Source organism: Talpa europaea (genome assembly GCF_964194135.1).
Source record: "Talpa europaea genome assembly, chromosome: 1".
Lineage (NCBI taxonomy): Eukaryota > Metazoa > Chordata > Mammalia > Eulipotyphla > Talpidae > Talpa > Talpa europaea.
Genome location: NC_140073.1, coordinates 144,577,375 through 144,641,986, shown reverse-complemented (window position 1 = coordinate 144,641,986; position 64,612 = coordinate 144,577,375). Strand labels below are relative to the sequence as shown.

Genomic DNA, 64,612 nt, shown 5'->3' with positions numbered 1-64,612 from the left:
ACCCAAGGGAGGGTGGAGCTGAGCAGGAAGAGGAGAAACTGAAGAAGAGACTGAGGAAGGAAGCAGGATGGAGCCAGGAGACCTGGAGGAGGCGCATGGAGCCTAGAGACACGTGAAGAAACTGCGCTTGTCTTTTGGTCGTGGACTGGGTGACACAGATGTGGGTGAGACCCATGGGGAGGTGACAATGGCAGCTTTTATCTTGATGTTGATTTTGCTCTTTTCCTTCTGGGCTTGTCTGATTGTTTCTGACCCTTTGCTGTGGGTCCCCACTGGAAGGTGTTTTAGACTCATGGCAGGCTTTGGGGCCTTGCTCTGGGCCAATCCCATTTGGATGGACTTTTACCCACGAGGGGACGGGTAACTTTGGGTGCTTCACTTAGAAACTAGACTCTTTGCCTTACCTGTATTGTTTCCTAGTTTTATTAAAGTTCCTTCCCATTAAAGTCTCATGTGTTTTGTGTTGATGCGGCGGATGGCAGAACCCATTTAGAATAGGCAGGTTTGCGGGGTTTGGGCTGCCCCTCTCCCTGTCCTATAACATTCTGAGGGTTCAAGGTTTTTTTAACCCCTAAATACAAGTAAGGCCTAAGGCTATTTGAGAGTTGAATTAGGAATGACACATAGTAGGTATTTGTATAGATCTCTCTGGCGTCATTGTTGGCCCAAGCAGTAATGGTTAGGTGAGTCCTGAAGAGCGTTTTAGGCTGGGTGACCCAGAAACGCCTCACCAAAGAGAAAATCTTGAGCCAGACATGAAAGAAGAGGGTGGTGTGCATTTGTAAGGCTTTCCTGGCTGATCACAGTTGGAGCCTGCTGCCTACATTTGGGGAATTCCTATTGCGTAGGACTTGGTGGGAGACAGGTCACCACCTGCCACAGAGCCCCAACACTTTCTCTCCCAGACTTTTTGGCTCCAAGGGTGCAGACAAAAGACATAAGCTCTGCCAAATGGGAAGCTCTAACTGGGACTTGGATCTGGAGCAAGTCACAGAAAACCAGGGGCAGTCAATGCATTTCTGTGGTGTGGTGGCTGTGGAGCCAGCAGCGGCCTCTTGTGTCTGAAGGAGGAAGTGTCGGCCTCAATGCCTGGGAGGGAGGGGGCCTCACTGCAGTGGGTGAAGGGAGAGGGTCTTTGAGACAGACTGTCCTGTACCCTGACCTTGACTTTGGTGCTGGCCCTCTGTTTCCCTTGGTGTCCACCTGTTTTTGAGCCTTATCAACCCTCTCATCAATTCTGTGCGCTACTCAAATCTCTCCAATTTGGGACAGGCAAGAGGGTATTTTTTTCCTTATTTTTTTTTACTTGCCAGAGCTAATTTTTGCTGTTTACAATAAGAGTCCTGACTAGCTTTGGTATAAGAGGAAGGATTAGGTTATTAGTTCTCTCCAAACTCTTCCAAATCTCTCTTCTTACTTCTGTTATTTCAACATTTGTCTAAGAGGTACCAGCTATGTGCTACTATATTAAGACTAGGGATATAAAGAGATTTAAGTTCTAGTCTCTGTATTCAAGGAAATGGAAATCTAGTTGGGACATTGACAGCTGAGGAAATTATAAGGCATACACCTAACAGACAAAGGGTTAATTTCCTTTATTCACAAAAATTCCAACAAATTAATAAGACAATGCAATTTTGAGTGGATAAGGAGTTCCAGGAGAGAAAATACTGGCTTTCAAACAGATGCAAAAATGCTTAATTGCATTCATAACAGAATTACAAAGGAAAGTGGCAACAAAACACTCTGTCTTATCTGATGATTGACAAGGAGCAAAAAGTTTAATATGTTGTATGGGCAAGGCCTGGGGTTTAGGCATTCTAGTATGTTGGCAATGGATGTGTAATTTGGTATAATTCTAAAAAGAACAATATGGGCCTACCAAAATTGAAGGCCCACAGCCTTTGACCTAGTAATTCCAATTCTAAGAATTTATAGCAGCCTATTACATAGTTTACTGGAAAAGACCAAGGCTTTGGAAATAGGCCTGGGTTTGCAACCTGGCACTTCCATGTGACTTGGGTTGTATGTATGTGCAAAGAAGTGTGTATAAGAGTTACAGCATTTGGCCTCCCCTGGTGGTGCAGGCGGTTGAGTGCTGCGCTGTGAAGCTGTCCGCAGCCTCTGTAGCAGCAGTTCAATCCCGGCCGGCCGGCGAGGGTCCCACATGGTGCGGCAGACCTCTCCTGTCTCGCCCGCTTCTCCCCTCAGCAGTGTATTTCGTCTGCCTGTTCTGTTCCCCACCCTGTCTCCGATGAATCCTCTCACCCTCATGTGCATCTGGCCTGCACGGTGCTTGTATAAAATAAATAAATAAATCTTAAAAAAAAAAAAAAAGAGTTGCAGCATGCTGTTGCCAAATTTCTTTGATACCTTTTGAATTCTGAAGCTTGTGCATGGAATAACTGTTCAAATACACACATTGGGCCTCCCTGGTGGCGCAGTGGTTGAGCGCTGGGTTCCGAAGCTGCCCGCAGCCTCTGCGGCGCCGGTTCGATCCCCGGCTGCTCCCCGGCCACCAGAGGAGGGTCCCACATGGATGGCGTGGAGACCTCTCCTGCCGCCCGCTGCTCCCCTCAGCAGTGTACTTCGGTCCTTCTGCCTGCTCTGCTCCCTGCTCTGGCTCTGGTGAATTCTCTCACCCTCCCGCGCTTCTGACTGTACCCAGTGCATGTATAAACAAACAAACAAACAAACAAACAAATAAATAAAACATGCCTCTATAAAAATAAATAAATAAATAAATAAAATAAAGTAAGAAATTAAAAAAAAAATACACACATTATTTTGAGGAATCAAATTGGAGAAATAGGATATGGGCAAGAAACTGAGTGCTACCTACCATACGAGGCAGTCCATGCCAAAGGCCCAGAGAGTGTTAGAGACACAGTAGTTGCTGAGAAAATCTAGAGGAGGGAGAGCTCCCCAGGGCTGGATGGGTTCTAGGCGACTGTGACACGGACTGGAAGGCATGGCATCTTTGACACAGGCAGGGGGTGGTGACAGTCCCCGAGGGACAGGGTTTGTGAGGCAGGTATGCTCCTACCACAACAGAGGGGAGGGAACAAGTGTTTTGGGTATAATCCAAAGTTGGCAACTTGTCTCTTGTGTCTGCCTGCAGGAGGTAATTTTCCCCTGGCTTTAGAAGCATCGGGGATGAAAGCATTTGCCTGTATAAATGGAGTCCCAAGGAGTGGGGCTTGGTGGCACTCCCAGCTGCCCAATGTAGGTCTGGGACACCACCTCCCCCGGCCTGCCATGGTCACCAGCAGAGTTACTAGCTGGGGGACCTCCTGGGATCTGAGAACAAATGGTCTTATTGCCAGCTTGTGTGGGTTGTTTGGGACAACCCAGAGAAAGGAGAGGCTGACCAACCATCCTGCAAGTAAAGATCTCACCTCCTTCATCACCCAGTCTCATGGTCTCTCCCATGATGTGGGGGGTGGGGACGGTCTTTCCAGAGGACACTGGCAGCCCCAAGTCCAGTCCCCAAAGGTCCCTCTGCCTTCATTTAGCCCCAGAAGCTGGGTCCCTGCCCCCTCACATGGCCTCTACCACAGCGCTTGGGCGGGGGAGTGTCAAGCGTCACCCCCTCCCTGCCTTGGAGGCCCATGAGTCACTGTCTGGGTATTGAGCATCTAGCAGGCCCAGAAGGAGTGGCATCTGGAGGGGCACCTGGAGCTGCTGTGGGCATGAGTGGAACAGCACCCATGGAAGGAGAGGGCAGCATAAGCTTTGGTCTAGGCCAACCTGGGTTTTAATCTTGACCCCTCTGTTTACTAGCTGGGTCACCTTGGCAAATCATGTAACTTCTCTGTGTTTCAGTCTCCACTGCTATAAGCTAATCATTCACTCAACAACACATAGTGAGTGCCTCCTATGTGTCAGGGAATGTTCTGGGGGCTTAGAGAAGGGGCCTTATTTCTGCAGAACTTCCAGCCCAGTGGAACACTATGACTGTATCTACCTCCAGATTAAACAAGATAATATGGGTGCAAGGTCAAGAACTAGTGGGTGCTCAGTAAATGACAGTGATTTCTTGGGGGTTTCCAAAGCTCCCCAAGCAATTACTTTCCTTTCCCAAATTTGAAACCACTTGGGAGAGAGGAAGTCTCAAGAGTTGATAGAGAAAGGCTCTGATATCACCAACTCCTCATTTAGCTCCTTCAATCTCAGGACTGACAGCAGCTCCCTAGTTTGACTAACTCTGGGGTTGCCAACCCAGGATCCAACCCTGGGAAGGGGAGCCCACTGGAAGGACAGTGTGAAGGCACCACTGAGCAGTGACTCTCCTGGCTTGGGATGGGGTTAATCAGAGACCACCCTATGGTTCCATCACCTCCAATGTTTAAAGCATCACTCCAGCCCAGCAGGGCTACAGAAAGCCCAAATAGAAGAATTTTAGGAGCAGCCATCTGGTCGGAAGTGGGGGCTTGTAGCTGTGTTTGCATAACATGCAGCATAGGATTGGAAAAAAGCCAGTTGTCTTCATCAAGAAGTGCTGAATGTTGATGGAGATTACTGGGAAGTCAGTCAGCACCCGCAGACCCAGCCATTCCCTATTACTGGTGCCATGGTGCCACTGCTTTGTCTTAATGAGCTTCTGGATTCTCTGTACCCAACTCTCCTGCCTGAAGACAAACCCCTAATCTGCTGGGCGAGTGAGTGCCAGCCCATGAAACTACTCTGAGGACCACTTCAGGTCCTCCTGCCCTCACCAGGTTCTCGTTGCAGCTCTGTGCCATTGAGACCCACTGCACACTCATGCAACTCAGCAGCACCTCACCTCCAGCCTCAGGGTTTCCTTGGTGACTCTGCAGCCCTACTGTGTGCAAGCCAGACATGCAGGAGAGTTCATGCTTGAAGTGCTAAAGAGGTAGACAAAGAAAGGAGCCAGTGCATAAACTCCTCACATCCTCTCTTGCCCACTCACGGAAGGAATTGATCTGAGATGCTATTTATTTTGCTGTGTCTTCCATAGGGTGAATTCTCCCTCCTTTCCTGCTTTCCTCTCCCTATTCTGGCCCCTAGAATTTCACTCCTTAATAAAATCTGAATCAGTTCTGATTTCTAGGGAAGACTGAGTTACCAATCTTCCCATCACTCATGAAGCAGAAGCCTTTCTTCAGTGGTGTTCCCCAATGTAAAAAGACATTTATGAGACAATAAGGTCATAGCACTTTATTTAGGAGAGGCACACAGGGGTCCCCTAGTACTCATCCCCTTCCTCTTCCTCTCCCTCCCCCTCCACACTATCCATGCCCACCTCCTCATAATCCTTCTCCAGGGCAGCCATATCCTCCCGGGCCTCGGAGAACTCACCCTCCTCCATGCCCTCACCCACGTACCAGTGCACAAACGCCCTCTTGGCGTACATCAGGTCGAACTTGTGGTCCAGGCGGGCCCAGGCCTCGGCGATGGCAGTCGTGTTGCTCAGCATGCACACGGCTCGCTGCACCTTGGCCAGGTCACCCCCGGGCACCACAGTGGGTGGCTGGTAGTTGATACCAACTTTGAAACCTGTGGGGCACCAGTCCACAAACTGGATGGTGCGCTTGGTCTTGATGGTAGCAATGGCGGCGTTGACATCCTTGGGCACCACGTCTCCACGGTACAGCAGGCAGCAGGCCATGTACTTGCCATGGCGGGGGTCACACTTCACCATCTGGTTGGCGGGCTCGAAGCAGGCATTGGTGATCTCTGCTACCGACAGCTGCTCATGATAGGCCTTCTCTGCAGAAATGACCGGGGCATAGGTGGCCAGGGGGAAGTGGATGCGGGGGTAGGGCACCAGGTTGGTCTGGAACTCAGTCAGGTCCACATTGAGGGCCCCATCGAAGCGCAGGGAAGCTGTGATGGAGGAGACGATTTGGCCGATGAGGCGGTTGAGGTTGGTGTAGGTTGGGCGCTCGATGTCCAGGTTGCGGCGGCAGATGTCATAGATGGCTTCATTGTCCACCATGAAGGCACAGTCTGAGTGCTCCAGGGTGGTGTGCGTGGTCAGGATGGAGTTGTAGGGCTCCACTACAGCTGTGGAAATCTGGGGGGCTGGGTAGATGGAGAACTCCAGCTTAGATTTCTTGCCATAGTCAACAGAGAGCCTCTCCATGAGGAGGGAGGTGAAGCCAGAGCCGGTGCCCCCTCCAAAGCTGTGGAAGATGAGGAAGCCTTGGAGCCCTGTGCACTGGTCAGCCTACAGAGTGGAGAAGGAGAGAAGAATGGATGGGGAGCACAGCTGGCAATCAGGAAAGACCCAGCCTGTGCTATTTCAAGTTCTCCCAAATTTTCATAAAATCCTTGGACGATTCTTCTAAGAGCACAGAATGGTCCCTTAAAGGGAAGGCTCATTCCTCATCCTCTCTGAAATCTCCTGAGGCCTTTGACAGTTCTCTTGAATCTTGCGCCATTGCCATTTTAATCATCATTACTTGCCAAGTGTCCCCTGATTTAAGTTCAGATCCTTTTGGGGGGCTTTTCTACTGAGATCAGGAACCTGACCCCCATTCTCACTGGCAGCCAGAGTCAATGGCTGAGTCTTGCCCCCACATTATTTGAACCCCTTTTTCACAGGGTCTTCTGCCCACATCCCTACAATTCAAGGTCATATTCTGGAAATGCCTATGGATTCCACTATTGGCCAGGCAACCCCTGGACATATCTGTGCTGGTGGCCACTCTGCCCACAACCAAGCCATTTGCCATAGGGAATTAAAAGGCCAACTCCAGGCTGGAGCCAACGCTCTGCCCCCTTGGTAAGGGTGCAGGGGCCTTCCTCGCTAGTCCTGAGCCTGTGTGGTGAACACTTGTGGGGCTTCAATCCCAGGACTGGGCATGGCATCTTTGACACAGGCAGGGGGTGGTGACAGTCCCCGAGGGACAGGGTTTGTGAGGCAGGTATGCTCCTACCACAATGGAAGGGGGTGAGGGAGGGAATAAATGTTTTGGGTAGAATCCAAAATTGACAAACTAGTCTCTTGTGTCTGCCTGCAGAAGGTAATTTCCCCTGGCTTTAGAAGCATTGGGGATGACAGCATTTGCCTGTATAAATGAAGTCCCAAGGAGCGGGGCTTGGTGGCACTCCCAGCTGCCCCACACTCCCAGGGAGTGCTCCCAAGGGCTGAAGCTTCCCTTCTCCACCTCATGTCTAGGCCACTTCACCACGGGAACTCCCCCAGCCCTGTCTTCTCACCAGCTTCCGAATGCGGTCAAGCACCAAGTCAATGAGCTCCTTCCCGATGGTGTAGTGGCCTCGGGCATAGTTGTTGGCAGCATCTTCCTTGCCCGTGATGAGCTGCTCTGGATGGAAGAGCTGGCGGTACGTGCCTGTCCGAACCTCGTCTGCAATAGAAAGAGATTTTGGGCCCACGGACACCTCAGGTGTCCAGAAAGGTTAGTGTCAGCAGGCCCCAAATCCTACTCTTGGGGAACCCCATTCAGGCTGTCACTACTGCCCTCGTTCATTGTTCTTCAAGGAAAAGGAAAGGGACGTGGCGCAGACTTGAGGCCCCGGAGCTGAGTGACAGCCCCCCCCCCCCCCCGGAGTTCTCATTGGCTGCAGCAACAAAGTCCAGCTATGGAGAAGAACTTGCTTTGGTACTAGGACAAGGCCATGGTGGGGGCTGAGCGTTACTCACCAATCACAGTCGGCTCCAGATCCACAAACACTGCCCGGGGCACATGCTTTCCAGCGCCAGTTTCACTGAAGAAGGTGTTGAAGGAATCGTCCCCTCCCCCAATGGTCTTGTCACTGGGCATCTGCCCATCTGGCTGGATTCCATGTTCCAGACAGTAGAGCTCCCAGCAGGCATTGCCAATCTGCACACCTGCCTGGCCCACGTGGACGGAGATGCACTCACGCTGAGCGAGCAAAGGGCAGAGAACATCCTTAGCTGAGGAAAGTGTATCATGCCAGGACCTGGCTCCTGCCTTCCTTCCTTGCGTGCTTCTCTGTGAGGGCAAAGATTCCAGAACTCTGCTCTCCTCTCCCCACCTCCTATTTCTAAACATTTATTGGTAGCGTTGAGAACCAACAGGCATTGGCCCCAGGCTTGGCCTAACGCCCTCGGGGGGAGAAGAAGATGCGGGTAGTTCTAAGATGACAGCGCCTTGCTTGGTGACTCAGCATCTTGAGGAACACTGAGGGGCTCAGATGAGTCTGGCAGGGCATGATAGTCCACCCATATGCACAAAAGAAATTAGGGTGACAGATGAGGGAAGCAAGAGCCAAGTGAGGTTTTGGGGTCAGAGATAAGGAAGAGGTTTGGAAAGCAGAAAGGACTCCAAGTTTGTGTGACAGCAAGGAAAGGGGAATGAAGCCTGGACTGGACAGGCACGTCTGCTCTCTGCCCTCATGGGTGAGTGTGCTTCTGGAGTTCACTGAGGCTGGAAGAAAATTCTTCCCCGTGCAATTCAAAGAACTCTTGGGCCCTGAAGCAGGATTGGGATAACCTGCTTGTTTCCAGAAATGAGAAAGGTAAGTGCTCGGCAGAGAGAGCCCAGTGAGAATCAAGAAGTCTCAACACTCTTGCTTTATCAAACATTATTGAGCCCTGACCACAAGTTAACACTTTGCTGACGCTGGGACACAGGGCACCTAACCTGCCCTCAAGAAGCTTACCGTCCAGGGAAGGGCTGCAAAAGTTAACAGACATGTGAGTGTGCTGTGAGTGGGACAGAGTGTTTCCCTGCTTTGCTTGAGAAGGAATTACTGCACACCCATCAAACTTCCCCAAGCTTTCTGGCTGCATGCAATGGAGAATACAGAAAAATGTGGACTCTAACATTTGGGGCTGCTGGAAGTCTAAATTGATACATTTCTTTTGGAGAACAATTGGCAATACTTAGGAAAGATGAGGATTCTCTTGCTCTAGAGAAATTCTCACACAGGTAAACAAGAAAACAGGTGCAAGAACAGTCACAGCGCCATAGCAACTGAAGCCAATTAAATATACTTCATCTGGGAGAAAATGGATAAAGAATGATTATAAGTGGAAATGATCTACTCTTACAAAAAAAAAAAAAAAAGCAAATTAAGGGCCTCCCTACTGGCCTAGGGGTTAAGTCTCAGCAGTGCTATCATCATGACAGCCTGAAAACCATGTCCCTGATGGTGCAGCAGCAGGTGTGGGCCTCAGAACTCTGCCCCGGAACCACACACGCTAGGCCTCAAACTCCCGTACCTTTATGACTCAAGACAAGTCACTTCACACCTCCTCCCTAGCTCCTTTGGTGTAATCACATCCAGTATCACAATGAATCTTCACAAAAGCTCCATGGGTAGGTACTTTTGTTGCCCCCATTTTACAGATGAGGCAACTGGGTCTCAGAGAGGTTAACCCACTTGCTCAAGCACATGAGCAAAAACCAGAATCTTTCTGGTTTTTGAGGCAGGCGACTCCAACCACGCACCCAACTGCTCTCCTATCCTGCCTGGTGGGGGCGGGTAACATATCAAATGAGCCCCACGCACAGCCAGTGCTTGATAAATGGGAGCACACTCCCTCTCCCTCCTGCTACTTCCTCTCCCCACTGATATGGAACTGCAGTGAGGGGACAGACAGAAAGAAGCGTGGCAGACCGCAGCGGAAGGTGGAACCACAGGGAAACTGCCCTGGGGTTGTAGGCAAGTGCCTGTACTCTATTCCATCACTCTACCCCACATGCTGTACCCCTAAATTCCCAGTCCCTCAGCAGCCCTGCTATGAGCCTAGGATCAACCCCAAGTCCGGTCACCATAGGTCTGTTCCACTCCATTTCCTGGACATGCCCCACGCACCAGCCCATTCAGGGGCCACACTCACTTCTGGCAGGTTCCTTCTCTATCTGCCACCTCACCTGCTGACACAGCTGGGCTCCCAAGAGTCCTATAACACCCCAAGCTGGGCCCACTGGGCCCTCACTTGCACATCAGCCCCAGGCCTCTGCTCACCATGCTGCTTGGCTGAGGACTGGTGGGGTCGTCTGTCTGTGTGTCTGCTGCTGGACCAGAGGCAGGAACAGGTCTGTTAGAAATCCTCAGCTGCTGGCCTCCTTATACCCTCTGGTCTGCTCTCAGGGGGGGAATGTTGTTAGAAACAGCCCCAGGAGGGCAGGAGTGTTGACTTGGTTACCATGCAGCATGCCAGTGATGGGCTGCGGCCCAAACTGGGTAGTGAGGTGGGGTGGGCAGAGGAGGGGCCCAGAGGTAACCCCACACAGGTATCCAGGCCCCTAGGTACGCTGTGTCTGTTGTTCAGTCACACAATCCCATTTCCTGGTGGCACAGGCTAGTGCTCACGGGTGGGGATGATTAGATTACAAAGCAACACCCCCTGAGCTGCCACATCACCCCTACCCCCAGTGATGGCTGAAGGGCGGGTGGGGCTGAGGAGTCACCCAAGAACCAGAAATAATGAGTCTGGGCAGAGAGCAAGCCTCAGGGCCTTCTGGGTAGAAAGGCAGAACATCCCAGAACATTGGAAGGAGTGGTAGGTTTTAGCGCTTAGCACTTCACTCAGTTTTGTCATTTGTGGGTGGGGGGCAGAAGTACTGTGAGGCGGAAATGCAAAGTACTGAATCAGGCTGCTGTGTAGGGAGAAATAGGAGGGTGGGCAGGACTCGGTCATGTGGGTGTGCCCTCATGTCCCGGGCAAGTCTGGTGTGCCCTGGCCTTATTTCACCACAGAATAAGACTCCCCATGGTTTGTATGAGTTTAAGAAATAAAACTGTGAACCTGTCAGGTTGGATGTTCTTGAGGCAGCTTCACCCCTCATCTCCTTTGAGGCCCTAAACAACTTTATGAGTAGGTGAGGCAGGGCCTCCACTCCCATGATGAAGAAAGGAAATTGAAGCCTCTTGTGTCTTGCCCAAGGTCACATGGGGGTTAATTAGTGGTAGAATTAAGGTTCTTCTGGGATCAAGGTTCATTTTTCCATATGGCAGAGTTTTCTCTGGCCCTCGCCCCCTCCTGGATTTTTATTTCTTTCCTCGCATCTCAAATTCCATGATCAGCCATGATCACTCCTTTGCAGACCCCTCAACACACCTGCCTCCCTCTGGCTTCAGTTTCCTCATGTGATAAACAACAACCGTGGCTACGTCCATTTCTTCACCATCTCTGAGTGTCCTAACCCAGCTGAACAGTGGTGCAGAAACCCCAGAAACACGCTTGCTGATCTTGTTAGGGAGAAATGATGTCCTGAGCTAATCCCATACAGGCTTTGTGGATTCCACTCCCAGTCCAGACTAAAGCCATCAAGACATTGGGAAAGACAAATCCCATCACCACCAAAGGGAGGGTGGCTGGGACCTGAGGGTGGAGTTAAGCAGCCAGGTTGGGTATAAAAACCAAACATGTGGGCCTTGGGGGGCGTGTGGTCGCTTGCCTCCTGGCTTCACCGCTCCTGGCTGGCGGCCAGCTCTCAGAGCGCCATTTGGGATTCCTGATCGGCGGATCGGGTAGGACTCATTTAAAACTTTGTCTCCCGCTTTTCTCCCTGAGCTGTACATTTCCTCATTTCCCCTTCCCTTGTAAATAAACCTTTTATTAACCTTTCACTTGTGCCTACAGTAGAGCATTGATAAGTCCTTTTAAGCACGCGGGTGAGGACCCACAGTCAGGCACCCCATTTTGTATCGGGGTTGCTCTACAACAATCTGACTTCAAGTGCAGGATCACCGACCTCAGATGGACCTAGTGCTGCCCAAAACCACACAGCATCTCTCCAGCCTCTACTCCAGAGCAACCTTGGCCAGGAATAGAGCTGCCAGATTTAGCCAATAAAATAATTTTATCTAACAGCTCTATCCAGGAAGTAGTTGCTAATGTGAAATTTCCATCAATGTGGTAAATGGTGGGAGAGTTATTTTGAGGTGAGGATTTTTCAGAAGCTGGTCTTCACAGTATGCTGGGGAGTGACCCAGAATATCAAGAGGGGTGACTCAGGGGCCTCCCTGGTGGCACAAGGGGTTAAGATGCAACCTATGAAGCTGTCTGCATCTACTGCAGCATGAGTTCGATCCCTGGACAGGGAGAAACCCACATAGCACAGACTTCTGACTCGCCCACTGCTCCCCTCAGCAGTGTACTTCAGTCAGTCTGCCTGCTCTGTTCCCCACTCTGTCTCTGGTGAATCTTTTTACCGCCCCCCCCACCTCTGGCCTGTACCCCAGTTCTTGTATGCATAAATAAATAAAATCTTTTTTAAAAATGAGGGGTAACTTGGGTTTAGACCATGGACAGAAATCTCTCTCCCACCCGGAACTAAGAGGTCAAGATCCCCAGAAAGACACAGTCAACTAACACTCCACAGACAAGGAAGCCCAGTCTTGCACCAGGCTAATCCACAAAGCCATAGCCCTGAGGAAATACAATCCTGTGAAGGGATTCGGGGCCCAGAGTCTACTGACCCAAAACTGTCTCGTCCTAGCATTTCAACTGGTCTTTGAAGTTGGGCATCTCAGGGTCAGCCTAGACATCACCAACTCTGAGAAGACAATGATCCTGAAGGAGGCAGGGGAGGAGCCTGCCTGCAACTCTAAAAGCATTTTTTAAAAAGATTTATTTATTTTTATACAAGAACCAGGGTACAGACCAGATGCGTGGGAGGGTGAGAGGATTCACCAGAGACAGAGTGGGTAACAGAACAGGTAGACTAATGAAATACACTGCTGAGGGGAGCAGCAGGAGAGGTCTGCCACGCCATGTGGGACCCTCGCCGGCCTGCAGGGATCGAACCGGTGCTGCAGAGGCTGTGGACAGCTTCACAGCGTGGCGCTCAACCACCTGCACCACCAGGGGAGGCCCTCTAAAAGCATATTAATGAATCTAAGTGCTAAGAGGAAAGGCAGTCAATACTTTTCATTTCTTTAACAAATATTCATTGAGTATCCACTATGTGCCAGAATTACTGTGGTGGAACAGAAGAGTCTATGCTCTTAAGGAACATCATTTTCATGGGAAGACAGCTACTACACAAGCAAACCAGACAACTTCAGGTAGCAATAAGCACACAAAGAGAACAAAACAGGATAAAGGCACCCAAAGATTTGGGGAGGGGTGCACTGTTGAGTGAGCAGTCTCTAAGAAGTTGATGCTTGACCTGAGACCACATGACAGAGGGGTCTGGCAAGATCCGGAAGAGTGCTCTAGGCAGAGAGAATATTGAATGAAAAGCTTCAGAAGTAGAAGTGAGCGCCATGGATGCCAGGAAACAGGGGACAGCGCTTGCTGCAAGGCGAGATCATGGAGGTAACGTAGCCTTGGAAGGAGGGTGATTTTAGTGTAAGTGCACAGGAGGGTTCTGAGCAAGTATCATCGCCTGCTTTATATTTGACAGGGTGATCGCAGCTGCTGTGTAGAGAAGACACCGTAGGCTTTAAAAGTAGAAACAGGAAGCCGGTTCTGCCAGTGTCCAAGAAGGAGGGGTTCTCAGAGAAACCTTAGGGCATGCTGATGGAGTTGGGGCAGATCTACACACAGTGCCCTACTCCCGGCTCCTGCTCCTCCTTTGCTGGCAGGGCCATGATTTTGTTTCACTGATCACCGTTCCACTTGCTCAAGGAAGGTGGCCTTTCCTCAGACCCAGGGGCCAGCATGGATCAGTCTAAACCATTCATGGTAATTCCACTCCCTCCTTTTAGTGACTGGTTTAAAGAGAAGTGAACTAGGGTGCTTTCCGGGACGGTTTTCTCCATGATAAAAAAAAAATGGAGGAAACCTCCTTCCTTGCCACAGGACAGTGTCACATTTGGAGGTGAGATGCTGCCGTGGCTGCAACCATCTTGTGATCACAGAGATGTCACCAGCCCCGGGAGGCTGCCAGAGCCAAAAGCTGGAAATACCGGAGTTATTGGTGACATCATCAAATAAATCAACTGGAACCGCCCTGCGCTCAGATTTCTTGTGGGATAATAAATATCCTCGTTGTTTAAGCTGCTGTTAAGTTTTCCATTATTTGCAGCCAAAAATGTCCTAATGAAAGAGGGGGAGGAGAGTGAGAAGGAGGATCGTAGGGTGATGCTAGGCTTTCAGCTGAAGCGCTGGCTGGAAGGCGATATTGCTCACTCAGACTGAGACGCCTGGGACACAAGCGGCTTTGGCAGGGTGTGGGGTGAGGACAGAATGTTGGGAGCTCTGCTTTGGCTGTGTCACATCTGAGAGGTCTAGCAGGCTTTCAACTGATGTTGTCCAGAAGGCGATGTGAACCTGAAGTTCAGAGGAGAGGTCCAAACAGAGACCTGGACTTGAGAGTCATCAGCACAGAGGTGATAGTTTCCCTTTTATTCTACCCTTTCTGTGGGAATGTGCTGTCACAAGAACTTCTTTTATTAAAGACATTGAAAAATACCCCCACAAGTAGCAATAACATAAAATCTCATAGTTGTATCACCTTGCACAATTGCTCCCCAAATAGGGTCCGGGGAACATTCTTTAGAGGTAAGCCAACAAAGAAGGAGTGGCCAGTACAAAAACCAACAGAGGTGTGTTAGCCAAGCCAACAAGAAAGTGTTTCAAGGGGGAAGGAAGGATAGATTGTGTCAAACACTGCTGAGACTCGGAAAGATGAAGATAGAGAGGTGCCTTTGGCTTTGGCAAATGGAGATCAGTAAAGACATGGGCTAGATCATCTCAGCGGGGCATGTGATCCAAACCTGCCTGGATGGTGGGGAGAAGAGATGGAGATATATGCCTCTTTGGAAAGATATATACCTCTTTGTTATGGGAAGGGGTACAGCTGCCATATGCTCCAATCTGGAAAAATGGAAGGATGTGCACTATGGCTCAGCAACACCTCTCCCAGGTGGACTCAGTGGAGACATTTTAAATTCTGAGGTCCCCCCCCAACCCCCACACTGCTCCATGGTGAAAGTGAGACTCTGGGAAGGGGCTAGAAAAGATGGAGCTAACAAGGAGTAATAGGAAGAGATCCACAGACAGAGTGGGCTGCTGGACCCCCAAGGAGGGAGACTCTGCGGGAAAAGTAAAGAAGTGTCTGGTACCATCTTCTAGATTCTGCACATGTATGCGAAAACCTAAAAGTTTTCAGTCTGGTGGGGAGGGGCCTCCCTGGTGGCGCAGGGGTGAAAGACAGCGCTATCGAGCTATCACCAGCCACTGCAGCTCGAGTTCATCTCTATCGAGCTATCACCAGCCACTGCAGCTCGAGTTCATCTCCCGGTGGCCACGTAGCTGACCCACATGGCACCGCAGACCTCTCCTGACTCATCCACTGCTCCCCTCAGCAGTGTGTTTTGGTGGATCTGCCTGTTCTGCTCCCCACTCTTTCTGATGAGTCCTCTCACCTGCTCCCACCTCGCACCTCTGGTTTATATCCCAGTTCTTGTATGCATAAGTAAATAAATCTTAAAAAATAAATAAATAAATAGGGGCCTTCTGGTGGTGCAAGGGGTTAGGACACAGCCTATGGAGCTGTCCACAGCCACTACAGCATGAGTTCAATCCCTGGCCCACCAGAGAGCTGACTCACATGGCACAGCAGACCTCTCCTGTCTCGCCTGCTGCTCCCCTCAGCAGTGTATTTTGGTTGGTCCACATGTTCTGTTCCCCACTCTGTCTCCGGTGGATCCTCTCACCCCCCAGACCTCTGGCTTGTACCCCAGTTCTTGTATGCATAAATAAATAAATCTTAAATAAATAAATAAATGAATAAATGAAAGTTTTCAGTCTGGTGTACACCCACCGAGAGCTCATAGTCCTAGTTCAGTGGATCTATACATATAGACTGAGGAGATACATGCACAGTTACAGCCACAGAGCTCGCATGAGTACACACACACACACACATGCACACACAGAGTCAGAAGCAGAATCTGTATTCCACTAACATGTCTTGGGCATTTATTTCTCCCTGCACCTTTGTCGTCCTCATTTTCCCTGCCAGAGGGCCTATTCAGGGGTTATAAACCCCTTGCAATAAGGACCAAAGTAACATAAATGTGTAATGTGCGCTGAGCATATGATGATAAAAGGCAACAGACTCTGTTCAATGTCAGGGAGGCCCAGACAGCTCCATTTGTTGCCATAATGTTTTCTTTGCTACTCTAACAAACTGCTACATACTTAGTAGCCTTATAATGACACATTATAAATTTATTATGTGACAGTCTGACTGTAGAAAGCACACACAGCTGGATCATAAGGGGGAAAACACAAGCAGAATCCTGAAGAAAGAATCTATGCCTGTCTTCTCCCATAAGGGCTCGCACAGTGTACTCTTCCTCCAGAATGAAGATGGAGCAAAAATTCCCTGCAGTGTTTTTGCCTATGGAAGTCCACTAAGGAAGTCAGCACATAAGGTTTTTACCGCTCATAAAATCACCTCTGTCTAGCACAGACCAAAATTCCAGATTCCTATAAGAAAAGCAGGTATTCAACATAAATCGTACTGCCTACACACAGTCTCGGCACAAGGGATCGTCTGAAATAAATCTCAGCTGTGAGTGCACCTGTATGCAGAGGCCTTCTAGCTGATCTCCCCACTGCAGGTGATCCTGGAGATGCCCAACACAGAAACAATTCCTGATTTCCCCCCATATTCTAAATGCCATGGGGGTTAACATTCCAAGGACCAAACAAAAACATTTCTGAGAGGGAATGTGTCCATCTATTTGCTAATCCTGGCTTAGAGTTCTACCTGATGTTGACTCCCATATCTGAAGTGAAACAATCCATCTGATACACAATTAGCAAATGCTTACCAGTGCTAAGTAAGCACCATGCCAGGAACTAAGGACACAAAGATGAATAAGATACAGTTGTACCTTCACCAGGCTGCTATCTAGTAAGATGGACATATGCACACATAACTGCAGCATGGTGTGCTAGCCACAAGAAAACAATCCAACAGAATGTTCTAAGAACCCAGGTAGCTGCTTACATGGTGCTTGGCTGTGCGCGTACACATTCCTAAATTCATCTGGTCCTCAAAATCTGAAGTTGTCACCCCAGTTTTACAAGGGAAAAACTGAGCCTGAAAGTCAGAGAGGTTTTTGGATTTGTTTTATGAGACTTAGCTCAAATGTCTTTATTTTCATCCTGATCCAAGGGAAAAGGCCAGGAAGGGCTTCCAAATGGTCACATTCCGTAATCCCCAGGGACCGTGGAGCTCTGGGGAGACCAGGACCCCATTCCCAAAGCAGCCTCACTTTACACCCTTGCTGGTTTTCTTTTTTATGAATGAGCCATGTTCTCCCAACCAGATGGTAAGTTTATTGGGAAAATAGTTCTTTCATTATATTCTTTTCTGTGCCTTGCCTAAGTAAGGTGCCAATTAGCTATTTTGTTGGTGAGCAGTTGCCATTGCTATTTTATCCTATTGTGTTGTATTGTCAGACAGCCCTGGTCCCAGAAAACACTGTGTGGGAGGAGAGGCAGGTGAATCCTTTCCAAGTGAACAGCCTAGGAGACAGGTTTCTCAAGGATGTGCCAATGGGCACATGAGGTACACTTCCTGAAGAATTTCCCCAGTGAGGGGTGACAGCTAGAAAACACACATAAGGGAAAGCAAAAGATTGAAAAGCCCATTCTTACAGGACATGGAAATGAAACATAGAAAGAAGGAATAGCCATTTTCTGCCAAGCCTTCCACCTGAGCCAGGGGTGTTGAGAGGCAGGTCACAGATTCTGAGCATGGCTTAGGGGCAGAAAAGGACGAGAAAGTCAAAATCAGCCTTGCCACCAGAATCTCCATGTTCTTTTCCCTCTTCAGAATCAGCAAACATTTTGATACTTCACAACAATGCTCTCAGTGTGGAATCATTGTCTCCTTTTGGCCCAGGAAAATGCCAAGGACTTGCTGAAGTTATGTCACTTGCCCAAGATCACACAGGGTTATCAAGATGCGAGACCTGAGGGCTGCAGTCCAGAGCTCCAACAATTCTGGCAACAGGAAAGCGGGCAGGTGGCAATGGCGAGGGCTAGCTAATAGTGACGGTGACGATGAGGGACCACGAGCGGCGGCAGATTCCCTGGGTCAGCCCTTGCACCTGAGGGGCTCAGTATTGCGGTGCAGCCTGAGGGCTCGACACCCTGAGGCTCAGACCGCGCACAGGTGTTGGCCAAGGCCAGCCTTCCCGGCCGGGGACCAGCCGGCCACCTACCGCGGCAAGGGTTCCCGGGAGACGGAGACCAGCCGGATCCAGGCAGCCGGCCAGAGCCTCCAGGGGCAGGTTGGGGGGCGGGGGAGTGCGGGTGAAGGCACACTGCAGCCGCCGGGAAAGGACAACCTCTACAGTAACCCGCTTGAATGGAATGGCTGAGAGACAGGTGGCCCCGTGACGCAGGTGCAGGTGAGACGGGCCCTCCGTCCCTGCGTCGGAGCTCGGAAGTCCACAGTGTGGGTTCAAACCCGTGAGCGAATTGTTAAAGCCCCACTTTCTCCTTGTAACTCAAATCAGAAACAGGGGAGGGAACCCAGCGCGGCTGAGGCGGGGCCCCGCCTGGGCCCTGGCCGGGGACGCCCCGCCCACGAGGGGCGTGGCTACCGGGCCTCTCGGCCCCGAGTGGCCCAGCCCGAGCGCGGTGGCCCCGCCCCCTGCATATAAGAGCGGTGCGGCAGCGGCGCTAGCGCAGTGCTCACCGAGACCCGTCACCCGGACTCTACGTGAGACGCACCTCTGGCCTCACCATGGTGAGTGCGGCCCCTCCGGGACCACGGCCTCTCCGAATTTGCCCCTCTCCTTCCGGGACCTTCCCTCCTGGGATGCGCGGGGCTCTCCACCCGGCTCCCTAGGACCCCAGGAGGTGCTAGAGGGGTGCACCGCCCCCGCCCCCACCCCCCGGGTGACTTTGGCCAAGGCTTGTTCTGCACTTTTGGAGACTGGGCATGGGGTGGAGCGGAGCGGGATGCCTCCCTGGCAGACAGGCGTCCTCCTGAAAATCCCTTCCTGCTCCCCCAAGCGTTTGCACCCTAACCTTCCCTCGGGGAGTCACGCGGTCGCGCTCCCAGCCCTTTGCGCCGACGAGGGGAGACCCGCTGGGCTGCCCCGCTCCTCGGCCCCTCCCCCAGCCCCGCTCCCTGCAGCCGACCGAACTCTTGCTGGGCACTAGGAGCGGGAAGGGGGTCCGATTACTTGGTCCAGCATCCCCTTTTCTTCCGACTACAGGGGCATCCCTTCTACCGACACCCCCTCCCCCCCGTGACTCAGCACCCCGCTTCTGAGCCGGGAGGGATGGCGGGAAACCGGCCCCTCTGCCACCGGAGCCCGGGTCCGCGGATGGGCAGAGACAGCTGGCGTGGAGCAAGAGCATGGGGCCGAGGCCAGGTTGGGGGGAGGGAGAGAGGTGTGTGTAGGGGGTGATATTTATAGCCCAGAAACGGGGGCCGAAATCCAATCCTGGCTTTCGACTGGGATGTAACTGGAACGAGTCTAGGAGGGAGGAGAATGTGGGGCCTGGGTGCAGGATTGCGCTCACCCTACCCCCGGCAAGGCAGGTTGCCTCTAGGGCCTCACCGCAGGTTCCGCTTCCTTTTCTGGGTATTTGGAAAGTCACCCCGCCATTTCAGTGTTGAAAAGCGAAGCCCCGCCCGCCCTGTGCCGCACCGCTTTGGCGCTTCGGAGGTTAATCTCAGGCTGTCAGGAATGAGCCTAAGGCAGCGAGTGCCCCAGTGCCCGCAACCCTTATTGCCCGCGCGGGTCTGCCCTTAATGCTATTTCCGTGAGGGCTGACGTGGTGCTGAAGACTCCCAGGGTGCGGGGGTGGAGGTGGGGAGAGGAGCCAGATGGGACTGATCCCCAGAGCCAGATGGGATTTAAAGGTGGGGGAGAGGGCATCCTGATGGCCGGTGTGGTCAGTTAATGTCAGGTTAGAAGGCTGAGCTCTCTTTGCAGCCCACAGGAAGGAAAGGGGGAGAAATTCTAGTTGTTCATCCTCAAAGCAAAGAGTTAATCACGTGGGGAGCCCCTAGCTATAAATGTACAGCTTTAAACCTTCTGTGCTTTCTTAGGCGCTTCAGAAGCTGGGTCTGTGGGTGTAGGGATCCAGAACAGCTGTAAAGTCTCTTGTCCTTGTCTGGGTGACTGCAGTGTCTGTCTCTCTCCTATGCGTTTGCCCTCTCTGTCCTCCTGAGTGGCCTATGAATGGCAGAGTCATGTAGAGCCACAACTTTTATTGACAAGTTGAGAGGTAGACTACTACTGAGAGGTAGACTAAGGGGTTGGCCTGCCCTACTGCTTCCTTCCATGGAAGTTGGGGAGCTCTATGCAGGGGAGTCAGCAGGCTACCAGCCTCTTCCAAACCTCTGCCCAGCCCCAAGCCTCTGCTTTTGCCTACTGAGTCATCTGAGCTGGAAGGTGATAGCATGGAAGAGAGGTCATGAGGTGAGGATTCATGGCATGGGACTTATGCTGTGCCCCCTCTCTTTGTCCCTTAGCGTGAATGCATCTCAGTCCACGTTGGGCAGGCAGGTGTCCAGATGGGCAATGCCTGCTGGGAGCTTTACTGCCTGGAACACGGGATTCAGCCTGATGGACAGATGCCCAGTGACAAGACCATTGGGGGAGGGGACGACTCCTTCACCACCTTCTTCTGTGAAACTGGCGCTGGAAAGCATGTGCCCCGGGCAGTGTTTGTGGATCTGGAGCCCACTGTGATCGGTAAGAGGAACTGGAAGTAGAATTGAGAGGAGCGGAGAGTGATTCTAAACTTCCCTGGAGAAAGGGTGTCTTTAGGCCTGGTTGTCCTGACCCTGAAAACTCCTAAGCTAAAGGAGGCAACCTGGCTGTCCTGACCCGGAAAACTCCTAAGCTAAAGGAGGCAAGTGGATCGCATGCTGGGCTGGGCAGCAGGCCTGGGTTTCTCCCACACACTGGTATCTCAGCCTGGCAGAAGGATGAGCACTTCCAAACATCTGACCGCAGCTACCAAGCTGGAGGAGGGAGGTCCCTGGTAAGCCTGCCTTGTGGTTTGTCCCCTAACAATGTGGTTTATGCCCTTCCAGATGAGATCCGAAATGGCCCCTACCGGCAGCTCTTCCACCCAGAGCAGCTCATCACTGGGAAAGAGGATGCAGCTAACAACTATGCCCGTGGTCATTATACCATTGGCAAAGAGATCATTGACCCAGTACTGGACCGGATCCGCAAGCTGGTGAGGGGGAGGCATGGGAGGGAGTTTTTGAGCTGAGGCTAATGGTTGGGAATTTTTTTTCCAGATCTGTTTCAGGTGTTGATCATTAATGGTACATATTCCAGAGTGCGCGGCTACCATGCCATGCTCATTAATCATTCCCCGTCTCCTGAGATATTTCAGTCTTTTGTAAAACCAGCAGTTACTCAGGCCCTTCCCGTACCTACATTGTTCTTTCTCTCTTGCCTTTCAGTCTGATCAGTGCACAGGACTGCAGGGCTTCCTGGTCTTCCACAGCTTTGGAGGGGGCACCGGCTCTGGCTTCACCTCCCTCCTCATGGAGAGGCTCTCTGTTGACTATGGCAAGAAATCCAAGCTGGAGTTCTCCATCTACCCAGCCCCCCAGGTGTCCACAGCCGTGGTGGAGCCCTACAACTCCATCCTGACCACGCACACCACCCTGGAGCACTCAGACTGTGCCTTCATGGTGGACAATGAAGCCATCTATGACATCTGCCGCCGCAATCTGGACATCGAGCGCCCAACCTACACCAACCTCAACCGCCTCATCAGCCAAATCGTCTCCTCCATCACAGCTTCCCTGCGCTTCGATGGGGCCCTCAATGTGGACCTGACTGAGTTCCAGACCAACCTGGTGCCCTACCCCCGCATCCACTTCCCCCTGGCCACCTATGCCCCAGTCATTTCTGCAGAGAAGGCCTATCATGAGCAGCTGTCGGTAGCAGAGATCACCAATGCCTGCTTCGAGCCCGCCAACCAGATGGTGAAGTGTGACCCCCGCCATGGCAAGTACATGGCCTGCTGCCTGCTGTACCGTGGAGACGTGGTGCCCAAGGATGTCAATGCCGCCATTGCTGCCATTAAGACCAAGCGTAGTATTCAATTCGTGGACTGGTGCCCCACAGGTTTCAAAGTTGGTATCAACTACCAGCCACCCACTGTGGTGCCCGGGGGTGACCTGGCCAAGGTGCAGCGAGCCGTGTGCATGCTGAGCAACACGACTGCCATCGCCGAGGCCTGGGCCCGCCTGGACCACAAGTTCGACCTGATGTACGCCAAGAGGGCGTTTGTGCACTGGTACGTGGGTGAGGGCATGGAGGAGGGTGAGTTCTCCGAGGCCCGGGAGGATATGGCTGCCCTGGAGAAGGATTATGAGGAAGTAGGCATCGACTCCTATGAGGATGAGGATGAAGGAGAAGAATAGAACAGCTGCCTGGAGCCCACTCACAATGTTTATTGCAAAATTCTTTCGAAATAAACAGTCTCCTTGCACGGTTTCTTGTCCCCTCTGTGAGTGCTTGAGCTTTTGCTGCCTTCTTTGTGCTGCTGCTGCTGCTTCTGCTTCTGCTGCTGCCCTATTTGCTGCTCATGACCCTTTTTCTACCATGGCTGAAGTTGGGACCTGCCAAGGGGCCTTGCCAGGCCAGAAAACATGACCCCAGGGACTTTGATGTACAGCCTTGGCAGGGGTGAGGGGTGCACCCAGGATAGTGAGGAAATGAGAACGGAACCCTGGACTTGTCTATCCAACCACAAGTTGTTGAAAGGTACAAGTCTTTACTTCCTCTCCAAGTAGGCATTTAAGTTCAGCAATTTCGTATTTGGGAGTTAGACTGCTGTCCCATTCTGCCTGCTGCTTCTGCATTCACCAGCTTGGAGACAAGGCCTGGCCCAGGCATCTCTGCATTATGAGAGCTTGGGAGTGGGACGGAGCTGGCCCAGAGTTCCTGGGCATAAAGCCTAGTCCTAAGCTTGGGGGATGGGGGGGAACAAGGGCGATCCCCCACAGTTGTTTGTGTCACTGCACCTCCCAACAGCTTTGCATAGCTTACTGTCTATCCTGCTGCTTTGCTGGGGCCTAGGGCTGTGCCATTAAAAGTCAGGTCATCTCCCCTCTGTTTGTGCTTTCTTTCTGGCCTCAGCCTCTGTGCTAGCTGGTGGGAGCCTCTGCCAGGGCCCTGGGGGAAATTTCTACTTTGCTAATAGGCACCCTAGGGCCCACAGTGACGTCAGTGTGTGAGGGTGGGCAGGGTTGGGGAAGGGGGTAGAAACTTCAACCTCAGGAGCAGAAGATGCCAACTCTGCCCTTGCTTCCCCTCCCTGGTGATTCAGGGACGCAGTGTCCTTCCCTAGGGAATAGGTTACAAGCCCTGCAAAGGTAGGGCCCCTGTTTATTCAGCAGATAGGCAGGAAGTGGCAGCTGGATACTGCCACACCACATTGGCCTCATTAATCATTAACTGTGTGTGAGCTAGAACCATCTGGGAGAAGCTAAAGACCCAAATGGCTGCTAAATCCACTCCCCTTGCCCTCGGGCTAAGGCTGGGAGACTTGCTATGTCAATGTCCCAAAGCTTCCAGGTGTCTCCACCCAGAAGCCTTTGCCTGGCAAACCTGCTGGGCTGCTTTGACTAAGCTACCACCCCGGGAATGAAGGAAGGGAAGAACAAGCAAATGTGCTTTTAGGGTCCTGGTTCCAGTTCTTGGCACAGATAGAAACCAGCTCAAGTCAGAGCAGCTTTAAATTTTTGACAGGCAAGCTAGAAGCACTCACCACCAGCCAGCAGATGTGAGGATACATCCTCCTTGTGTGCAACAGTGAAGTCATGATCCTGCTGACCCGACAGCCTCTTTTTTCCAGGCTGTTCCCTTGGCAGTGGTAACCACGGTGGGACCCTCGTACTTCTTCTCACTCCAGAACAATGAAACTCATATCCACACCAAGCTACTCTCATTTTATTCTTCTGTTTATACATTCTCCTGCTCCCAAATTTGGAGGCAAACCATGATGTAAGTTCAACAGTCCCACTCAGAGGTTTTACCAGATTCCATCAGCTCCCCTTTGCTCATTCACCATCCTCACCCACCCCAACTCAGCCAGGTGCTCTGTCCAGTTGATGCTTCTGGGTAAGAATGCAGAAGCAGAGATGGAAGATATCTGGTTATCCAACCTCTTTGTCCTCAATCACAAGAGGACAGAATAGACAGGTAATCGGGCAGGAGGCGCTTCCCAGGGCACCATGACTACCTTCTTGACATGGCCCCTGGTCTGTTCAGATCTGGGTAGTAAGCTGGCCTGAACTTGGGGGTTGTAGTGCCTCCAATTGACTGAGGAGGAAAGGAATGTGAGGGCGTTGCTCAGGGTCCACAGTCATCATTGAGGCCAGTAGCTGCCGCAGTGCTGAAGAATGCCTGCAGAAGGAAGAGGGCAGAGTGACTGGAGGGGAACCAGCCCTGTGCTAGGGCTTCAACTCCGCTAACATCAGGAGTCTGAAATGCCTGGTGCTCCTTCTACTGCTCACCTGGGGCTTTGCGGGATGCTGAGTTGGTTCTGCACAGCAAGGGCCACACTGTCACCCTTCTGGAACACCATGTCATAAGGGCCTTCCCCAAACATCATGGCATATAGCACGCAGCCTAGGGACTGAGCATAACTTGGTTACTCCTTGAAAAGGGACCGTTGGAGGTGATATCTCTCTTCTTAATTCTGTAACGAGAAGAGACTATACAAGCTAAAGATAACATGCTGATTGTAGCCACAGAGCACCATCAGGCCTTAAACTGCCAGTTAGCTGGAGGCCTCTGCACCCCTTGCTTAGCCTCTACCTTCGGCTCTGAGGCTTGGCTGTACCCACCCCGTTCAAAGGGCAGGATTATACCACTTCCTGAGCAATTGAGTACAGTGTTGCTGACAGTTCCTAGGAAGGAAGTCTATGGGGGTGGGGACATACATAGATTCCTGGGGCCCCATGCAATAGAAACCAAAGACCTGTACTCCACAGCAGAAGCAGCACCACCCTCCCCATTCAGATTTCCTCTACATGCTTCTCACCCAGACATCAGTCCGTTCATCGATGACACAGTGGCTCTGCACAGAAAAGAGCTCCGGAGCCCGGTAGGAGATGGTGCACCGCTGGGCTGCCCAGTCCTAGAATAGTGGCCCCAGGGCTCAAAATGGGGCATATGACTCACTTATGACAAAACTGTCATGTAACCAAATTGGGACAGGTACCAGAAAGGGTTGGGAAAGAGAAGCAGGTGGGCAAAGAACCTGGAGACTCTACCTGCAGGGCGAGGGCCTGGCGGGAGCCCTCCACATGGATGCATGCTTGATTCATGGAACCCAAGTCCATTAAAACCGGCTGCCCTTCATCTCCAAGCAAGATATTTGTGGGCTTCAGGTCCCTGCAGGGAAGTGGAAATGATGCATGAGTATTCCTGGTCCAGGAGGCAGGAATCCCACAGGCAAAAGAATCATGGGAACTATTCTTGGGAGGAGAGCAGAGACCTCTCATTTCTCTTGGTAAGGCTATTCCCTTCTGCCCCAGAAAGTGCACAGAGCCCTCCCACTGACCTGTGGGCATAACCCTTGGCATGAATGGCCTCAAGGCCTCTGCAGATACCCAGCAGCAGCTGAAGGATTTGATCTTCAGTCAAGAAATTGCCTTTGTCCTTCAGCCTTTCTATCTCATTCCACAGCGTACCTCTCTGCAACACAAATTTCCCCGCATTGGAGATGTTTTGTGGACTTTTGCAGCCTGAGCCTGATCCCTTCCCAGTGTCATCCAAACACACTACACATCCCACTTGGGTCTCTAAATCCCAAATGTGAAGTGGCCAAACCCAGGACATCGCCCCTGCTTCCTAACATGCTTGACTGCTCGCAGAGCCCTTGGTTTGTAGCTCTGTTGCAACCCCTTCCACAGCCAGGAGACTTTCTGACCTTGAAGAAGGGTAGCAGCAGCCAGGCCTCATGCTTAGTGCCCCGCTCCCTCAGACAATAAGCCACGAGGTGAAGGATGTTGGGGTGATGGAAGAGGCGATGCATGTCTGCTTCTCGTTGGGCCTCCTCCTGGTCCTGCTGCTCATGACATAGGATTCGCTTCAGGGCGTAGAAGTGTCCATCATGTAACCCCTCCACTAGGTCCACATAGCTGAACCCACTGTGGGCCAAAGGGGTCAGTGAAGGACCATGGTCATGTCCCATCAGAGCAATTCCTGCAGGGGTGGGGGGTATCTTTCCTATTTAGTAGAAACCCTCCCAAGATGCAGTTCTAAGAGAAGCCTGAAGATCATTACACTTTGACTCAAGAGCAGGGACACAGTCTATCTTTGAGGTCCTATGGTCAAAATGCAGTGCTTTGCATGAAACAGATTTTTCTCAATAGAAATTAAATACTTCACATTTATCAAAAGCAATAAATCAAGCACCAGCGAGTCATTTTACATGCATTATCTCATTTAATCCTCACAGTTCCATCAGTGATGCATGAAAAATCTCCACTAAGTAGATGAAGAAATCATCACTTATCAAGGTCACACAAGCTGATTCTGGGAGGCTTGGCTCCAGAATCCACTTTCTTTAATTACTAAGTAGCTAGGCTCTGTCAGATAAGTTAGAGGACAGGGATAAAACCGTTGTGCCCCTGTGCCTGTGCAGACTGCTGTCCCTCAATCACCACAGCCCTGGAGACGAAGCGAAATCCAAACACTCACCCCTCCCCCAGCTTCTGGATGAAGAGATAGCGCTTATTGTCCATGATGACAGTTCCCCGAGAGCAGACACACAGTGCGTGGCCCATAGTGGCTCAGTCATCCTCCTCAAGGACGGTCTGGGGCTGTCAAAGGGTTCGTGCAGGGTGAGTGCGCCTTCCAGATGTGCTGGGGACCCGGTGGATCATGCTGGAAGGAAAAGAAAGGCACAGTGGCGGGTCTGGCACAATCCAGTGGACCCTCAGGCTCAGGTCTCAGCACCTCTGTGCCCACCTAGAGAAAGCCCGCCCTGGGACACCCGCTCCGAGAAGGCTGGGCTCGGGTGTCTTAAGCTCAGCCACGCAGCGACTACTAGGCCGTTTCTTCCAAACCCAGCGCAACTTTGAGCGGCCCCCGCCCACCGCCGCTTGTCGGGCCTCAAACACCCGGCACAAGGCAGTTCCGGGGTGCGATGGGGGCGAGGGGCGAGTCCACCCTTTTTGGAGACCACCCTCGGCCTGAAGAATCATTTCGCCAGCCCGAACTCCACACTGACCTGGCTCAGGCGAAAGGGAAGCGCCCGGGACCGGAAGCACAGACGTCATCAGTTCGCGCCCGCGTAACGGCCGCGGTTTCCTAGCAACCGAGGGGCTTGCGGGCGAGGTGGGGGCCCAGAACTGAGAGGCCGGGGGCGGGTTAGGCCTGGGGAGGACGGGTCCCAGCACCCGGGTGAAAGGACCCCATCCGGCCTTCAGCTAGGGTCAAGACGCAGGCATCTACGCCAAAAGGGAGCAAAGCCGGGCCCGGCCCCAGGCCCCCAGGACCTCCATCTCCCAATGCCGGAGGTAGTAGGCCTTGTGGGTGACCCATAAAGCCCAGTTCCCAGGGGAATGCAGGGAGGAGCGGGTGCTGGTGACCTGGCTGTCTGGAGCCGTGCGCATTACCACCTTTTAGGCATGAACGATGAGGCCTGACTCTAGTTCAAATCCCAGATCAAGTAAACTAGCTGTGAGATCTTAGGCTACTTAATAGCTCTGTCCCTCCATTTCTTCTAAAATGGGAATGATAATCACCTCACACATTTGTTTGAAGATTAAATGAGATGCAAAGTGTCTAGTACATTATCTGGTGCACAGCTCTCAGTGGCAATAAGCAGAAATAATTATTAGGACCCTGATCCTTACATCCCAGGCTTGGAACTGTCAAGGAAGGTGTAATAGAAATTTACAAAATCCTAAGCCTTCCCTCCAAGCAGTTGTCCTTGATGTCTCTCACCCGGGCAGACAGGCATAGACTGAGAGGGATGCACTCCCCCCAAAAGATGGAATGGCCAAGATGGGCTTTTTTGCTGAGACAGGGCTTTCCAGGAAAAAGATCCCTCTAGTAACCTGCCCACCTCCCCCCACTTTTCACACCCCTGATCCCAGGGAAGAACTTCCTACAGCTTCCTTTGACTCTTAACTTGTTTTAGACCCCTGGGGTTCTAACATTCTTCATCTAGATTTATATATATATATATATATATATATATTCTTATCTAGATTTAACCTGCATTGTGCTGGGACCCCGTGCTAGAAGCTGAGGATTCAAGATGGACAAGGCACTCCTTACCCCTCCGGAGCTCAGTCTAGCACAGCACTGCTTCTTAATCTTGAATATGCTTCCTTAGGATGGCCTGGGTGTCTTACTAAAATACAAATTCTGGTTCTGTAGATCTGGGGTAAGACCCGAGACTGCATTTCTGACAAGTTTCTGGGTGACACTGATGAAGCTGGTTCACGAACTGCAGTTTGAGTTGCAAGTTGTGGAGGATCCTACACTAGTCGAACAGTGGGAGGTTGCAAGCTGGAGACAAAATCCAGGCTAATCGCCTGGCAACTGGAGGTGGTCTCCGCCCCCCTTGCTCACTGAGGTTGCCTCCTAGGAATCCACCACGTGACACTATCTGACCGCAGCCTCCACTAGAAGAGCGCTGCGAGCGCCATGGCTCCCCAGACGCCGCTCTGCCTCCCTTCCCTGCTGCTGCTGCCCCTCCTGACGCTACTGCTGCCCCAGGTAAAACGGAAAGAATCAAATCATTCGGGGCTGGATGCAATGTAGCGGGGGCAGGTCTGGCAGAGGAAAGAAAGCGAAAACAATGAAGCACTGGGCAAAGCTACTCCCCGCGCCTCCACTCTTGGTCTACGCTGGGTGTCTCCGGCCCCCCCTTCCTGTCTCCCCTCCCTCCCCCACCCCGCCCTGCCCCGCGACTTACCCACGCAGACTGCAATCCTTTGCGGAGCGCTTCTCTCCCTTTGCAGGCAGACGCTCGGTCGTTTGTAGTGGATCGCGATCATGACACATTCCTCTTGGACGGGGTCCCCTTCCGCTACGTGTCTGGCAGCCTGCACTACTTTCGGGTACCGCGAGTGCTTTGGGCGGACCGACTTTACAAGATGCGAATGACTGGCCTCAACGCCATACAGTTGTAAGAAGTGCTCACCCGAGAGTCCCAAAGGGGTGGGATATTCTTCCTGCCACCCCCTTACGGAGGGGATGGGTATGGGAAGATTGGCTTGGCTAGGAGGGTTTATAAGCTTCAGGGCTTCCAAGCAAAGGATGGGAAAGGCGGGCCAGGACCTCCCTCCACCGGTATCCTGGAGTCCCTGAACCCTTTGTGCCTCCCCAGCACTCCCTGCTTGGGCCCTGTTAACCTCTTCCTTTCTCAGTTATGTGCCCTGGAACTACCATGAGCCAGAGCCTGGGGTCTATAACTTTAATGGCAGCCGGGACCTCATTGCATTTCTGACTGAAGCATCTTTAGCGAACATGTTGGTCATCCTGAGGCCAGGACCTTACATCTGTGCAGAGTGGGAGATGGTGAGTTTGGTGGAGAAGGAATAGAACCAAGTCTGCCATATGTGGTTCCTGGACTAGTCCCATCTTCCCACACTCTGGGGCTACCTCCAGCACTGTACTCCACCTCCCTCCTCCTTACCTCCTGTCCTCCACTCCTCACCAACAAAATCTCCCCACTTCTTTGTTGTCTTTATCTTTGTCTTAGGGGGGTCTCCCATCCTGGTTGCTTCGAAAACCAAAAATTCATCTGAGGACCTCAGATCCAGGTGAGTTGAGACAAAAGATTTAACACACACACACACACACACACACACATCCCCCAATTAGAAGTCATTCATTCAAATGTTTATTGTTTTCATCCTGCCCAGAAGGATGCTAGAAACTAAGAGACCAGACAGACCCCAGTTTCTAGGCAGTAGAACTTAGAGTGGAAGAAACAGAATTTTTTATTTATTTATTTTTTTTGTGGGACCCTCGCTTGGTGGCCGGGGATCAAGCCAGTGCTGCAGAGGCTGCGGGCAGCCTCGCAACCCAGCGCTCAACCGCTGCGCCACCAGGGGAGGCCCAAGAAACAGAATTTTTTTAACCTATAAAATAATTGCGGGCTGTAAAAATACCACCCCCAAGAAATAGGCAGGAGTTAAAATAATGAATAGCAGACGGATTCTTTCAGTTAGGGGGAGAAATGTATGAGAAGATGACATTTCAACTGATGGTAGGGAAGGGAAAACACCAATCATGTGAGGAGAGGCGAGAAGGACCAGGGAGAGGAACAGCATATTCTTTTTTTTTTTTTTTCTCTTTAGAAATCAGAGAAATCTTCTTACTTTATTTATTTTGATTTTTGCAGGTATTTTGTTTTGTTTTGTTTTTTTAATGATATGCATTGTTGTTTGTGTTTTGGAAGTATAGGTTTATTCTAAGGCCGAGGCAGGAAAGAACATGGCATGGTTGGGACCAGCCTGGCTGGAGTAGTGAGTAAGAGAGACAGTAATATGAAATTGGAGAGAGAGAGGAACCCTTGGTGTAGGACCTTGTAGTCCATTGTAAGGGAGCTGCATTTTATTCTAAGTACAGTGGAAAGTTATTGAGTTTAATCAGCGATGTGACACACTCTGATTTGTTTCCAGATTACCTTAGTGTGGTTGTGGAGAGTGCTGAGGGGAAAAGGTGGGAGGTGGAGAAACTGATTAGAACTGCAGTTGGGGAGAAGATAGCTCTCAGGCTAAGGTGATGGTGGAAATGAAAATAATAGGGCAGGATTGAGATCTAGGTTGGAGAGAAAAGTCACCAGGACTGGTTGAAAGACTTTGCTTGGTAGGGCAGGGGGAGGGCAGTAGGGGTAGGATGCTCTCTGGAAAGGAAGGAATTGAGTTTCTGGCAAGTAAAGATGGTGGTGCTGTTTACTGACACAGCAAAGATAAAGACCAGGGTGACCAACGTGTCAACTTTTGAGGGAAATTTTTATTGTATCACACTCCAATAGCTATTAAGTAAGCAGCAGGAAGATCTATGAGTGGAGAGCTTCAGGGGAGGTATAAGCTAGAGGTATAAATGTGGGAATCTCTAGTCTAGAGATGACAATTGAATCCATGGGTACTGAGACATCACCTGGGAGAAGAGTATAAAGAGAGAAAAGATGAGAATTCCTAATTAAGCTCAGAGATGTCCAGTATTTCAAGGAGTTGGATTCCATTTCAGGTGCAAATAGGAGGTCATTAGAGTAAGGGAATGATTTTACCTGATTTATACCTTTAAAATAGATGACTGACAAAATGCCTTTTATCTGCACTTCTTAGGGTGCTGGAGAGATTTATGATGTTATAGTATTTTCCAAACTCAGTTGACTATGGAATACATTTAAACCAATAAAGCACTGACAGAATTGCAATGCAATTCTCTGATTTTCCCAAGAAAACTAGTGACCTCTTCTTTGCTAACTCCATGATGAGTTCTCCGGCCTCTTTTTCCTCTAACGCATCAGAACATTCAGCACAGTGGGGCACTTTGTTCTTTGAAACACCCTTTAGTCTGCTTCCGTGACACCAGGCTTACCTGGTCCTTGCCCTTCCCACAATTTTCTGACCGCTCCTCACCAGTTCTCCATTTCTCTTTCCACTGAATGCTACAATGTCTCAGGGTTTAATTCGTGGGTGCTTCTCTATTCTGCCCACACTCACTCCCTAGAGGACCTCTTCCATTCATGGAGCTTTAAAGTCTATCTAGTAGCTAGTGACTGAGATAGTTATCACCAGTCAGGACCTTCCTTCCCCTGACTCCCAAATGCATATATCCAACTCCTTACTTGAGTTCTGCATTTGTTTTTTTTTTTTTTTTTTTAAGATTTATTTATTTATGCATACAAGAGCTGGGGTATAGGCCAGTGATGTGGGGGGCGAGAGGATCCACCAGAGACAGAGTAGGATCCACCAGAGACAGAGTGGGGAACAGAACAGGCAGACTGACCAAAATACACTGCTGAGGGGAGCAGCGGGCGAGACAGGAGAGGTCTGCTGCGCCATGTGGGTTTCTCCCAGGCCAGCCGGGGATCGAACTAGGCTGCAGATTGCTTCATAGTGCGGTGCTTAACCCCTTGCACCACCAGAGAGGCCCTGCATTTGGAGATCTAAAAAGCATCATGATAAAACTAAGTTCCCAGTATTGCCTCCTAAACCAGCTATTCTTACAGTCTCCCCATCTTACTTAATGACAACTCCATTTTCCAGTCAGGTGAAACACTATGGTATAATTCTTCATGCCCATCTTTCCTTCATACCCACATTCACCCAATCAGAAAATCCTATCCACTTTACCCTGTGTTGAATTCAACTACATTTTTTTTCATTTCCCATTCTGCCACCACTCTGCTCCAAACCACCTCTCACCGGAATTATTTTAAGTTTCCTGATTTCCCTTATTTTGCCCCTCCCCCATATAGTCTATTCTCAATACAATAGCCAGTGTGATCCTGTTAAAATGTTTAAGTATATAGGAAACATGTGATTTCTCTACCTCAACATCTGCAGTAGGTGCTCTTCTCACCAGAATATGATCCATGGAGTCTTGAAAAGGGTCTGCTAAATCCTACCTAATTGGTGCAGTCACCCTCCTGACATCTAGTCCTCTCACTGTTCGCACGGGCCTCACTGCTCTTCACACCCATCCGGCATGTTCCTGTGTGAGGCTTGCATCTGCTGCGCCGTCTTCCTGCAGAATCACCTTAGTGATTCTTGTTGGATTCATTTAATCCATATTTGAGGATCTGCTGTTGGGCATTTCATCAACAACAGGAATGTAGCAAATGAGCCTGGCAGAAAAGGATCCTGCTCCCAAGTAGGGTAGACCAAGAGGGAATAATGAGATCATTCTCAAATAAGAATGTGGGGCATAATACCTAATCTAAGACGGTGACCATTTAATTGATGACTAAAATCACCTGAACTATCCATTCCTTCAGGATGCAGGTCAGACATTCTACATTTCTGTGAATTCCCATGCTACTACATAGTGTCCTCGGGTGTACATCAGTGACATGTTAGCTTCATATGATGTATATTTGACATTTAAAAAACATTTACAAGGAACACTGCTATGTTCAAATGTCATTGCCATGTAAACATGCAGGAGGTTAGGACTGCGAGTTTCTCTGACAAGAGTCACTGCTGCCCAGATTCACTTGTGGGCAAGTGGGATACAAACTATAGCCTGGAGTTGAGGTAGCACTGAAGCTGCTGCATTGATGCGGGGCATGGGGTACAGAGGTGGGGGTGCCCCAATGAGCAGAGCACTGCTCCTTCCTTTAGACTTCCTTGCTGCGGTGGATTCCTGGTTCGAGGTCTTGCTGCCCAAGATATACCCATGGCTCTACCACAATGGGGGCAACATCATTAGCATTCAGGTACAAGTGGGAAGTTGACTGGGCAAGGGGAAGGCATGCCAGGAGTCCTTAACCTTCTGCATGTTGTAGCTGAGCTCTTTTCCTTTCCCCTGGCAGGTGGAGAATGAATATGGTAGCTACAGAGCCTGTGACTTCAGCTACATGAGGCACCTGGCTGGGCTCTTTCGTGCACTACTAGGAGACGAGATCTTGCTCTTCACCACAGATGGGCCTGAAGGACTCAAATGTGGCACCCTCGAGGGACTCTACGCCACTGTAGATTTTGGCCCAGGTCTCCTGAGCAAGGGTTAGGAGTGGAGTCTGGGGAAGAGGCACCTTTTCTAGGATGTTTATCTTTCACCTCTGCCTCCTTTCTGTAGCTGATAACATGACCAAAACCTTTGCCCTGCTTCGCAAGTATGAACCTCGTGGACCATTGGTGAGGAGCCAATAGGAGTGAAAGCAAGAATCAGGGATGGAAATGGGTAGAGTTTGTCCCCATCCCCCCTTATGGCTCTTTTTGCTTTCCCTCCAGGTAAACTCTGAGTACTACACAGGCTGGCTGGATTACTGGGGCCAGAATCACTCCACCCGGTCCATCCCAGCTGTAACCAAAGGACTAGCAAAAATGCTGCAGTTGGGAGCCAATGTGAACATGTAATTGGAGATACGGGGGGGAGCAACATCGATCTGTAATTGAGTGTTGGGGATGAAAGTTAAGATCCAATGAGCTAGCTTTTTACCTTTCCTCCCACCCCTCCCCCACTTCAGGTACATGTTCCACGGAGGTACCAACTTTGGATACTGGAATGGTGAGTCCAGATGGCCCCAGAGTGGAAGCAGTGAGGAGTACAAGGAGTACAATTAGAATCTGAGCACTGGGTGGATTAGGATGTCTAGAAGCTGGTGATGGCCACCTCTACACCCTCTGATGGCAAAAGCCTTTCCTGAAGATCTTTCTTTGCTTAGTGCCCATCATCAGAAAGATGTTAAATTAATTACATTGTTTTGATCCCAGGTGCTGATGAGAAGGGACGCTTCCTCCCAATTACTACCAGCTATGACTACGACGCACCCATATCTGAAGCAGGGGACCCCACACCTAAGCTTTTTGCTCTTCGAAATGTTATCAGCAAGGTGCCCTACCACTTCATTAAGTTCCAAAGGTTTTTGTTAATCTGGGGGGAGTGCCTAAATTGTAAAGGGACCTCGTAAGTCAGTGGTGTTTGTCTGGGCCAGAGTCCTCTAAGCATCCCAAGGAAACATCGCCTGCCCACCCAAATGGGACTTCCTGGGGTGATACACACAGGTGTGTGCAAAATTTCTTCATCCCTGAAGCCCTTCCCTGGACCCCAAGTTGGGAATCCTGTTTTAGGCTCTTGGAATAGGGGTTGTTTGTATGGTTTTCCTATGGCTCCTGAGAGAATTTGGGCTCAGTTCCAGGAAGTTCCCTTGGGACCTTTGCCTCCCCCCAGCCCTAAGATGATGCTTGGACCTTTGATCCTGCACCTGGTAAGCTCCCCCCCATTTTTTCTGATTTTACCCCTTTATTCTCTAAATTACCTATCCAATCCTGCCTGCTATTCTGAAATTTCCCTCCTGTTCTGATACCTCCTCTTTATTCTAATAGAATGGGGATTTGCTGGCTTTCCTAGACCTCCTGTGCCCCCAAAGGCCCATCCGTTCAATCTTGCCAATGACCTTTGAGGCTGTCAAACAGGTACAGCATAAAGCCACATCCAGTAGGTAATGGCAACCTTCAACACCAATAGCCCAAAGTTCCCTCCAGCTATACATCTTCCCCACAGAGTCTGCTCTTTTCTCTCAGTTCATTTAAGTGCTCATTCTCCCCCACTAGGACCGTGGCTTTATGTTGTACCGGACCTCTCTGCCCTATACTGTTGCTGAGCCAACACAATTCTGGGTGCCAAACAATGGAGTCCACGATCGTGCCTACGTGATGGTAGATGGGGTGAGAACCTCCCCAGGTTACCTGTGCCATTTCCCCTCCTCCTGAGCATCCTTACCCTCAGGGAGCCCAGGGATAAGCAGGGGTGAAGAGTCTGACTAAGGACAGTTGCAGGATGGGTGGGTAACTGGCAAATGGGCTACTTTTCTTTGCCCACCAAGTAAATGTCCTAATGGTTTCCTGTTCATGGGTGGCCACGAGCTAGATGCGGAGCCCTTCCTCTTAGAGATCCCGTCTCTTATCCACAGGTGTTTCACGGTGTTTTGGAACGAAACACAAAACACAAACTGTTTTTGGTTGGGCAAAAGGGGGCCAAACTGGATGTCTTGCTGGAGAACATGGGGAGGCTCAGTTTTGGATCTAACAGCAGTGACTTCAAGGTGAGCTAGCTCTGCCCATCGCCTGGCCCCACACCATTATTGACCAAACTCCCTTGGAAAATTGGGGCCTAATGGAAGGTAACAGGAGCCATGTCCTTAGAATCCCCAGGGGAGAAGTGGTTTGTGGGGTACTGGACACAGCCACTAGTTGCATCCCAGGGCTACATTAGGGACAGTTTGTACCTAAGAGTTTAGTGAATGATGAGTTCCCATTTGCCTTCTTTACAGGGCCTCTTAGAGCCTCCAATTCTGGGGCAAAGAATCCTTACCCAGTGGCTGATGTACCCTCTTAAAGTTGATAAGCTCGCAAAGTGGTGGTTTCCCCTCCAGTTGCTGAAAACACCAATTCCGCCAACTCCCTCTGGCCCTACCTTCTACTCCACAACATTTCCAATTTTAGGCTCAGGAGGGGACACATTTCTCTTTTTACCTGGATGGACCAAGGTATTGCTGCTGGTGATGGTCAGGGTGGGACGGTGGGTGCAGAAATGATTTATCTGATCAGAAACCAAAAAGGGACTGACTATACCCCTTGAGAGCTGACCCTTGCTTTTCCTTTCTCCTCCTGCCTCCCCAGGGCCAAGTCTGGATCAATGGGTTTAATCTGGGCCGCTACTGGACAAAGTGGGGGCCACAACAGACCCTCTATGTGCCAAGACCCCTGTTGTTTGTTCAGGGAGCCCTCAACAAAATTATATTGCTGGAGTTAGAAAATGCACCTCCCAACCCTCAAATCCAGTTCTTGGATAGGCCTATCCTCAATAGCACCTTGCACAGGACATATGTTTATTCCCTCTCAGATGATACACAAAATACCCCTGAATCAATGGAGTTAAGTGGGCACTGAATGAAATTTCGGTAACCCTTGGTCCTGGGACATGGAGTCGGCAGGACCCCTGGTGCTGGGCCACAGTGACCACAAGGAACCCAAGGCCAAAAGTCCTGACTGTAAGTACAAGCGCAGCTGCCTTGCAAAACTTTATTGTGATTAAAGTTCCAGAGACAGTACCAGCTCCACATACTTCTGTGGCCCCGACTTTGCCCTGGCTCCCAGGTGTTCTTCACCCTCCACACACTCTCTGGCCTTGTGGGGAAGAAGAAAGCTAGGGCCAGTGTGAATGTGCCCTCAGAACCTAGAGCTGGCCCCAGGTAGTTCTGTAAGATCAGGAAGAGGGCTTCCCAGCTCGACAGCGATGCTCCTGGAGACAGCGTGTGGAGCAGAACAAGAAGTCAAGGTAGTGAAAGGGAACGAGGCCTTGGAGGGATGTCCCACAGCTCCAGCAGCGTCTGAACAAGATGAAGAAAAATGGCTAGACAGGTAGCCCAGAAACTTTCCAATCCCAGCTTTCCCAATCCCTCCTCCTGCCATTTCACTTTTTACCCCCAAGTTTCCCAGAACATCTCAAATATCTTAAACAACCTTTGTGAATATTATGCAGGCACACATTCTACTTGTACAAACATTAAGATCCACCCAGCACGCACGCACGCAGGCACGCACGCATGCACACACACATACCGCACATTGCTGATCATCGCAGGGTCGGGGATCCCTGGGGGAGGGGCTCCCAACTGGGCAGCCAGTCGGCGCTCTGCAGCTAGAGCTCTCTGCCAGGAGGAAAAGTTGTATGAAGGACAAGCCCCCAGTGGCAGTGAGGGTACCCAACAAGTAACAATGGCAGGAGACCTCTAAGGAGATCTTACAGCGCAAGAGAAAACTCCAGCCTCACCTTCTCGCGGTCACTGAGGGCAGAAAATCGCTGCTGCTCCTCTTGTTCTCGCTTCTCCTGCTCCTGCTGCTTTTGCTGCTGTTCCTCTCGTTGCCGCCGGGCAGCCTTCTGCTCCCGTTTCCGCGAGGCCTGCCGTGCCTCCATTTCTGGTGTGAGTGGCCCTGGCACCTGGAGGATTCCCGGGAAGAGACAAGATGTAAGATGGACACAAACTGCTTGGTAAAACGGTAACAAAGTAGGAGAGGTCTGGCCAGGCTCTAGGATGCCTTCCCATGCTGCCTCCTCTTCCAGCTGACCTGAGCCTTGTTGTAGTCCCAGGCATCCGGGCTCTTCTCCATGAACCTGCGGAACTCATTACGTGTAGGTCTGTCAGCTGCGACCACATAGGGTGGCCGGGCTCGGGAGTCCCTAGTGTGAAAAAAAAAAAAAACAGAAAAGGTTCAACTTGCCACCAGCATTTCCCAGCATCACCCACGCAGACCAAGGGGAATACTGTCAAGTAGTCATTGTCAACGTTGGCCTCCGGATCATTGCTCAACCCCAAAGGGCTTGACATGGGGATCCTTACTTACTGCACAGTGGGATCAGCACCTGCCTCCAGCAGCAGACGAACCACAGCGCCTCTCCCAGCTGCAGCTGCTGCATGCAGGAGTGTGAAACCGCTGGAGCCCAAGGGGGCATTGAGCAGAGACTGGACTCCGGCATCTGTGGGGCTGGCAGCTAGCTGGAGCTTCAGCATCCCAACATCTCCAGCTCGGCAAGCAGCTAGAAGCATGTCCCAGAGCTCTGGTTGACGAGAGGCCCTGGCCTCATCCAAAGAGCCCAGAGAAGCTGCTTGTGCCTCAGCTGACTGTGAGAAGGCCTCATCGTCTTGAGATTTCTGGGGAGGAGTCACAAGTGCCCCAGCCTCCAGGTCTTGGCTTCTCTCCCTTTTATTTCTTTTTCTCCTCTTCCGCTTGGGCAACACTTCAAACTCACGAAGATCCAGGGTCCCCAGCGTCAACTCCACTAGTTCCAGTTCTACCTGGGAGTCATCCTCTCTCTCTGACCCTGAACCTAGGGGAAAAGTGGGCATATTAGACCCATCTAAAGAATAAGCAGAGGGTAGAAAGATGTGGGCTGCCCTAGTGCTTATGAGTGTATATAAAGATAGTCCAGATGATCTTAAAGTGTTTGTGTTTGTTACTCAAAATAATATATGAAGAGTGTCACATGCAGAAATGAGACTTTCAGCCCAAAGACAGGCCCACCCAGAGGCAAATGTCCAGCACCTATGCAGACTTAGGGTGATGTCCAACAGAGGGAAGCATGGAGGCAGTGACAGCCAGGCAGGCCAAACATCTGCAGCCATGAAAGCAGCCCTTAGCCCAAAACCAGAGCATCCAATAAGACACGTGAACTGTGAGATTCATGCAACTCACATCCAAGCATCCACTTCGTGCAAAGACTTTTCAAGGACTGGAGATAACATTAATGAACAAAAGAGATTACAGATTTAGACAGGTCAGTAAACATGTCTCGGTGACTGCTATCATACACCCCTATCATAAACAGATGTGTGTGTGTGAAGGTGTGTGTGTTGCACAGGGAGGTGGGTCCATTACACACAAGTAGGGAATGTGCCACTGCATTCCCAGGCCAGACACGCAGGTAAAGATTTGACAAGATAGTGCTCAAACCCTGTTTAGGAGCTTCCTCGTTCTGCTCCGGCACCTCATTTTCGCCACTGGGGACCTTTCTTTCTTCCTTGATGGCCTTCTTCCTCTCTCTCATTGTCTTCCAGTGGATCTTAGGTTCGTCTAACCTGACTGTCTCTCGGGGATCTTCTCCTGCATGAAACAAAAGATACTTCTCAACTTCAGCTGAAGAGAATCCACCCCAGGTTTCTCTCAGTAAAAATGCAATTGGGCTGCAGTCCGAGGGTTAGAAAATCCTCTGGATGCACAAATGGTAACCAGGCTTGGGCTGGATGGTGCAGGAAGGTCTAGGGAATTGGGATCTGGATCAGAGGCTCACCATGGACATGCAAGGTGGTCAGCTTATGGAGCACTCGCTGTAATTCTCGGAAGGTGGGTCTGCGGGTAGTGAGGGGGATATCCCAAAGTCGGGGATCCCCTCGTTGCAGGGGTGCCCCAGGGCCTCCGAAGAACAAGGACCGACCAGAGCGGGGTGAACGAAGCAGTATTGTCCCAGCCTCCCCCAGCGCCTTAGCCCAGTCTGGCCCTGCCAGCAGGTCACGAACATCCTAGAGAAGAGAGTAACTCAGCCCTAATATCTTCTCTTGCTAGTGTTAAATGTCCAACCAGGAAATGGCCCACAAATCATGTGTAGGGGGCAGGAGGTAGAAATAACAGAGGAAGGCAGAATGGGTGGACTAAGACTCCTGGGGATCCATCCCTATTCTACCCTTGTCAACCCGTAAATAATGAAGACTGGGCAAATATAAAAGTCAGACCATTGGAACATTAATGAATAGAGAAGGGAAAAAAGTATGGATTAAAGACCACCAACATCTGGGAGGACTAACTCACCTTAAACAGTGTGGCTTCATTGTAGCGTCTCAGGTTGGCTCCAGCAGAGCGAGAAGTCCCACCCCGGGCATCCTGAAGCCCCTGGGCAGTGCCCCGCTTGGCCCGCACCGTGTAGCGGTGAAAAGTTTTGTGTGTCACCACTTCTCCTCTGTTGATAGCAGAGACTCAGTACAGAAAGCCAACTGCTACTCCCAGGCTAATAGGATCCACTCCACCCGCATCCCACGCACCACCCTCTCACCCTTGGAAAATGGCACCAGCAAAGTGCCCAGCTGCAGCCATGAGCACCACGCAGCACCTGGGACCTCCACTTTGTAGGTTCTGAAGCAGCACTTCTGGTTCTTCTGGAGGCACCTGGATGACAGAGGTGCAGCACCAACATTGTTCTGTTACGTTCCTTGAGAAGAAACCAAGGGCCAGCACCTGGGGTTTCATGCACGTTATATATGCAACCACTCTGGGGTTTGTGTCCATTTTACAAATAACAAAGTTTGAACCTTGTAGAGGTAGAGCAGATCAAAAAGTAGAACCACAATTCAAACCCAGAGTGGTTCTTTCCAAACTTATTTCCATCACACCTGACCCCTCCAAGTTTAAAGGCCAATTCTAGATTGTACCATCAAGGATGATATCCACATCCCACGAGGAGCAGGGGAGAAGTGAGAAATGGATTGGGCTAAGGCGAAATCTAGGCTGAGTGTATAAATAGCTGGAGTTGACCACATAAACTATACTGTCACTTGCCTCACGAGGGCCTAGGACACAGCGATAGACGTAAAGAAACTGGCCCTGGGCATTTTGGAAAAGAACCCGATGCGGGTGGAAGCCTTGGGGTCGGTTAAACTTCTCAAACTCAGGCCTCTCCTCATCCAGCATCTGTAAGTCTTCCTCACTGGCTGAGTCTGAGTCTTCTGATCCTGAGATGCTGGAAAGATCTCCTGAGGACAATATGAAATACACAAGTTTGATGCCCCATTTTTTTGCTTTCCTCAAGTTGATAAATGAGAGTGTTCCTCCACCCCCATGTACTATTCCCACACAGGTATGTCCCAGGGGCATCACCTGTAGAGCTCTGCCTCTCGAAGTCTAGGGCAGACAGAAGAGGTTTGTCCTTGAGACGCTGCTTTAGGTTAAATCGATGCCAGTCAAGCTTGTAATGTTCCCTCTGGTAGAAAGCAAAGAGGGAGGAAAGAGGGAGGCAGAATGTGGAAATATGCCCCAGCCTGGTCTTTTATGGCAGCCACACCCAGCAATAGAATTATGGGAAGTAGGATAAGGTAACATCAACTGCCTTAGTCAAAGCATGGCTCTTTATTAATAAATACAAATCAAATGTCTACTTCTCTCTACTATTTAACAGTTTCCACTATTTAGCTCTGTACCGAGTCCTTTACCTGTTCTTGGTGATTCTGGAAGGCCTGGTCACAGGTTGAGCAAAATAACTTCTCTGAAATATTCAGAGGTTTTCTTTTTGGGCTTGCTCTCTCTTCTGAATCTAAATAAGGAAAGGGGAATTAGAGGAAGAAAGAGAATCCAAGTCCACAGTGTCTTTACTCCCATTCAGTGTCCAATATAACAAGCAGAGAACACAAAAGGAAGAGTTGGCATGTCCTTGCCTTCAAGGAATTTACCATCTACTAGTCATGAAATAAATAGCACAGCAATCACTTAAAACAATAACTATGCTTCTGAAAAGATGTAGATAAAGGAATATAAATCAAACACTGTATTGAAATTAACCAAGGGAGCTGTTTAGAGGAATTCTGTAGAAAATAATTTTTGGTAAGGTTAAAAATATTTTTAACTAAAAAAAAAAAAAACAACTTCCAAATGCCATTTATTTTTATTTACACTTCCAACTACAGCATGTAGTTTATTTAAAAGGAAGTACAAGGCAGAGACTTAGTCCTTGGCCTTCCAGATTTATTCTCTTCTCCTTCCCTGCCCAAGGCCTCTCCTGCGACCATGCTCAGCCAGGTGCTCGGTCAGGCCAAGAAGCAGCCTAGCTTGATCCCCCTTTGCATTTATTGCAGCTGAAGATGCCAGGGCAGCACTGTTTGTCATGTACGTACCATTGTTCTAGCTCTTTGTCAGTTGGGAGAAAGAATAACCCAGAACCTGAAACAAACTGGTCCCTAATGGCCAATACAAGTTTTACTCAGTGAGTATAGAAGGTCCAGACTTCCAAATGAATATATTTCACTATAAAGCTGCTCAAAATGAAGATCCTCCAGAAGCCACTGGCACACTACTTCTCTACTTAATAAAAAATAAAAGATATAAGAAGAAACATAGCCAGAAACTGAAGTTGAATAAAGCCAGTAATAAATTATTATAGAGCCTGAGAGAAGGAATGATATGATGGGGGCCCAGTTATATTCTAACTTAATCTAGGATTTGTGAAAATGACCTAGGAATTTTGAAAGGTTTTTGCTGAAGGTGGTTTTAACGTGACAGGACATAGCATGGCAATGAACTTCTTTGGAGACAATGGAGGGGCTGTGCTGGAAAAAAACGAGACCAAGCCATTTAATGAAGACAAATTTAATCCAGTAGAAAGAGATGCGGAATGTGTTCCTGTAGGAATGTGCTCCCTGGAGGAGCAATCAGCTCCACAGAGCCTTGCACGTTTCTCATGGATGCACCCCAAACCTTCCCCATACCTGGACAGGAAGATCTTAGAGCCTGGGCCTGAGACTCCCCGGGAGCGTGGCTCACCAGCCTCAGGCCTTGAAGCACCGGAGCATCAGTGTTGAGGTCAAACAAGGAGAACGATGCTGGAGCCTGGGCAACAGCTGGAGCCGGCGACATGGCTGAGCAAAATGATTTAGAAGCAGCTCCTGGAGCACAAGGGGGGAGAGAAACAAAGCCCGATCCTACCGCCCCGCCTCCTGCGACCTGACTAGGTCTCCCCCAGTTGCAAGACTCCTCGGTACCAGGCGTCAGCTGGGCTTAACCAGAGCCCCGGGCTCAGACTACACGCGAGGGAACCGGGGCGGCATCGAGCTCCACGTCGAACCCGACTGAGCGAAACCAGAGAGTCGCTGACCGGCCGGGTCCCCCGTGCGATGGGCGCCGGCAGCGGCCGGGCCACGCGGCCTCGCCCCCGCCGGCAGAGGCGGCACCCAGAGTCCCGGGGAGCCGCGCGGCGCCGCGTCCACCGTGCGAGGCCCGGATTCCCGCAGCCCCACAACAATCTCGTCACTACGGCGCCGCGTAGAGGACAAATAGCGGCGCCCGAACCCGCGCCCCGGGCCGCGTACAGCACGCCATTGGCTCCGGACCGCCCAAGACCCGCCTCCGCGCCCCGTCCCGCCCCCGAAGCCGAGAATTGGCCTTCCTGTCTCCACCCCCCGCAGCTCATTGGCCAGGCGGGCCGCGGGTGACAGTGAGTGGCAGGCGCCAGGCCTAGCGCCCCGGGTCGGGCTGAGCCCAGCCGAGCCGACACAGCCCCTGGAATCACCCGGGTCACCGTTCCTGAGGTGAAACGCGAGACCGGTTACTGGAACCCCAAGGGCTCGGGTCGGGCCGGACCAGGGGTGCCCGCGGAGCCCCAAGTGAGCTCGCGGCGGGTAACGGGGAAGGGGCGCCGCGGGCTGGGCGGGGGCGCGCAGCCGGAATGTTTTGATAGCGGGGGCGCGCGGGCGGGGGCGCGCGGGCGTCGCGGGGGCGCGCGCTAGGGTGTCCGCTGTTGGGAGCCGAGCCCTAGGCCCGGCGCCGGGCGACCCAGGGGCGCGCTGGACTCGAGAGGTGGCGGCTGGGCATGGGGAGGCAACCCAGTCCAACTGGGGTATCAGTTGTAGGTCTGGCTCCATCTCTCCAACATCTGCAGGAACCCCTGAGCCTAGGCCCAGGCGGCCAGGGCTCCATGGGCCCTAAGTCCACGCTGAGCGGGTGAGTGGTGAGTTTCCTGAAGGCTTGGTCAGCTCCTTTGGACCCAGGCCTCTCACCAATGCAGGGACTCTCACGGGGACCAGGCGTGGCCAGTATCCATGACCCCAGGGTCTGCACTGACTTGGCATGTGCCACCCAGTCCATGCTTGTCTCCCACTAGGGAACCCAGGGTTTATCCAAGATCTGGGATCTACACTGACCCAGTCAGGACTGTGCCTACCTGCTGCTTCTTTGGTGCTAGGAAAGCAAGGGAAGGAATTGGCCAGAAAGCTCTTTTTCAGGATTTTGGGTCTGGGGCTTTGTGGACCCTAGAGGCCTATATAATTTCTGAGGCTAAGGTGGGCAAAGGAGGAACAATCCAGAAGGGGCCACCAGACTTCAGGCCCACACTGACTCCCTTGCCACAAGTTCAGTAAGCTACTTCTTAGAATCCTAGAGCTGGCTGTGTGGTCCTGCAGGGCACAACCAGAGGAAGTGTACACAGCCCAAGGCTGGAGGGGTGGCTCTTCCCCAGGCAGCCTCTCTGCCCCAGGCTTGTTCTCCTCTCAGTGGACAATGGGAGAGAGGGTGGGCTGGGTTTCTTTCTATCCCCGCTTCCCCCCTCTGGGGCCTGACACCTTCTCCTCCAGCAGCTGCCGAGCCAGGGCATCGAGGGCTGGAGTGGAGCAGACACTGTCCATGGAGCTGGTAGGGCCATGCGCTTAACTCACATCTTTGCTTTCAAAGTGCTTCCAACCTACTCATCTCTCGGGAGACCAGGTTTCTCCAGGAGGGTAGGGGGAGGGACCCTTCTCTCCACAGACCAGAAGATGAAACAGTCCCCCCTCCAACAGGCCAGAATCTGGCTTCAGGCCAGCCAAGTCTCAGTAGACATTTAGTAAAGGCCCTGGGAGTGACTGATCTCATTGGTCAATAAAGGCCTTTCCAAGCCCTGGAAAGGTTACTGCTCCTCTTCTGCCTTTGAGCCAAGAAGACCAGTAACAGAGACCAAGTCCAAGGATTCTTTCTCATTCCTTCTGGCCTAGTAGGCAGGGCAGCAGATGAGCAGTACCTGCTCTGAAACTGGGTCTCTTCTTCCTTGTACCTGGCAGGTGGACAAGGTGGGCAGGGGGTGGTGGTAATGGCGCAGTTTGACACTGAATACCAGCGCCTAGAGGCCTCCTACAGCGATTCACCCCCCGGGGAGGAAGACCTGTTGGTGCACGTCCCTGAGGGGAGCAAGTGTGAGTTCTTGGACATGACAACCGGATTTGACTGGGGGCAGGCTCTGAGAATGGAGGGTTGGGGCAGAGCTGGGACAGGGAAGAAAGTTGATGAAGGGATTCTGAGGGGGCATGGGGCTTACATCCTTCAGTGACATCTCTGCTTCTCTGCCTACAGCACCTTGGCACCACATTGAAAACCTTGACCTCTTCTTCTCTCGAATATCCTTTATCTCTGTGTTGGAGCTCTGGGACCTTTAGCCCCTCTGTAAACTGGGTCCCCGATGGGAATTGGGTGGGTTTGACTCTAATATCTGGCAGGGGGATGGAGTTCATCTTGAGGCTGGAAGAAGCTGGGGAAATAATGATCATTTTATATATATATATATATAATGGTACCCACATTCACCAAGAGCTATGTGCCTTGAACTTTGTGGTGTGAATTTATAAGGGACCTCTTTAAGGGTGATCCTCCTTTTTGATGGGATGCTAACAACCTAATAATTACTGTCTTTTAACTCATTCTGTGTCAACTCTTTGTTAAATGCTTTACATGCATTATCTCAGACCTAAGAAGCCTATGAGACAGGTGCTGTTATTTCCAATATGTCACTGCAGGCAAAAGCTTAGAGACAGTGATTTGCCCCAAGTCACCCAACCAGAAGGTTGTGACAAGTATGACACAAAACACCATGCTCTTAGTTGCAGCCTCCACTGACCACTTTTTCTTAACAATTACACGTTTATAATCTACATCAGAAGAATGGCTTCACTTGTATGCTCATTGGGGAAATCTTTGAGCTCATGTAAGTATAAAAAGGGATGAATGGCATGGTACAGGCGCACCTCAATCTTGACTTTCCTTGCTCTCACCCCTGGCCTGCCAGTGCTCCTCAGTGTTCTAGGCTCAAAACTTATATGTGGCACGAGAATTGACAGCCTCACCTCTGTTCCACAAAGACAACTCAGACGGGATCATTTCATTAGATCTCTGTGGGAATGGACTGGCTCAGTCAGAAAATCTCAGGCCCACTCACTCCATTCTGCCTTGTTGGTAGAGGCCTGCTTGCTAGACAGAGAAGCTTCTAGGAGGAAGCAGCCATATAACCTTGCCAAAGAGGAAGAGATTGGGAAATATTCCTCTAATGAGAGTTCAAATCCCCAAGTGGCTTCTAACTACCATCTCAGAAGAAAATCAGGAACTGGGGACCGGAGACCAAAATCATAAGACCCCTGGAAGAATCAGATAAATAGTGGCAGAGCTTACCCTAAGGTGAAGAAAGCTGGCCATTCTGTGGCACCTGAGATGCAGAGCAACAAATAGGACTTGGTTTGGGCCTGAGAAGGTCTCCTGAGGCCGAGCAGTGGAGAAGAACCACTGGGAGTTCTCCAGGTCCTCCGCTTCCCCAGAGGCTGTCCCCGGTCTTGCTCTGCTGCTTCCATACTCCTCTTTTTCCACATGATTTCACTGGTCCTCTCTGACTCTTCAGCTCCTCCCCTTCTTCCCAACTCCTCAGGCAGTTCCTCTTTGTGGTCGCCTTCACCACCTTCCTGGTTAGCTGTGTGGACTACGACATCCTATTTGCCAACAAGATGGTGAACCACAGCCTTCACCCTACCGAGCCTGTCAAGGTCACTTTGCCAGATGCCTTTTTACCTGCTCAAGTCTGTAGTGCCAGGTAAGGGCTATGGGTCAGCAGGCACCAGAGCTGGAAGTTCTGGTAGCGGGAGTGGGACAATGGTGGGGGTGGGGGGTGGAGAGTGGTGGAGTATGAGGCAGCAACGCACAACCTACAGCATAGACTTGGGCTCAGCCTCACCAAATCCCTCAGGAGAGCAGCGTGTCAGCCCAGATTCCTCAAAGGCACCCCTTTCCCTTCCCCTCCAGGATTCAGGAAAATGGCTCCCTTATCACCATCCTGGTCATCGCTGGGGTTTTCTGGATCCACCGGCTCATCAAGTTCATCTATAACATTTGCTGCTACTGGGAGATCCACTCCTTCTACCTGCATGCTCTGCGCATTCCCATGGTGAGATGGGGAAGCTGGGTAGTTAACACCCAGCCCAAGAGCTCTTCTGCAACTTGGGAGGGCTGGGGTACATTCCTGGGCCTCAGGCATCCTCCTGCATCACTGGCAGGGAGGGAATGTCTGTTTAAAGCACAGGACCCCTGAGCCTCACATCTAATGCAGGTCAGGGGGCCAAGGCCACAAGCCCACCTGCCATGCCTTGTCTCTTCCCCCACCCCAGTCTGCCCTTCCATACTGCACATGGCAGGAAGTGCAGGCCCGAATTGTCCAGACCCAGAAAGAGCACCAGATCTGTATTCACAAGCGCGAGCTGACAGAGCTGGACATCTACCACCGCATCCTCCGTTTCCAGAACTACATGGTGGCACTGGTTAACAAATCCCTCCTGCCCCTGCGCTTCCGCCTGCCCGGCCTTGGGGAGGCTGTCTTCTTCACCCGCGGCCTCAAGTACAACTTCGAGCTCATCCTATTCTGGGGCCCCGGCTCTCTGTTTCTCAATGAGTGGAGCCTCAAGGCCGAGTACAAACGTGGGGGGCAACGGCTAGAGCTGGCCCAGCGCCTCAGCAATCGGATCTTGTGGATTGGCATCGCCAACTTCTTGTTGTGCCCCCTCATCCTCATCTGGCAGATCCTCTATGCCTTCTTCAGCTACGCTGAGGTGCTGAAGCGGGAGCCGGGGGCCCTGGGAGCACGCTGCTGGTCACTCTATGGCCGCTGCTACCTCCGCCACTTCAACGAGCTGGAGCACGAGCTGCAGTCCCGCCTCAACCGTGGCTACAAGCCTGCCTCCAAGTACATGAATTGCTTCTTGTCGCCTCTGCTGACACTGCTGGCCAAGAATGGTGCCTTCTTCGCCGGCTCCATCCTGGCTGTGCTCATTGCTCTCACCATCTATGATGAAGATGTGTTGGCTGTGGAACACGTGCTCACCACAGTCACACTCCTGGGGGTCACTGTGACTGTGTGCAGGTGAGCCAGGGCGGCTGGAGGGGGGCAAGCCGGCCAGCGTTTTGGGTAAGGCTTCCAACTCACCCTCACCCTGCTCCCACTAGGTCCTTTATCCCGGACCAGCACATGGTGTTCTGCCCTGAGCAGCTGCTCCGCGTGATCCTCGCTCACATCCACTACATGCCTGACCACTGGCAGGGTAATGCCCACCGCTCGCAGACCCGGGACGAGTTTGCCCAGCTCTTCCAGTACAAGGCAGTGAGTGGAGTTGGAGTTAGGGCCTGCTAGAGACTGGCCGATAGCTCGGTGGTGAGGGCTGGGAGCCCCCCTGCTGCCTGTGACCTCGGTCCCCTCCCTTTTAGGTGTTCATCTTGGAGGAGTTACTGAGCCCCATTGTTACACCCCTCATCCTCATCTTCTGCCTGCGCCCACGGGCTCTGGAGATTATAGACTTCTTCCGTAATTTCACCGTGGAGGTCGTTGGCGTTGGAGATACCTGCTCCTTTGCGCAGATGGATGTTCGCCAGCACGGACATCCACAGGTACTGGGAGATACTGGGAGAAGAGCGAGGGCAGGGGCCAGAGGTGATGCTATAGTACTTTGGGCAAACTGCCAAAAGGCATCCCCTCTGGCCAATAAATCACAAAAGGGCAGGCTGCCTTTGGGCATACCTGAACCAGGGTACACACTACTTCATAAGCAGGAGCCTGGTTGGATTTTAGTCCCAAACTTACACCCTTGAGAAAGCAAGGGTGTGGCCACTCCTGGGTGGGCACCAGGGCTTCTGGACAAGATACGTCATTGCACTATGGTCTCTGTCCTCTAGGGGCAAGTCCTCGCCCTAGCTGGAAGGGGGGACAGTTGTGCTCACTGTAGCTTCCCTTGTGCAGTGGCTCTCCGGTGGGCAGACAGAGGCCTCGGTGTACCAGCAAGCGGAGGATGGGAAGACAGAGCTGTCACTCATGCACTTTGCCATCACCAATCCTGGCTGGCAGCCACCACGTGAGAGCACGGCCTTCCTAGGCTTCCTCAAGGAGCAGGTTCAGCGGGACGGAGCAGCTGCTAGCCTCGCCCAAGGGGGTCTGCTCCCTGAAAACGCCCTCTTTACTTCTATTCAGTCCTTACAGTCTGAGTCTGAGGTGTGTATCTGAGGACTGGAAGGTGACCAGCAGAGTGAACTCCCAAGAGTGACGGGGCATGGGTGGAAGGGCTGCCCCACTGCTTTGCTTCTGTCTGTCTGTCCAGTCTGTGCCATTGGGTTCTGACATGCAGAACACTAGGGGACCTAGAGGACCCTCCTCTCTCCTGAGAATTCTACCCACCTCTTTCTTTCATAGCCGTTGAGCCTTATTGCAAATGTGGTAGCTGGCTCATCCTGCCGGGGTCCCCCGCTGTCCAGAGACCTCCAGGCCTCCAGGCACAGGGCTGAAGTCGCCTCTGCCCTGCGCTCCTTCTCCCCGCTGCAATCTGGTCAGGTTCCCACGGGCCGGGCTCCCAGCACCATGACAGGCTCTGGGTGAGTAGAGGTAGGCCAAGATGGGAGGGCACCAGAGTGACTCTCAGCAACTTGTGTGGGTCTCAGATGTTGATGACACTGTCTGTGCTGGGAGGGACAGAGTGGATGCGAGGACAGCCAGCTCCGGAAGCAGTGTGTGGGAAGGACAGCTGCAGAGCCTGGTGCTGTCAGAATATGCATCCACCGAGATGAGCCTGCATGCGCTCTACATGCACCAGGTGAGTGGGCGAGGCCACATAACCGAGGTGGAAACTGAAAAGTGGAAGCGGGTTTTAGATGTGGAGAACCAAGTTATGGGTTTGGAGCCCTTCTCTGCCATTTATGTACTCTTCAATCTCCATCACCACATATGCCCATCCCATCTTCCTTACAGTCAAGCTTCCTCTCATGTAGGGCCTTTCCACATCTCTGGTTTCCCTGACAAGAATCCACACCCCTGAGCTATCCAGCTGGCTCTCCCTCCTTCTCCTTGTTCAGGTCTCTGCTCTCACCTTTTCCATGAGACCTTCTCTGGTCACCCTGGGTAAAAACCCCCTCGCACCCTTGTCGACCCTCCTGAGTCTTTATGGTCTGTTTTTCTCCACAACATTTAGCACCATCTGACATGTGGCAATTTTTCCTTATTTTTGTATTGTCCATCCAACCCCACCCCTCAGAGCCCCAGTATTTAAACCCTGCACGGGATGGAATTTTTGTCAGTTTTATTGACTGCTATATCCCAGTGCCTAAACAAATGCTTAGCATTTAGATCCACAACCATTTTGTTCATGAATCAAATGAGTAGGTAAAAATGAGACTCATCACAGCTTAGGCACAAGCTTGTCCCAGGGATCTGCTGGAATTTTAACCTGTAATACATCATATGTACATTACGTGCCATGTACGTGGTAGATACTCTGGGTAGTGGATTCCGTGGGATGGTATAAGTGGGAAAGGGCTGGTGCTGTGGTGGTGGTGGTGGTGGTTCAGACATCCTTCCATCCCCAACTAACTGGCCTCCCACTTACCAGCTCCACAAGCAGCAGGCGCAGGCTGAACCTGAGCGGCATGTTTGGCACCGTCGGGAGAGTGATGAGAGTGGGGAGAGTGCTCCTGAAGAAGGGGGAGAGGGCGGCCGGGCCTCTCAACCCATCCCCCGTTCTGCCAGCTATCCCTGTGCTGCATCCCGGCCTGGAGCACCAGAGACTACTGCCCTCCAGGGGGGTTTCCAGAGGCGATATGGGGGCATCACAGGTATCCATTGGGGGTCCAGAAGGGCATAGAGCCTTCAGGGAAGGGTGTGGGGCTTCTAGGGGGGGAAAGATGTCAGAGGGATCAGGTCCAGGGAGACTAATCTCTACCGGTCCTCCAGCAGCTCAGAACCCTTCTCAGTCCCGTTTGTGTTCATTCTAAAGGTATGTTTACTTGTCTCTCTAGATCCCGGCACAGTGCCCCGGGCTCCCTCTCACTTTTCTCGGCTGCCCCTTGGAGGGTGGGCCGAAGATGGGCAGTCAGCATCAAGACACCCAGAGCCCGTGCCCGAGGAGGGCTCAGAGGATGAGCTTCCTCCGCAGGTGCACAAGGTAAGGGCTCAGGGCCGGGAACAACTGCCAGAAGTTGTTACTTCCAAGCTGGCAAAGCTTCTCATGTGAAGGGAGGCGGCCCTCTTGGGCACCCTATGAAAGGCCCTTTCATCCCTCACTTACTCTGATGTCCAGTGCTGGGTTTTTCCTTTGCCTCCCTCCCTAAGAATCAAGCTTCCTTTTCCTTGATCTCTAGGGTTCATAGGGTTAGCCAATAATAGCTGAAGACTATCATCACCACCAAGCCTTTTCTCTCCACAGGTATAGACAAGGCTGATGAGGGTCCCTATGCCCCAGGATGGTGGCCACCGTTGCTCTGCCATCCCATCCACCCACCATGGAGGGCTCCTCTGAGTGTTGCCTAGCTCCACGCGTGTGGTGTTTATGTGTCCGTGCCTGGCCAAGGGAGGTGCCAACGCTGGGCTTGCCACAGCCCCAGGAGAGAAATTGGGGGCCTAGAATCAGGGCACACAGGACTCTAGTCTCATCCCCAGGATCCCCCTTGGCTCGGAGTGTGGTGCTAGAAACTGGTCCCCAGCCCAGCCCCAGTACTGCCACCTTTGCACCCACCCCTGCAAGTCTACAGAGGACTGTCTGCCACAGAAGCTGCCAAGCAGGGAGAGCCTGTGCCAACTGTGGAAGGGGGAGGTTGGGCCTGGACCCTCAACCTCTGCAGTGCCCTCCCCCCACCCTGAACAGACGTGCAGCTCAGGCTGCGGCCCTTACCTCACCCTCATTCTCTCCCAGCGCTGCAGCCTGCTCACCTCTGTCCTGCTTCCTGCACATCACCGGCATGTGTGTTCGCTTGCTCCGTTCTGTTCAGCTTTTGCTTTGCGTTGGCGTGTCGCCCCCAGCTCCCCTCATGCTATTTTTTGACACTAAGAAGGAAGGTTTCAAAACTGTGGGAACAGAATGGAAGTTTTTTGCTGCCCTCACCAACTTGTAGGGTAGGATCGGCCCCTGGGAAACGGAGGCCTTCCTGCCCCCCAATGCTGCTTATTGTATCCCCACCACCTGCACATGGGACGGACAGGGCTGGAATGTCCTCTGCTGTCTACCTCCCAGTAGGAGAGCTCTGGCTTGCATCCCGCTGTCCCCTAGCGGGGGATGGAGGGGCGGCTGGACGGCTTCGCCCTAGGCGCTGGGCTGCCGCATTGCATGCTGGGACCCAACTCCTACCCTCCGCCCCACCCCTCCCCCGGCTCCGTCCTTAGCGGCGAGTGGGGAATGGGCGCTGCCGTGGACGTCACAGCGGGAAGGAGTGGGCATCGTGTACAGCTTGATAACCCTTAATAAAGAAGGGACTTTGACCTGAGCACGGCCTGTTGTCTCGCGGGGTGGGGCTGGGGAAGGCAGGGAGCGGGGCGCGTGTGGGCCCCCGGGAGCCGGCGGCGCCCCGCGGTGACGTGGGCGCGGCCGTGGCGCGGCCGCACGGAGCCGGCCGGCCCCGGGGGGGGGCGGCTTCCACCCCCAGCTCCGTAGAGGTCAAGCTCTCCCGCCCGACGTGCGGTCAGATTTCCCGCTCCGGGCACGTGACCTGGCGGGGCCGGCCCCGTATTTTGCCTTTTCCGCGCGCGCCTCTCCCCCCGCCCCCCGGGACGCCCGGCCAATGGGGAGCCGGGGCCCGGGCCGGGGGCGGCTCCGCGGGGCGGGGGCTGCTGCCGCGGACGCGTGCGGATCCCGCGGGCGCCGGACGCTCCTGCGCGCCGGCCCCTGGCAGGAGGGCCCCGGCGCCTGCGAGGGGCGGACGCGCGACGGGCGGAGACTGTACGTACCCTGCGTGAGTGCGTGGCGCGGCGCGTGCGCGAAGCAGTGGGCGGCGTGGCCGGGCACACGTGCGCCCGGGCCCGCGACCCCTGCGGCGGGCGCCCGCGGCCTCCATGACCCGTGACGCCCGGGCATCCGCGCCCCGCCCCTGACCGCCGGTCCGGTTTTCCCGCCCCGCAGCCCCCGCAGCCTTGGCCGGCGGCCACGCACTGCCATGGTGACTGTGGGCAACTACTGCGAGGCCGAAGGGCCCTTGGGCCCGGTCTGGACGCAGGGTGGCCTGAGTCCCTGCTTCTTCTTCACGCTGGTGCCCTCGGCGCTGATGGCCCTGGGAGCTCTGGCCTTGGTGCTGGCACTTCCCTGCAAACGTCGGGAGCGTCTTGCTGGCGCCGATGCACTGTCTTGGGGGGCCGGTCCTCGCGTGGCTCCCTACGGGCTGCAGCTGCTTTTGGCCACGCTTCAGTTGGCGCTTCCACTAGCCAGCCTGGCTGGTCGGGTGGGCACTGCCCAGGGGTCCCCGCTGCCAGGTTATCTACTGCTGGCCGCTGTGCTGAAGACTCTGGCCAGCGCCTGTGGCCTGTGGCTGCTTGTGGTGGAACGGAGACAGGCGCGGCAGAAGCTAGCAATGGGCATCTGGATCAAGTTCAGGCACAGCCCAGGTCTCTTGCTTCTCTGGACTGTGGCGTTTGCAGCGGAGAACTTGGCCCTGGTGTCTTGGAACAACCCACAGTGGTGGTGGGCACGGGCAGACTTGGGCCAGCAGGTGAGGGACCTGTAGGGAGAGGGGAAGCATTGGCGGGCTGTGAAGACAGACAGCATGTCTGCTTTTATTAGCTCCACATTTTGGAATGCCTGTAAGAAAGGGAAAAAGGGAGGGGCAGCCAGTGTCTGGGAGCTGATAGCCAGCTGGTGGGGAGTGTGTGCTGAGTCACTGTGGTTTGTTTTTTTTTTTTTTAAACCTGTTACATGCCGGGGCCCTGAGGAGGACCTGGGTGTGTGTCCTACACATTCCAGCCCTGCTACAAGTAGTAACAGTAGGCTTTTGGCCCTCCTGATACCCCTTATTTCATTCTAGGTTCAGTTTAGCCTGTGGGTGCTGAGGTATGTGGTCTCTGGAGGGCTTTTTGTCCTGGGGCTCTGGGCCCCTGGACTTCGGCCCCAGTCCTACACCTTACAGGTGAATGAAGAGGATCAAGATGTAGAGAGGAGCCAGGTACATCTCAATTTCTGAACCTTAGAGTCTTTGCTGATTTCATTCCCTGTTATCATTCCTTGCCACCATAATAAACTGCCACTTTCTCAAATCTCAGTTTATGCACTTAGCCTCTCTGATCCCATCAGAGATCACTTCAGGGACTAAGAATCCTAGGAGCTGTAATCCTATGTTTTTCCTAGAGAGTTTCCAGTAAATGCACTTCCTTTTGATTTCTGAGCTCTCCTCCCCTATGGATTTCACCATCCTAGGTTCCATCCGCAGAGAGGCCATCTCAGTCTACCTGGAGAGACCTTGGCAGGAAGCTCCGCCTACTGAGTGGCTACCTGTGGCCTCGGGGGAGTCCAGCTCTGCAGTTCGTGGTGCTCATCTGCCTGGGGCTCATGGGATTGGACCGGGGACTGAACGTGTTGGTCCCCATCTTCTATAGGGACATAGGTGAGGAGGAGGAAGAGTGCCAGCATTCCACTCCCTCATTGGCCTGGTGGGTGGGGGCCCCAACGGAGAAAGGTAGGACAGAATTGGGAGCTGGGTGGTGGGGAAAGGCTGTGGCTGGTGCCAGGGGCAGCTTCTTCTAGAGTCCTAGGTGCCAGAGTGGCTGACTCTTTTTCTCTATAGTGAACTTGCTGACTGAGAAGGCACCTTGGAGCTCCCTAGCCTGGACTGTTACAACTTACGTCTTCCTCAAGTTCCTCCAGGGGGGTGGCACTGGCAGTACAGGTATGAGGGCCTCTATTCTCACCCTGGTTGGTATTGGCCCGTCCCCCTCCTCCTGAGAGTGCCCCCCACAGACCCCTGGTGCTCACAGACCATTCATGTGTCTGTGCTGGGATGATGCCATCCAGCCCCTCGGCCAGCTCTGAGGCCTCCTCTGGCAACCCCCAGGCTTTGTGAGCAACCTGCGCACGTTCCTGTGGATCCGGGTGCAGCAGTTCACATCACGCCGGGTGGAGCTGCGCCTCTTCTCCCACCTACACAACCTCTCACTGCGCTGGCACCTGGGGCGCCGCACTGGGGAAGTGCTGAGGATTGTGGACCGGGGCACATCCAGCGTCACTGGGCTGCTCAGGTACCAAGCTTGTGGCAGGGGAGTGTGGGAGGGTGGCGCTGGAGAAGCAGGGGTGCAATCTGTCAGAGAACATCCTGGCTGAGGAGCTGTTCCTCATGCTCTTGTAATAACCCAAGTAATGGAGGCAGAGAGCAAATCTCTTGAATTCCACTCACTTATCCAAAGGTTCCCAGTCTTTTTGGTATAGTGAGTTCTGCTTGTTGGCATTTTCACATGTATATGTCTGGGTTCAGAATTGTGGCATTGTGGAGGTTTTTCTTAAAACAAGTGGTATCGTGACTCAGGTATCATTCTGAGTGGCTTCATGGGGATGTACCGTGTGTGTGTGTGTGAAGCCCTCCCTCCGTCACTGTCATTGATACAGAGCTCTCTGTAGTTTGGGCATGCTATGATTTATCTAGCCATCCACCTCCTGAGGTGATTCCAGTCTGTTGCTGTTAAAAATAAAACACTCCACTGACACTCTGGCCCTGAACCCATGAGTCTTTGTCATTTGACTCCCCTCAGCTACCTGGTATTCAACGTCATCCCCACTCTGGCTGACATCATCATCGGCATCATCTACTTCAGCATGTTCTTCAATGCCTGGTTTGGCCTCATCGTGTTCCTGTGCATGAGTCTTTACCTCAGTGAGTGATGCTCAGCGTAACCATCTCCCTAACAATTCGGGGACGCCTTTGGCTGTGAACCTTGCCACGCTCGGGTGACCCAGCACTGCGAGGCTGTAGATCAGTGGGCTTGAGTAGGTTCCTGCTGCTCCCCAACCTGATGGGGGGCCTCCTTCTCTACCAAGTAGACTTTAACTCAGCCTGGATGGAAGGCCTAGAAAGAGCATCCTGGATACCTTAGGTGCCCGCACTGAATGCAGGTCAAGGGGTCATGTAACGAGGGCCTCCCTGGTGGCACAGTTGGTTGAGCACAGCGCTGTCAAGCTGTCCACAGCCTCTGCAGCATGGGTTCGCTTCCCAGCCGGCCAGGGAGATACCACATGGTGCAGCAGACCTCTCCTGTCTCGCCCGCTGCTCCCCTCAGCAGTGTTTTTGGTCTGTCTGCCTGTTCTGCTCCCAGCTCTGTCTCTGGCGAATCCTCTCACCCTCCTGCACCTCTAGCCTATACCCCAACTCTTGTATAAATAAATAAATCTTTAAAGAAGGGGGGGTCATGTAATGAGATGTAGCTCACCTGCATTGGTTCACCATGTGAGGCTTTGTGCAAGCTGCAGAGATGTCTTAAACACAGCTGCTTCCCTCGGGGACCTTAGGGCTCTCTCCCTTTGGAATCTGGGTCCCTGAGCTATAGTGACAGGCTATGCGTATGTGGCAGGTAGCAGACATCATATGGTCTCAGCTGTTAGGGATGATGTCTTGATGTCTTCTCCCTTCCCCTCCTCCTGTCACTCTACAGCCCTCACCATTGTGGTCACTGAGTGGAGAACCAAGTTTCGACGTGCCATGAACACACAGGAGAATGCTACCCGGGCACGAGCTGTGGACTCTTTACTAAACTTTGAGACGGTAATGGAGGCCTTGGTGGCAGTGGTGTGAGGCACCAGCAGGACTGATGAGCTGGAGGGTGGGAGAAGTGTGCAAGGTGTGATGTTGAAAATTAGGAAGGAGGGATTGGGAATCTGAAGAAAGAATTGGATGCTGACAGCTGCATCAGTGTCACACAATGTGGTTTGAACTCATCAGGTGAAGTACTACAACGCGGAGAGTTATGAAGTAGAACGTTACCAAGAGGCCATCATCAAATACCAGGTGAGGCTGCTAGTTGGAAGCTTGCTGAGAGCAGTGACCTGGCCATGTGGAATCACCAGGACTAAAAGGAATAAAATGTGAGACGGCCCAGGTTTGGATTGGGAGATGGTCAGTGAGTCTATGATCCCCCTCCCTTCCATGGTCCTGTCATCAGGGTTTGGAGTGGAAGTCAAGTGCTTCGCTGGTGATGCTCAACCAGACCCAGAACCTGGTGATTGGATTCGGTCTTCTCGCTGGCTCCCTCCTTTGTGCATACTTTGTCAGTGAGCAGAAGCTACAGGTGAGGGAACTGTGCTGAGGACAGGAAAGAGGGACCTATGTCTGGGCCCCTGAGCTCTTGTGTAGGAAGCAGATGGGTGACAGGAAGTGGGCAGGGTAACAGCCCACAAGTCTGACTTGTTCTCGTTCCTGGATCTGCACAGGTCGGGGACTTTGTGCTCTTTGGCACCTACATTATCCAGCTGTACATGCCCCTCAACTGGTTTGGCACCTACTACAGGTAACTGATATCTGGCCTTCACCTATCCATAGTGGTCATTTCCCCGGCTCAGAGGAGCCCCAACTAGCGTCTTCTTGCAGGATGATACAGACCAACTTCATTGACATGGAGAACATGTTTGATCTGCTGAAAGAGGAGAAAGAAGTGAGTGAAGAGAGGAGTGTGGCTTCAGGAGAGCTGGAGCCTGTGTGGTGGTGTCCCCTGTGTCAAGGACACACCGTACCTGTAGCAGAGGCTTATGTTAGTGCTATTCTCCCAGGTGAAGGACGTTCCTGGGGCAGGGCCTCTTCGCTTTCAGAAGGGCCAGATTGAGTTTGAGAATGTACACTTCAGCTACACTGATGGGTGAGCTCTCCCCTTTTACCACCTGAGAAGAGAACCTAAGCAGGGGACAAGTAAGGGAGGGACAGGGCCCAGTAATCCCTCTGGGTTGGAAGGGTTTCCAGTACTACAGAAGGTCTGCTGACCATAACCTCCTTTCTTGCAGGCAGGAGACCCTGAAGGATGTGTCCTTCACCGTGATGGCTGGACAGACACTCGCCCTGGTGAGAGATCTACTTGATGCAGTCTCCGACTTCCCTCATTCCACTGCCCATGGCAGCTGGTGTCCCAAGCTGTGGAGTCAGAGAGCCGTGCCTCATGGGTCACAGGATTGAATGTGGCTGTCTCCATTGACATGGGTGGCCTCTTGGGGTGAAAACCTTGAAAGCCAGCAGATCTGAGAACATTCTCCCTGTTCCCAATGCAATAGGTGGGCCCATCTGGTGCAGGGAAGAGCACAGTTCTGCGCCTGCTGTTTCGCTTCTATGATGTCAACTCTGGCTGCATCCGAATAGATGGGCAGGATATTTCACAGGTAAGGCTGCTTAGGAGAAGACTGACTTAGGGATATAGGTGTGAAAGAATGGCCAGCACTGCGCCTCCAGGGAGAGGAGACGGAGATATTACCCCTGCAAAAAGTTGAGGTCAGAGACTTCAGCCTTTCTAGCATCGTTTGACTTCGGCCAGTAGTCGGAATGATTTGTAGGGTGCCATCCAAGGTACAAAGATCTGCGGTGATTCAGGGAGGCAGGGAGAGAATGCATTTTCCCTTTAGAGGTGAGGAGATGGACTGAGAGAGGTTGAGTGACGTGTCCACACAGCTAGGACTTGGGGAGGTGGCAGGATTCCTCCTCGGGGTGTCTCACCATTCAGCGCTTTGGTCATTTGGCCACAGGTGACCCAGAATTCTCTCCGATCTCACATTGGAGTTGTGCCCCAGGACACTGTCCTCTTCAATGACACCATCGCCAACAATATCCGCTATGGCCGCGTCACAGCTAGGAATGATGAGGTGGAGGCGGCTGCTCAGGCTGCCGGCATCCACGAGGCCATTTTGGCTTTCCCTGAAGGTGCGCCTCCCTGTGGACTCCCTGCCCTTCCCCATTCAGTCCTGTTACTCTCCCCCGACCTCTGATCACAGAAACCAAGCTTATTACCTCTGGCCTGAGGGAGATGGGCACTGTCCACAGGGTATGAGACGCAGGTGGGCGAGCGGGGACTGAAGCTAAGTGGTGGGGAGAAGCAGCGTGTGGCCATCGCACGTGCCATTCTCAAGGCTCCAGACATCATTCTGCTGGATGAGGTGAGGGCCCCAGGAGGCCTCCTCCTACCCCCTCTCCCCTGTCCGTGCCCGTGCCAGGCCCATCATGGTTTTCTACCAAGGCTAGACCTACCAAGGCTAAGGTGTTTAACAAAAACACCTTACAGTTCCAAAGCTCAGACCAAGTTCTTTTTTATTCCCAAAACCTCAACTAGCAGTTTGATTCCACCCTCCTCTGGGGATTTTGGGAGGCAGGGGCTGTTTGACCCAGACCCTCTCTGTAGGCCACATCAGCACTGGATACGTCTAACGAACGGGCCATTCAAGCTTCACTGGCCAGAGTCTGCACCTCCTGCACCACCATCATAGTGGCACACAGGTACAGTCAGGGGCAGGAGGGAGGGGCTGCACTTTTAGTGGGGCTGTGGGTAACTGATCTCTTGACTTGTCAGGCTCTCAACTGTGGTCAGTGCTGACCAGATCCTCGTCATCAAGGATGGCTGCATTGTAGAAAGAGGACGGTAAGCAGGATAAACAGCACAGGGCCTTGGAGTTGGGGACCCCAGGAAATGGTGGTGAAATCCCAGGGGTTCCTGGATGGGATTTTTCTCACCAGTCCACTGTGTCATCTCTATGGGTTGTCATGAGGACTCTTGGGGTAGAACTGATAGTTGGAACTCATGCTTTCTTTCTTGCCCCAGGCATGAAGCTCTGTTGTCTCGAGGTGGGGTGTATGCGGACATGTGGCAGCTCCAGCAGCAGGGACAAGAGGAAGTCTCTGAAGATCCCAAGTCCAACTAAATAGTGACAAAACTTGTGGCACTTCCTAAAGGATACCTCAAGAGGGGAATAAACCGTATCCCTCTTCCCTGGCATGTTTTAACCTGGTCTTCGGGTACGGTGCTAGCTATCACGAGGGAAAGGCACCTTTCAGGAAAGCCCTTTTGGGGGAATAAAAATGTGGACTGTGATAGGATCACCGTGACTTTGTGATATAGGTTACTGCAACGGCCTCTATCCCTAGGTCAGATGAGCATTCTTCGTAGGACGCTTCTGTGTGGGGTTGGAAAGGGAAAGCAGCACACCACCTGATGTCTTTGCCAAGATCCTTTATTCTTTCCAGGTCCCTTCCTGCTCCCTGCACATGGGGGCAGCTCCAGTGTAGAGGGGAATGTGCGGGCCCTGGCCAGCCCCTTCCAAGGACCCAACCAGGGAACAGTAAATAGCCACTCTCTCCCAGGCAGCTAGTGAGGCCGGCAGGGCCTTCTGTCGGCTCAGTTCCACCAGCTATTTCTTCTGATTTTCACTGGAGGCTCCTCATCGGTCCTCCTGGTCTTCACTCCCAGCTGCTCTGGGCCTCCTCTCCCTGTGGACCCCACGGTATAAGGGCCACAGTCCTCTCAGCAGAGCCTCCCTCCCCAAGCCCAGGGCCCTAACACAGGTTGCAGTTGGATGGCTTCAAGCTGCGGCTCTGAGCCTGGAGCAAGAATAGGGGAAGACAGGAGGACATCAAGGAACTGAGGAAGCAGTCCTCATTTTGAGTTTAGCATGGTCTGCAGTCATGCTGAAAAGGGTAACAACCATTCCCAAACATCTTCCACTGGAAGAAACACTGTCCCCAGGTTCCCAGCCCTCCCTCCCTCCTAGCACAGGACCCCATCTCTATCCCATCCCCATACCTGCTGCCGCTGGTATTCTGCCTCACTTGCTGATAGTGCTTGTGCTAAAGCTAAGTCTTCTTCCTCCTGAGAACTGGAAGGAACAGCTTAAGTTAGATGAGAATAATATGAAAATGTGGCATCCAATTGCATTACAACCATACAAAGTAGGTTATTAGTATTATTCCCATTTTATAGAGGAAATTAAAACCTTAGCAAGTCTAAGAACTTATCAGAAATCATACTGCCCATAAGCTTAATGGTGAGCCCAATTTCCTGACTATTACCCTGCATCAGATGGGTGTGTTCCCACCGACATCCCTCTTAATTGAACCCTTGCCCACATCCCACACTCTTTCACAAGAGTAGGTACCTTGGGACCTGGGGTTTAGCCTCTGCCAGGGAAAGTTCTAGAGCTCGTTGCAGAGCTTCATCCTCACTCTGCAAAAGGAGAAAGAAGACTGGTTGCCTTGGACTTTACTTTCTGTGTACGTTTGCTTCTATCCATTCAACCTCTGCCCAACTCACCAAACCATTCTGCAGAGCAATCATTGGTGGGGATGTCCGTGATGGAGACTGGGCTGTGGCTCTATGGCAGATATTCAAGAGGTTGGGGGTCTGAGGTGTAATGGGGGAAAAAAGAGGAGAAATGGGCAGGCCTACCTGCTGGGAGAGGTAGATGAATGCAAGGCCCGACTTGGGCTGGAGATGGTGCCTGCAGAAGCCAAACCTTGTGCTCTGGTGAGGGCAGCAAGTCTGCAGGGAAAAAATAGTTGGCATGCCTCCAAGAGCAATCAGCTAGCATGCTTCCTTACCCAGGAAGCCCAGAGGAGAGTTCCTCCAAACAAACTAGGAAAGTATGTAATTGAAAAGGAAGCCAAGACTTTCCTAGTCAAAGGGGACAGGGCTGAAGCTCCCCAACTTTTAATGATAGAGGTTGAGTCAATCCCCAAAGTGGCAGGATGGTCTCAAGTAGAGGACTGGGTTGCCGTTACCCTGCCCGGCTGGTTGGGTGCCCCTCCCCAGAGCAATCATGGTCCAGTGGGTGACGGTGCTTGATGCAGAAGTTTCGGCCACAGCGTTCACAGGTCAGTTTCATCATTTCCCGCTGCCGGCAACCAGAGCGTTCACACTTATTGGTGAAGATCTGAGGTAGAATGAGAAGATTTGTCTCAGCTCAAACTCTGACCCCTTTCTGCAACCCCTGTTCAGGTTTCCATGCATCCAGATGGTCACGGCTAACCTCTCCAAAGCTTACTTTACGTTTCTGCTGGGCTGGATCAGAGCGACAGTCTCGGTCAATGTGCTCCCCCACAGCACGGTCAGGGGGCTCCCCTCTGGCCACAGGCACAGGAACATTACAGAGTGGACACACGGGTACCTGTATATCCTATAGTTAAGGAGCAAAGGGTCAATCTCTGGTTCAATCCCAGTCTAATCAAATCTCTGGTCCTGAAAGAAAGGGGGTGTCACCCCCACCAACACAATGTTTCCAGCACTAAACCTCAGAAAAACAATAGAGGAGAGGAAAAGGGAAACAGAAGGATTAGGGATTCTGCATGCATCCTCCACCCGCCCCCCTTCACCCTCAGGACCGCCCCAGCACCTTTTGGTAAGCAGATCCACAGTGATGCTGGGCGTAGGCCACGTGGTCTGCACAGAAGATGCCTGAGCAGGCGTCACACTTTAGAGGCAGAAAATCTGCAGGAAATAGGTCGAATTGTAGGTCCAGTAGGATCTCAACAACGCTCCGGCTCACTCAAGCCTTCCATTCAGGGGAAAGTAAGCGCCACCTAATCACAACAAACTGCACCCCTACGCTGGCTCACTACCTCTTTAGCCACGCCCCCTCAGCCACCGCCCCCAACTTGGAGCCCCGCCCTCCACGGTATTTCCAGCCCCGAAGCCCACCCTTCGCCCCACCTGCAGCCCCCAGCCCCTCTCCGCCTGGCTCCGCCCCCCGGCTGCTCCGCCCCTCACCCAGGCGCTGACAGCTAGGCTCGGAGCAGTGCGCCCCGAGGTCCGGAAACTCCATCGCCCGGGCGGACGGGGCGGAGCCTGCTGGGAGAAGAAGCTAGAGTAGGGCCTCTGGGGCTCCCGCTTCGGGTCCGGGCCCGGTTCGCGACCCAGCACTCTGGAGGGGGCCCCCTGCCTTGCCCCTTCTTCTCCCCGGTCCAGCCGGGTTGACCGGAGCCTCCGCACCTCCCAGTCCGCAGCTCCCACTCCTCCCCTCGCGCCCGGGCGCGCTGACGTCATTGCGCAGGGCTGGCACGTCCTGCGCAGTCTCCGGGCGGCGGAGCGGGGTGGGCGGGGCTAGTTCCCCTGGAGCCCCGCCCCCCGGCCCAGCGGGCGGCGCGGCGGTCCCCAGGTGAGTGACGCAGGGCGCGCGGCTCCGCGACTCTGGGCGCCGGCTTCGCCCCGCGCAGCGCGAGACGGCCAGTAAAGGCAATGCCAGATTATAGAGAAGGAAGGCCGGGGTGGTGTGGGGTCCTTCACAATTCGATTCTTCGTCTGCTTCTCTCTCCACAACCTCCCTCCAGCCATTTCGTTCACGGCCGCCGTCGACCTCACTCTCCGGGAGCTGGGCTCTCCCAGGGTTCTCTGAGCTCCAGAATTCTCTCCAGAGCTGCCAGGCTCCAGATTAAGCGTTGATGCCCTTCCTGTAGAACTTCCCTGACTGGTCTGGGCTAAGCGCATCTGCTATATGAGCTCCCTGGTTCTCCTCAGCACCGGTATCACCTTATTGTAATCAGCTGCGCTCCCCTCCGCCCCCTCTCACACACACATAAATATGCTGGGAATTCAGGAGCCACCTGCCTCGCTCAGCTTGTTCAGTGTTAGGCCCCTGGCACCCCCAGCGCAGTGCCTAGAATTATGTGCTTCTTGGATGTGAATCTAAATCTACAGCGCCGCTTTGAAGTACAGATTCCTGGACCCTGAGGTTTCTGGTTTAGGAAGAAAACCTTGAGAAAATTCTGACACAGATTGTCCGTGTAGTACACCTTGAAAACAGTAGGCTAGAATATTCTGAGCGCTTATTAAACTTGACAAAGCGTAAGAGTCATTGGATTGATGCTTTACTTTAGGGAGCCCCAAGTTAAGTCCTTCTCCTTCAGCACATTCTGCTTCTCACATGGCTCATGTGCTGTGGTTGGTTACATTCTATCTTCCCACAATTGGGATAAATAAAGGAATGAAATAAGCTTTGAGTTAAACCATGTTCCCCAAATGAGGAGATAACTCATGCAACAATTGGAAATGAGGAAACACTCCTCTCTTCCCCTTCCACTCCCTGTCCAACTTTTGGTGCAGTGTCTGCTTCTTACATCCTTATCTTTGACTGTCAAAGATGAGACAATATGACAATATGGCAGTACACTATGGGTAATCCCATTCTGGGGTGGGAAAATTTTGTCTAAGCCAAAACCTGAAAAGTGAGTAGATGTTGGCTAGGTGAAGGCCAAGGGGGAAAGGACTGAGGTATTCCAGGCAGAGGAACCAGCAGGGACAAAGACCTGGTGATTAAAGAAAACAAGTTCTTTTAAATGAGCTTTTTTTAAAAAAAATGTTTTTTGTTTATTTATGCATACAAGAACTGGGGTACAGGCCAGAAGTGGGAGGGTGAGAGGATTCCCAAGAGACAGAGTGGGGAACAGAACAGGCAGGCAGACTGAAATCTGCTGAGGGGTGCAAGTGGACAAGTCAGGAGAGGTCTGCTGTGCCATGTGGGTAGCTCCCTTGCCAGGGATAGAACTCGTGCTGCAGAGACTGTGGATAGCTTCATAGGTCACGTCTTAACCCCTTGCTCCACCAGGGAGGCCCTCTATTTTTTTTTTTTTCTTTTGGTGGGACCCTCGCCCGCCTGGAACGAACCGGTGCTGCAGAGGCTGCGGGCAGTCTCGCAGCCCAGCACTCAACCACTGCACCACCAGGGGAGGCCCAGGGAGGCCCTCTTTTAAATGTTTGGGGCAGCGCAGCTGTTGAGCACGCTGGGTTGCGAAGCTGTCCCCCCCCCCCCCCCCGCCGCAGC

At 52.3% G+C, this 64,612-nt stretch overlaps 8 protein-coding genes across 14 annotated transcripts; 4 read left to right on the top strand and 4 right to left on the bottom strand.

Moving 5' to 3' along the window:
• Positions 1-5,209: 5,209 nt before the first annotated feature.
• On the bottom strand, positions 5,210-7,754 carry LOC311175717 (tubulin alpha-1D chain; the record flags this gene model as incomplete). Its single annotated transcript, XM_084240777.1, has 3 exons — positions 5,210-6,193; positions 7,189-7,337; positions 7,634-7,754. The coding sequence occupies 3 exons, from the start codon at positions 7,752-7,754 to the stop codon at positions 5,210-5,212; spliced, it is 1,254 nt and encodes a 417-aa protein (XP_084096903.1).
• A 10,829-nt stretch (positions 7,755-18,583) lies between these two features.
• LOC311177399 (tubulin alpha-4A chain) lies at positions 18,584-22,356 on the top strand. Its single transcript, XM_084243375.1, has 4 exons — positions 18,584-18,629; positions 20,373-20,595; positions 20,940-21,088; positions 21,321-22,356. The coding sequence occupies exons 1-4, from the start codon at positions 18,627-18,629 to the stop codon at positions 22,290-22,292; spliced, it is 1,347 nt and encodes a 448-aa protein (XP_084099501.1). The 5' UTR covers positions 18,584-18,626; the 3' UTR covers positions 22,293-22,356.
• Positions 22,357-24,140: 1,784 nt separating this feature from the next.
• STK16 (serine/threonine kinase 16) lies at positions 24,141-26,756 on the bottom strand (the record flags this gene model as incomplete). 3 transcript variants are annotated; one of them, XM_084244163.1, is made up of 7 exons in its annotated part: positions 26,584-26,756; positions 25,811-26,030; positions 25,442-25,575; positions 25,152-25,272; positions 24,920-25,015; positions 24,390-24,511; positions 24,141-24,279 (listed from the first exon to the last, which is right to left on the bottom strand). In XM_084244163.1, the coding sequence occupies exons 1-7, from the start codon at positions 26,667-26,669 to the stop codon at positions 24,141-24,143; spliced, it is 918 nt and encodes a 305-aa protein (XP_084100289.1). In that variant the 5' UTR covers positions 26,670-26,756. The 3 variants fall into 3 exon arrangements, with proteins under 3 accessions (XP_084100289.1, XP_084100290.1, XP_084100291.1); XM_084244164.1 differs by lacking the exon at positions 24,920-25,015; XM_084244165.1 differs by lacking the exons at positions 25,442-25,575; positions 25,811-26,030.
• A 639-nt stretch (positions 26,757-27,395) lies between these two features.
• GLB1L (galactosidase beta 1 like) lies at positions 27,396-36,470 on the top strand (the record flags this gene model as incomplete). Of its 2 annotated transcripts, XM_084231699.1 has the most annotated exons (17): positions 27,396-27,404; positions 28,525-28,614; positions 28,860-29,026; positions 29,268-29,418; positions 29,603-29,663; positions 33,201-33,295; positions 33,392-33,566; positions 33,655-33,713; positions 33,810-33,931; positions 34,046-34,086; positions 34,293-34,411; positions 34,712-34,786; positions 34,905-34,994; positions 35,133-35,246; positions 35,492-35,623; positions 35,852-36,067; positions 36,201-36,470. In XM_084231699.1, 17 exons carry the CDS (start codon positions 27,396-27,398, stop codon positions 36,468-36,470), a joined length of 1,986 nt encoding a protein of 661 aa, XP_084087825.1. The 2 variants fall into 2 exon arrangements, with proteins under 2 accessions (XP_084087825.1, XP_084087826.1); XM_084231700.1 differs by lacking the exons at positions 27,396-27,404; positions 33,201-33,295; positions 33,392-33,566 and having other exon boundaries at positions 28,543-28,614.
• Positions 36,471-36,719: 249 nt separating this feature from the next.
• On the bottom strand, positions 36,720-42,695 carry ANKZF1 (ankyrin repeat and zinc finger peptidyl tRNA hydrolase 1; the record flags this gene model as incomplete). 3 transcript variants are annotated; one of them, XM_084230483.1, is made up of 13 exons in its annotated part: positions 36,720-36,910; positions 37,143-37,231; positions 37,354-37,521; positions 37,650-37,761; positions 37,926-38,409; positions 39,033-39,182; positions 39,370-39,598; positions 39,885-40,032; positions 40,126-40,228; positions 40,619-40,822; positions 40,947-41,049; positions 41,279-41,379; positions 42,548-42,695. In XM_084230483.1, the coding sequence occupies 13 exons, from the start codon at positions 42,693-42,695 to the stop codon at positions 36,787-36,789; spliced, it is 2,163 nt and encodes a 720-aa protein (XP_084086609.1). In that variant the 3' UTR covers positions 36,720-36,786. The 3 variants fall into 3 exon arrangements, with proteins under 3 accessions (XP_084086609.1, XP_084086608.1, XP_084086610.1); XM_084230482.1 differs by having other exon boundaries at positions 40,126-40,238; positions 40,629-40,822; XM_084230484.1 differs by having other exon boundaries at positions 40,126-40,238; positions 40,629-40,822; positions 41,279-41,370.
• Positions 42,696-44,883: 2,188 nt separating this feature from the next.
• ATG9A (autophagy related 9A) lies at positions 44,884-51,365 on the top strand. Its single transcript, XM_084253337.1, has 14 exons — positions 44,884-45,001; positions 45,159-45,202; positions 45,722-45,786; positions 46,498-46,659; positions 46,869-47,010; positions 47,231-47,979; positions 48,063-48,216; positions 48,321-48,500; positions 48,850-49,098; positions 49,297-49,475; positions 49,576-49,693; positions 50,486-50,708; positions 50,892-51,037; positions 51,299-51,365. Exons 1-14 carry the CDS (start codon positions 44,899-44,901, stop codon positions 51,302-51,304), a joined length of 2,520 nt encoding a protein of 839 aa, XP_084109463.1. The 5' UTR covers positions 44,884-44,898; the 3' UTR covers positions 51,305-51,365.
• A 1,615-nt stretch (positions 51,366-52,980) lies between these two features.
• On the top strand, positions 52,981-59,725 carry ABCB6 (ATP binding cassette subfamily B member 6 (LAN blood group); the record flags this gene model as incomplete). Its single annotated transcript, XM_084227784.1, has 19 exons — positions 52,981-53,567; positions 53,880-54,017; positions 54,269-54,455; positions 54,636-54,737; positions 54,903-55,086; positions 55,594-55,715; positions 56,491-56,600; positions 56,778-56,843; positions 56,998-57,123; positions 57,266-57,342; positions 57,423-57,486; positions 57,602-57,687; positions 57,830-57,887; positions 58,094-58,198; positions 58,559-58,733; positions 58,854-58,966; positions 59,209-59,303; positions 59,377-59,445; positions 59,626-59,725. Exons 1-19 carry the CDS (start codon positions 53,019-53,021, stop codon positions 59,723-59,725), a joined length of 2,526 nt encoding a protein of 841 aa, XP_084083910.1. The 5' UTR covers positions 52,981-53,018.
• Positions 59,726-60,356: 631 nt separating this feature from the next.
• Positions 60,357-62,617, bottom strand: ZFAND2B (zinc finger AN1-type containing 2B; the record flags this gene model as incomplete). 2 transcript variants are annotated; one of them, XM_084243435.1, is made up of 9 exons in its annotated part: positions 60,357-60,401; positions 60,604-60,676; positions 60,956-61,023; positions 61,111-61,171; positions 61,246-61,338; positions 61,578-61,729; positions 61,841-61,972; positions 62,189-62,283; positions 62,563-62,617. In XM_084243435.1, 9 exons carry the CDS (start codon positions 62,615-62,617, stop codon positions 60,357-60,359), a joined length of 774 nt encoding a protein of 257 aa, XP_084099561.1. The 2 variants fall into 2 exon arrangements, with proteins under 2 accessions (XP_084099561.1, XP_084099562.1); XM_084243436.1 differs by lacking the exon at positions 61,841-61,972.
• Positions 62,618-64,612: the final 1,995 nt, after the last annotated feature.

What these genes read in the sequence shown, in the direction of transcription:
- LOC311177399 (XM_084243375.1), top strand. An exon ending in TCTGGAGCCCACTGTGATCG is followed by an intron (nt 20,596 to 20,939) that starts GTAAGAGGAACT and finishes ATGCCCTTCCAG; the next exon opens with ATGAGATCCGAAATGGCCCC. An exon ending in TGGACCGGATCCGCAAGCTG is followed by an intron (nt 21,089 to 21,320) that starts GTGAGGGGGAGG and finishes CTTGCCTTTCAG; the next exon opens with TCTGATCAGTGCACAGGACT.
- ATG9A (XM_084253337.1), top strand. Translation starts at nt 44,899, where the DNA reads ATGGCGCAGTTTGACACTGAATACCAGCGCCTAGAGGCCTCCTACAGC. An exon ending in GGGGAAATCTTTGAGCTCAT is followed by an intron (nt 45,787 to 46,497) that starts GTAAGTATAAAA and finishes CCAACTCCTCAG; the next exon opens with GCAGTTCCTCTTTGTGGTCG. An exon ending in GTCACTGTGACTGTGTGCAG is followed by an intron (nt 47,980 to 48,062) that starts GTGAGCCAGGGC and finishes TGCTCCCACTAG; the next exon opens with GTCCTTTATCCCGGACCAGC.